Source organism: Salmo salar, unplaced genomic scaffold (assembly GCF_905237065.1).
Source record: "Salmo salar unplaced genomic scaffold, Ssal_v3.1, whole genome shotgun sequence".
In the NCBI taxonomy this organism is placed as follows: domain Eukaryota; kingdom Metazoa; phylum Chordata; class Actinopteri; order Salmoniformes; family Salmonidae; genus Salmo; species Salmo salar.
The window spans coordinates 116,309-184,705 of record NW_025547808.1 but is presented as its reverse complement, the minus strand read 5'-3'; the positions used below and the strand labels follow the sequence as shown (position 1 = coordinate 184,705).

The window sequence follows — 68,397 nt, the reverse complement described above, 5'->3', positions numbered from 1 at the left end:
TTTCTTCTTCTTCTTCACCCTGCCGTTTTTCATCTGCCTGCTTTCTCTCCATTTCGCCTTTCATCTCGCCAGTTTTCATCGCCGCCGTTTTCTTCTCTGTTTTCATTCGCCGCTTCTTTCTTCTTCTTCTCCATCTCGCCTTCTTTCTTCCTCTTTCTTCCGCACTCTCTTCTTCATCTTTTCGCCTTCGACGCCGCTTCTTCTCTTCTGTTCGCCGCCTTTCTTCACCCGCCATTTTCGTTCTTCGCCTTTCTTCTTCTCTATCCTTCGCTTTCTCTTCTGATTCTTCGCTTCTTCTCTTCTTCCATTTTCTTCTTCTCCATTCGCCGCTTCTTTCTTTTTTCTCATTCGCCGCTGCCAGTTTTCTTCTCTTCATCTGCGTTTTCTTCGCTTCTTCTCTATCTGCCGCTTTCTTCTTTCATTTTCTTTTCCGGCTGTTTTTTCTCGTTCGCTTTCTTCTTCTTCATCTTCGTTTTCTTCTTCTTCCTTATTTTCTTTCTTTCATCTCTTTCGCCGTTTTCTTCGTCCGTTTTCTTCATCCTTTCGCTTCTTCTTCTTTCTTCATCTTTCTTCTTCATCTCGCCGCTTCTTCTCTTCATCTCGCCGGTTTTCTTCTTCTTATTTTCCACGCTTTTCTTCTCTATCTTTTCGCCGCTTTCAAACTTCGCCGCTTTCTTCTTCTTCTTCTTCTTCACCTGTTGCCGCTTTCGCCTTCGCCGCTTTCTCTGTCTTTTCGCTTCCGATCCTTCGCTTCTCTTCTTCTTCTTCCATCTTTCGCCGCCTTCATTCACCATTCGTTATTGTCGCCTCTTCCGTCCTTTCAAGTCCGTCAGTTCTCTTCTCTTCGATCTGCCGTTTTCCTTTCCATTCGCCGCTTCTTCCATCTGCCGCTTTCTTCTTTCACTTCGCCGCTTTCGCCTTCATTTTCCTTCTTCTTCATCTGCCGCTTTCTTCTTTCTTCATCTTTGCCGTTTTCTTCTTCTTTCATCTTTCGTTTCTTCTTCTTCTTTGTTGCCGGCTTTTCTTTCATTCTTTTTTCGTTTTCTTCTCTTCTTCGATCTCGCCGTTTTCTTCTTCTTTCTTCTTCGATTCGCCGCCTTCTCTTCTTTCATCTTTCGCCGCTTCTTTCTCCATTCTTTCGCCGCCTTTCTTCATCTTTCGCCGCCTTCCATATTCGCCGCTTCGCCTTCATTCGCCGCTTCTTTCCATTCGCTTCTTCTTCTTCCGTCTTCGTCAGTTTTCTTCTCCTCATCTTCGCCGCTTTTCCAGTCTTCGCTTCATCTCTTTTTCATTACTTTTCTCTTCATCCGCTTTCTTCTTTCCATTCGCCAGCTTTTCTTTCTTCTTTCATCTCTTTCGTTTTCTTCCAGTTCTTTTCGCATTTTCTGTCTCTTCGCTTCCTCTTCTGTTCGCTTCTTCTTCTTCTTCTTCGTCAGTTTCTTCTTCTTCATTCGCCGCTCTTCTTCTTCTTCTCCACTTCGCCGCCGCTTCTTCTTCGCCGCCTTCTCTTCTCTCCATTCATCTTCGCCGCTTCTTTCTTTCATCTGCCGCCGCCTTCTTCCAGGTCTTTTCGCCGCTTCTTCTTCTTCTTCTCCATCTTCGCCGCTTTCTTCTTCCATCTTCGCCGCTTTCTTCATCTTCCTCGCCGCTCATCTTTCGCCGCTTTCATCGCCGCTTCTTCACGCCGCCGCTTCGCCTGCGCCCGCTGTGCCGCTTCATCTTTCGCCATCTTCTTCTTCTTCTTTCACCCGCCGCCGCCGCTTTCTTCGCCGCCTTCCACCGCCGCCGCTTCTTCATTCGCCGCTCTTCTTCTTTCCACCTTCGTCAGCTTCTTCGCCGCCGCTTCCGATTCGCCGTTCGCCGCCGCTTCTTCTTCTCCACGCTGCCGCTCTTCTTCTTCATTCTTCGCCTTCATTCTTTCGTTTTCTATTCTTTTTTCTTCATCTTTCGCCGCCTTCTTTCTAGTTCTTTTCGCCGCTTTCCATCTTTTCGCTTCTTCTTCTTTCGCTTTCCTTCTTCTTCTCTGATGCTGCCGCCTTTCTTCATTTTTTCGCCGCCTTCTTCTTCTTCTCCATTCTTTGCTTATTTAATTTTCTTCTCCATCTCGGTTTTCTTCTCCATCCTTCTCACTACATGAGAGAGAGAGAGAGAGAGCCGAAGGATGGAGAGAGAGAAGAGCGAGCGAAGGATGGAGAGAGAGAGAGAGAGAGCGAGCGAAGGATGGAGAGAGAGAGAGGAGAGGCGAGCGAAGGGATGGAGAGAGAGAGAGCGAGCGAAGGATGGAGAGAGAGAGAGAGAAGGGCGAAGGATGGAGAGAGAGAGAGGCGAGGATAGGAGAGAGAGCAGCGGTGGAGAGAGAGAGCGAAGGATGGAGAGAGAGAAGGCGAAGGATGGAGAGAGAGAGAGCAGGATGGAGAGAGAGAGAGAGCGAGCGAAGGATGGAGAGAGAGAGCGAGAGCGAAGGATGGAGAGAGAGAGAGAGCGAAGGATGGAGAGAGAGAGCGAAGGATGGAGAGAGAGAGAGCGAGCGAAGGATGGAGAGAGAGAGAGAAGCGAAGGATGGAGAGAGAGAGAGCGAGCGAAGGATGGAGAGAGAGGAGTGACGAAGGATGGAGAGAGAGAGCGAGCGAAGGATGGAGAGAGAGAGGAGAGCGAGCGAAGGATGGAGAGAGAGAGAGAGAGAGCGAGGATGGAGAGAGAGAGAGAGAGACGAGCGAAGGATGGAGAGAGAGAGAGAGCGAGCGAAGGATGGAGAGGAGAGAGAGAGCGAGCGAAGGATGGAGAGAGAGAAGAGCGAGCGAAGGATGGAGAGAGAGAGCGAGCGAAGGATGGAGAGGAGCGAAGCGAAGGATGGAGAGAGAGAGTGAGCGAAGGATGGAGAGAGAGAGCAAGCGAGCGAAGGATGAAGAGAAGAGAGAGCGAGCGAAGGATGGAGAGAGAGAGAGCGAGCGAAGGATGGAGAGAGAGAGAGCGAGCGAAGGATGGATAAGGAGAGAGCGAGAAGGATGGAGGGAGAGCGCGAAGGATGGAGAGGGAGAGAGCGAAGGATGGAGAGAGAGAGAGAGAGAGCGAGCGAAGGATGGAGAGAGAGAGAGAGAGAGAGCGAGCGAAGGATGGAGAGAGAGAAAGCGAGCCGAAGGATAAGAGAGAGAGAGAGAGAGCGAAGGATAGAGAGAGAGAGAGCGAAGGATAGAGAGAGAGGGCGAAGGATGGAGAGAGAGAGAAAGAGAGAGCGAAGGATGAAGAGAGAGAGAGAGAAAGAGCGAGCGAAGGATGGAGAGAGAGAGAGCGAAGGATGGAGAGAGAGAGAGAGAGCGAAGGATGGAGAGAGAGCGAGCGAAGGATGGAGAGGGCGGCGAGGTGGAAGAGAGAACGACGAAGGATGGAGAGAGACGAGCGAAGGATGGAGAGAGAGAGAGAGCGAAGGATGGAGAGAGAGAGAGCGAAGGATGGAGAGAGAGAGAGCGAAGGATGGAGAGAGAGAAAAGCGAGCGAAGGATGGAGAGAGAGAGAGCGAAGCGAAGGATGGAGGAGAGAGAGAGGAAGAGAGAGCGAAGGATGGAGAGAGAGAGAGAGAGAGCGAAGGATGGAGAGAGAGAGAGAGAAGCGAAGATGGAGAGAGAGAAGCAGCGAAGGATGGAGAGAGAGAGAGAGCGAAGGATGGAGAGAGAGAGAAAGCGAGCGAAGGATGGAGAGAGAGAGAGCGAGCGAAGGATGGAGAGAGAGAGAGAAACGAGCGAAGGATGGAGAGAGAGAAAGCGGCGAAGGATGGAGAGAGAGAGAGCGAGGCGAAGGATGGAGAGAGAGGGGCGAAGGATGGGGGAGTGCGAAGATGAGGAAAGCGAAGGATGGAGAGAGAAGCGGGGATGGAGGGGCGGGCGGATAGAGAGAGAGAGGGGAAGGATGGAGAGAGAGAAAGCGAAGGATGGAGAGAGAGAGAGAGCCGAAGGATGGAGAGAGAGAGAGAGAGCGAAGGATGGAGAGAGAGAAAGCGAACGAAGGATGGAGAGAGAGAGAGAGCAAGAAGCGAAGGATGGAGAGAGAGAGAGCGGCGAAGGATGGAGAGAGAGAGAGCGACGAAGGATGGAGAGAGAGAGAGAGGCGCGAAGGATGGAGAGAGAGAGAAAGCGAGCGAAGGATGGAGAGAGAGAGGAGCTTGAGCGAAGGATGGAGAGAGAGAGAAGCGAGCGAAGGATGGAGAGAGAGGCGCGAAGGATGGAGAGAGAGAGAGCGAAGGATGGAGAGAGAGGAGAGCGAAGGATAGAGAGAGAACGAGGATGGAGAGAGAGAGAGCAAGCGAAGGATGGAGAGAGAGAGAGAGCAAGCGAAGGATGGAGAGAGAGAGAGAGAGAGAAGAGCGAAGGATGGAGAGAGAGAGAGAGAGAGCGACGAAGGATGGAGGAGAGAGAGAGAGCGAGCGAAGGATGGAGAGAGAGAGAGAGCGAGCGAAGGATGGAGAGAGAGAGAGGAGCGAAGGATAGAAGAGAGAGCGACGAAGGATAGAAGAGAGAGAAGCGATAGAGAGAGAGAGCGAAGGATAGAGAGAGAGAGACGAAGGATGGAGAGAGAGAGGCAGCGAAGGATGGAGAGAGAGAGAGAAGCGAAGGATGGAGAGAGAGAGAGAGCCCAGCGAAGGATGGAGAGAGAGAGAGCGAGCGGGATGGAGAGAGAGAGAGAGCGAAGGATGAGAGAGAGAGAGAAGCGAAGGATAGAGAGAGAGAGAAGCGAGCGAAGGATAGAGAGAGAGAGCGAAGGATAGAGAGAGAGAGCGAGCGAAGGATAGAGAGAGAGAGAGCGAAGGATAGAGAGAGAGAGAGAGAGAGAGAGAGAGCGAAGATGAGGAGAGAGAGAGAGAGCGAAGGATAGAGAGAGAGAGTGCGAAGGATGGAGAGAGAGAGAGAGAAGAGGGCGAAGGATGGAGAGAGAGAGAGAGAACGAAGGATGGAGAGAGAGAGAGAGCGGCGAAGGATGGAGAGAGAGAGAGAGCGCGAAGGATGGAGAGAGAGAGAGAAAGCGAGCGAAGGATGGAGAGAGAGAGAGAGCGAGCGAAGGATGGAGAGAGAGAGAGAGCAGCGAAGGATGGAGAGAGAGAGAGCGAGCGAAGGATGGAGAGAGAGAGAGCGAGCGAAGGATGGAGAGAGAGAGAGGCGAGCGAAGGATGGAGAGAGAGAGAAGAGCGAAGGATAGAGAGAGAGAGAGCGAGGATGGGAGAGAGAGAGAGCTGACGAAGGATAGAGAGAGAGAGAGCGAAGGATAGAGAGGAGAGAGAGAGAGAGAGAGCGAAGGATAGAGAGAGAGAGAGAGCGAAGGATAGAGAGAGAGAGTGCGAAGGATGGAGAGAGAGAGAGAAGAGAGCGAAGGATGAAGAGAGAGAGAGAGAAAGAGCGAGCGAAGGATGGAGAGAGAGAGAGCGAAGGATGGAGAGAGAGAGAGCGAGCGAAGGATGGAGAGAGAGAGCAGCGAAGGATGGAGAGAGAGAGAGCGAGCGAAGGATGGAGAGAGAGAGCGAAGGATGGAGAGAGAGCGCGAAGAGATGGAGAGAGAAGAGCGAAGGATGGAGAGAGAGAGAGCGAAGGATGGAGAGAGAGAGCGAGCGAAGGATGGAGAGAGAGAGAAGAGCAGCGAAGGATGGAGAGAGAGAGAGAGAAGCGACGAAGGATGGAGAGAGAGAGAGCGAGCGAAGGATGGAGAGAGAGAGAGAGCGAAGGATGGAGAGAGAGAGAGCGAAGGATGGAGAGAGAGAGAGAGAGAGCGAAGGATGGAGAGAGAGAGAGCGAAGGATGGAGAGAGAGCGAGCGAAGGATGGAGAGAGAGAGCGAAGGATGGAGAGAGAGCGAAGCGAAGGATGGAGAGAGAGGAAGCGAAGGATGGAGAGAGAGAGAGCGGCGAAGGATGGAGAGAGAGAGAGACGAAGGATGGAGAGAGAGAGAGAGCGAAGGATGGAGAGAGAGAGAGCGAGCGAAGGATGGAGAGAGAGAGAGCGAGCGAAGGATGGAGAGAGAGAGAGAGAGAGCGAAGGATGGAGAGAGAGAGAGAGAGCGAAGGATGGAGAGAGAGAGAGCGAGCGAAGGATGGAGAGAGAGAGAGAGAGAGCGAGCGAAGGATGGAGAGAGAGAGAGAGCGAGCGAAGGATGGAGAGAGAGAGAGAGAGCGAGCGAAGGATGGAGAGAGAGAGCGAGCGAAGGATAGAGAGAGAGAGAGCGAGCGAAGGATAGAGAGAGAGAGAGCGAAGGATAGAGAGAGAGAGCGAAGGATAGAGAGAGAGAGAGGCGAAGGATGGAGGAGAGAGAGAGCGAGCGAAGGATGGAGAGAGAGAGAGAGCGAAGGATGGAGAGAGAGAGCGAAGGATGGAGAGAGAGCGAGAGCGAAGGATGGAGAGAGAGAGCGAGCGAAGGATGGAGAGAGAGAGCGAGCGAAGGATGGAGAGAGAGAGCGAGCGAAGGATGGAGAGAGAGAGAGAGCGAGCGAAGGATGGAGAGAGAGAGAGAGCGAGCGAAGGATGGAGAGAGAGAGAGCGAGCGAAGGATGGAGAGAGAGAGAGAGAGAGCGAGCGAAGGATGGAGAAGAGAGAGAGAGCGAGCGAAGGATGGAGAGAGAGAGAGAGAGCGAGCGAAGGATGGAGAGAGAGAGAGAGCGAGCGAAGGATGGAGAGAGAGCGAGCGAAGGATGGAGAGAGAGAGAGCGAGCGAAGGATGGAGAGAGAGAGAGAGAGAGCGAGCGAAGGATGGAGAGAGAGAGAGAGAGCGAAGGATGGAGAGAGAGAGAGAAGCGAGCGAAGGATGGAGAGAGAGAGAGAGAGCGGCGAAGGATGGAGAGAGAGAGAGAGAGCGAGCGAAGGATGGAGAGAGAGAGCGAAGGATGGAGAGAGAAGCGCGAAGGATGGAGGAGAGAGCGAGCGAAGGATGGAGGGAGAGAGAGCGAGCGAAGGATGGAGAGAGAGAGAGAGCGAAGGATGGAGAGAGAGAGAGAGAGCGAGCGAAGGATGGAGAGAGAGAGAGAGAGAGAGAGCGAAGGATGGAGAGAGAGAGAGAGCGAAGGATGGAGAGAGAGAGAGCGAGCGAAGGATAGAGAGAGAGAGCGAAGGATAGAGAGAGAGAGAGAGAGAGCGAAGGATGGAGAGAGAGAGAGAGAGACGAGCGAAGGATGGAGAGAGAGAGAGCGAGCGAAGGATGGAGAGAGAGAGAGAGAGCGAGCGAAGGATGGAGAGAGAGAGAGCGAGCGAAGGATGGAGAGAGAGCGAGCGAAGGATGGAGAGAGAGAGAGAGCGAAGGATGGAGAGAGAGAGCGAGCGAAGGATGGAGAGAGAGAGAGAGAGCGAGCGAAGGATGGAGAGAGAGAGAGCGAGCGAAGGATGGAGAGAGAGAGAGAGCGAGCGAAGGATGGAGAGAGAGAGAGAGATCGAGCGAAGGATGGAGAGAGAGCGAGAGAGCGAGCGAAGGATGGAGAGAGAGCGAGAGAGCGAAGCGAAGGATGGAGAGAGAGAGAGAGAGCGAGCGAAGGATGGAGAGAGAGAGCGAGCGAAGGATGGAGAGAGAGAGAGCGAGCGAAGGATGGAGAGAGAGAGAGAGAGCGAAGGATGGAGAGAGAGAGAGAGCGAGCGAAGGATGGAGAGAGAGAGAGAGCGAGCGAAGGATGGAGAGAGAGAGAGAGAGCGAGCGAAGGATGGAGAGAGAGAGAGCGAGCGAAGGATGGAGGGAGAGAGAGCGAGCGAAGGATGGAGAGAGAGAAGCGACGAAGGATGGAGGGGGAGAGAGCGAAGGATGGAGAGGGAGAGAGCGAAGGATGGAGAGAGAGAGAGAGCGAGCGAAGGATGGAGAGAGAGAGAGAGAGAGAGCGAGCGAAGGATGGAGAGAGAGAGAGAGCGAAGGATAGAGAGAGAGAGAGCGAAGGATGGAGAGAGAGAGCGAAGGATAGAGAGAGAGAGAGAGAGAGCGAAGGATGGAGAGAGAGAGAGAGAGCGAAGGATGGAGAGAGAGAGAGAGCGAGCGAAGGATGGAGAGAGAGAGAGCGAGCGAAGGATGGAGAGAGAGAGAGCGAGCGAAGGATGGAGAGAGAGCGAGAGAGCGAGCGAAGGATGGAGAGAGAGAGATTCGAGCGAAGGATGGAGAGAGAGAGCGAGCGAAGGATGGAGAGAGAGAGAGCGAGCGAAGGATGGAGAGAGAGAGAGAGAGCGAAGGATGGAGAGAGAGAGAGAGAGCGAAGGATGGAGAGAGAGAGAGAGCGAGCGAAGGATGGAGAGAGAGAGAGAGAGCGAGCGAAGGATGGAGAGAGAGAGAGAGAGCGAGCGAAGGATGGAGAGAGAGAGAGAGCGAGCGAAGGATGGAGAGAGAGAGAGAGAGCGAGCGAAGGATGGAGAGAGAGCGAGCGAAGGATGGAGGGGGAGAGAGCGAAGGATGGAGAGAGAGAGAGAGAGCGAAGGATGGAGAGGGAGAGAGAGAGCGAAGGATGGAGGGAGAGAGAAAGCGCAAAGGATAGAGTGAGAGAGAGACAGTGAGGAGGCAGTGTTTCCCCTAGGATTTTTATTTTCAGCAGCGGCGGCAAATGTACAGGATTTTTTATTTTATGAAATGACTGAGAGGGTCACTTCTGGTGACTTTTTAAAAAGACATTCTCCTCCAAAATGCAGAAATCTCATTATGTTGACACCATCTGAAATATAACTGATGAGCACCACTGGACTGCAGGGTGATGAGGTGGCTGTACTCTCCTGGTTCTCATTCACACCACTGGACTGTAGGGTGATGATGAGGTGGCTGTACTCTCCTGGTTCTCATTCACACCACTGGACTGTAGGGTGATGATGAGGTGGCTGTTGGCTCATGGCCTGGTCTGTTTGTTACAAATATAAGTTGTAACTTGTCACTCTGATCTTAAAGGGATAGTGTGAGATTTTGACAATTAAGCCCTTTTTCTAACTACCCAAAGTCAAATGAACTATTTTGGATGTCTTTGCATGCAGTTTGAATTGAAGTTGAAGTTAGTTTTGCGAGCCTTTATTATCTAGCGTTTGCTCAATGACAGGAAGTCTACGGGGAACAGCGTACTAGTTAGCAATTGCAGTAACGCTAGTCCGTAACTTCCATAATTTGCAAAATCTCGCACTGTCCATTTAAAAGCGCATCTCTGCAGAAATATGTGGGCCACCACTGCTAAATGAATATAGGGGAAATGCTGCAGGAAGAGAGAGAACCAACAAGTCCCATAGCAGACAGGGGTTCAGCCAATTGAAAGGTCATGCTTTTATTGGAGTCTCAGACCAGACAGGGGTTCAGCCAATGAAAAGTCATGCTTTTATACGAGTCTCAGACCAGACAGGGTTCAGCCAATGAAAGGTCATGCTTTTATAGGAGTCAATGAGAGTTCTATTGGCGTAGTAACGGGATACAGAATCAATTACTATGTGATATTATGAGAACAAGATTTGGTGTTTTCCTGCACTATTACTTAGACTTGATGATGGTAGAATGTTGTGATTAGAGGGAAGGAGGGTATAGCTTTAAATATGACAAGAGGAAAAACGTACCAGCTGTAGTCAGGAAATGACACAGAGACAGAGACAGCTGCCACCCCACAGACAGACTGACTGACTGATGTGGGTAGATTTTGGCATTAGCGGGTAAGAATGTCTATTTCACCAGGTCACGTTGGCATTTGGGAACAGGTTATTTTTTAAATTTTTTCAAAGCCCAAATGTAAGAAGTTCATCGAATGAACCTTGAAAGGTGTTTTTTGGCCAGTTACATCGTGTTTTTCAAGCGCTAGTTGGTTGTTCAATGTTAGTTGAAGCTGAAACGTTCTGCTGGTAGAGACATTATCATGTCTGACAGACATGTGTATATATTATTTATTATCAACGTCCGTTGTTTAAAAGATTCGGGTCACAAAAAAACTGAATTTGAGCAATATACCACGTAACTTCTTACTAGTCATACATTTATATATATTTTTTTAAACATTAGAAAGTGCTAGATGCGTCACTGCAGATAACTGGTTAGAATCCAGGCTTTTGTTGTGAGTTCAGGAGGTTTTTCCATCAATACCAGGTGCTTTGTCTTTCTTCTCTTCATATTTAAAAGAGCAGCTTTCATTTCAGATTAAGTGACAGGTTCCTCTAATACAGCTGTTTCTTCTTGATAGAGTTTGAGCAACGTAAGGTTCTCCAGGAACTGCCGACAAGCAGAAGTATCAAAGCCATGTGAGGAACTGTATTCAATCTGAATAATATGCTCTAACCGTTGTATTCATATCTGTAGGATCAGAGATCAGTGCCTTGGTAGGAGATCTGACCAAGATCAGCTGATCTTGTTTCAGCATGTTTAAGCTGCAGCACCAGGAAATGGCTAGGCCTACCCTTTCGAAAATGTTTATTTTTGTCTCACCCTCTAAATTGTTTTTTATTTTTGGCGCACCCTCTTGCATAATGAATTATGCTCTACGTCTCAACAGGTCATTAAGTTCCAGTCTATTTGTTTTTAGCTCAATTTCTTTCACTGTTAAATAGTTGTTTTTTAAGAGAGTCTTCCAGCATTTTACAATAATTTTCCAATTTACTGATCTGAAGTCTTAATTTCTGTAAATTAGAGGAACAATGTGTTGTTTCCTCTTAGGAAACCTTTTTCAGCTAACCATGCCCTAGTTGAGTCCTCCACTGAGTGCTGATTTATTTAAAAATATATATATATTTTAAATTGGATCTAAACTGAGAGATGAAGTCAGAGTTGTGTAGTAAAATATTATTAAACCTCCATCTCATTGCACTCTTTTCATTGGGGAAGAGTTACAAGAATGGGATTATGATCAGATAGAATGGCCAGTGATGTTTTTAAAAAGTTCCATGTTACCTGTAATATCAGTAGATGTTTAAACATAGTCAATTCTCGAGAAAGTCTTACATCTAGCAGTAAAGTGTGTATAGTCATCTCCGACGGTCATTCAAATTTAAGGTCTTTAAGAAATGAACTAAGTACATTGGAAGCATTCACTTGTGATGAGCTATGAGAAGGTCCAGATATATCTAGCATAGAGCTATGAGAAGGTCCAGATCTATCTAGCATAGATCTATGAGAAGGTCCAGATCTATCTAGCTTACAATCAATAATGGCATTCATGTCAGTTCCAATAATACGAGCATAATCTGATAAATGGATCAGGCTTCTGGTAATTTTTTTTTGGGGGGGTGCATAAATTGATACAAATGTTGTTTCCTTCCATACAGAGTGGAACCTACTGTGCCTTGGGAAAGTAATCAGACCCCTTGACGTTTTCCACATTTTGTTACGTTACAGCTTTATTCTAAAATGGATTAAATCATGTTTTACCCCCCTCAATCTATACACAATACCCCATAATGACAAAACAAAAACATGTTTTTAGATTTTTGGGGCAAATTTATAAAAATAAAAAAAATACTAAACTGAAATCACATTTATGTAAGTTTTCAGACCTTTTACTCAGTACTTTGTTGAAGCGCCTTTGGCAGCGATTACAGCCGCGAGTCTTCTTGGGTATGACTCTACAAGCTTGGCACACCTGTATTTGGGAAGTTTCTACCATTCTTCTCTGCAGATCCTCTAAAGCTCTGTCAGGTTGAATGGGAAGCGTTGCCGCACAGCTATTTTCAGGTCTCTCCAGAGATGTTAGATAGGGATCACATCTGGCCTCTGGCTGGGCCACTCAAGGACATTCAGAGACTTGTCCCAAAGCCACTCCTGCATTGTCTTGACTGTGTGCTTAGGGTTGTTGTCCTGTTTGAAGGTGAACCTTCACCGCAGTCTAAGGTCCTGAGCACTCTGAAACAGGTTTTCATTAAGGATCTGTATGTACTTTACTCCTTTCATCTTTCCCTCGATCCTGACTAGTCTCCAAGTCCCTGCCGCTGAAAAACATCCCCACAGCATAATGCTGCCACCACCATGCTTCACCGTAGGGATGGTGCCAGGTTTCCTCCCAACGTGACACTTGGCATTCAGGCCAAAGTGTTCGATCTTGGTTTCATCAGACCAGAGAATCTTGTTTATCATGGTCAGAGTCCTTTTGGAAAATTCCAAGTGGGCCGTCATGTGCCTTTTACTGATGAGTGGCTTCTGTCTGGCCACTCTACCTCAAAGGCCTGATTTGGTGGAGTGCTGCAGAGATGGTTGTTCTTCTGGAACGTTCTCCCATCTCCACAGAGCAACTCTGGAGCGCTGTCAGAGTGACCCTGAACGTGGCCCTTCTCCCCCAATTGCTCAGTTTGGCTGGGCGGCCAGCTCTAGGAAGAGTCTTGGTGGTTCCAAACTTCTTCCATTTTAAGAATGATGCAGGCCACTGTGTTCTTGGGGACCTTCAATGCTGCAGACATTTTTTGGTACCCTTCCCCAGATCTGTGCCTCGACACAATCCTATCTCGGAGCTCTACGGACAATTCCTTCAACCTCATGGCTTGGCTTTTGCTCTGACATGCACTGTCAACTGTGGGACCTTAAATAGACAGGTGTGTGCCTTTCCAAATCATGTCCAATCAATTGATTTTACCACAGGTGGACTCCAATCAAGTTGTAGAAACATCTCAAGGATGATCGATGGAAACAGGATGCACCTGAGCTCAATTTAGAGTCTCATAGCAAAGGATCTGAATACTTATGTAAATAAGGTGTTTGTTTTATATTTTTAATACATTTGCAAACATTTCCAAAAACCTGTTTTGACTTTGTCATCATGTGATATTTTGTGTAGATTGATGAGGATTTGTTTTCTCCATTTTAGAATAAGGCTGTAACGTAACAAAATGTGGAAAAAAAAGTCAAGGTGTCTGAATACTTTCCGAATGCACTGTATTTAACTAGATCTGCCCAGTTTTTCATTTCCAGATTGGGTTTATGTAGAATAAGCACCCCTTTAGATTTAGAAGCAGGAAGCAGCTGCCAGTTTGTAGTTGTTTTGAAGTCTGTTTTGAAGTCCCCCTCTAAAAGATGTCTCTTGCAATAGAGCAATGTCAACTTGATTTCTCCGTAATAAGTCAAGACATTTAATTAGCTTATTTTGCTCATTGGAGCCCCTCTGATAACAGGAAATGGTCAATAAATTAACCATGAGCCATCTGTATTGATGTGAATACCAGTTTGATAAAAAGGAGGGGAAAGTAACTAGCTGTAAAGTTACTATTCAGTTGCCAACTAAATAATTGTAAACCAGATATTACAGAAAAAACAAACAGTGAACATTTAAATGGTTTGATCAAGTTTTATATAAAATTACAGAAGCCTTTAGATTGCCTTTCCACCCCAATATCCCTGTAAAATATATAAAAAACAATTGAAACAAAGAAATCCTCCCTGACAGGTTAGGACAGAACAGTCCTCCCTCTCCAACTCAATGTTAGATCCGTGACTGAACGCTGAAGTGTCTATCACTAAAACCCTCCCAATAACCCTGAATGTCTCACTCCATTTCCTAAATATCTTGTATTAACTGACACAATGAGGATATGAGAACGGAAAGACATGATCTGTTGACTTTAGCCTAAATGTAGCACAAACATGGAGAACATTTTTATTATTATTATATTTTTTTTTAATCATGGTGATCCAAAAATTAGATTTTCTCATCCCTGGCTGTAGTGACACAGAGAGAATAAACAGAAGACTGTGGGAGAATTTTTCTGATCTGGTGTGAGAACCCCCCCCCAATTTGAGGACGATCCTGATGAGAAATTGTAAGAGTTGCCAGCTACAGTATTCTACTATCTCACATACATGCTTTTTTTTTAAAACTCTGTAATGCCTTGCATCCACCGGATCAATATGTGGTGATTTTGTATCTTTTTTCATTTTTTTTACCCGTATCTTTTTACCAAATAATCTGCTGAATTTGAATAATTGTTTATGTTCCTTAGGGCTCACTCGGCGCAAACATCACAATAGAAGATCACAGAAACCCTCTTAATTTTTGTAGTGTAAAGATGGGAGGGGACACCCTGAGGCAGTAGGTCTGTCACAAGAATAAAGAAACCCGTCTCTTTCATATCCTGTCTTTTCCAGAGCCAACAAAGCAACGGCGTGCGTGTTTAATGTATTTATACAATGTATATGTGCATGCCTAGTCTCTGTGTAGGAATAGATCTTACAGTATACCCTCTAAAAGCTGTTTTTATCGTGGAAAAAGAACCATAAAAAAAAACACCACCATTCATGTTGCTGTCGCGGGGTATAAAGGATGTTTCTGAATAGCTGCTTCTGTATTGTCATCCTCTTTCCTTTAAGATGAGAGGCTAGAAGCTGGTTGGTTGACTTCTCTTTAGCTTGTGGCAAACATTAACTCTTTTGATACTGTTCGTAGTTCCTTCAGCCAAGTGCTTTTCAGCTGTGTTAGAGGCTGATTTGGTCCGACAGGCTGTAGTTAGGGGTCATGTCTATTTGGTCCGAGAGGCTGAAGTTAGGGGTCATGTCTATTTGGTGTGAGAGGCTGAAGTTAGGGGTCATGTCTATTTGGTCCGACAGGCTGAAGTTTGGGGTCATGTCTATTTGGGCCACAGAGAGAAGTCTCTCAGCTTGCATGCATACGCAAACAAGATACAAACAGGATAAAAACACTCACACACTCAGCAGCATCAGAGCAGTGGAGTGTTGAGTGGTGTCTTCAAGGTCCAGTATAGTCTGTTTTGGTGGGATGGAGTTTTGGCCTGCCTGGTGACATCAAAGGCGGTAAATTAGTTAATAGACCAATAAGAAAGAGTTCCAAACCTAGGGTTGCACATTTTTGGGGAATATTCAGAGGTGGAAACTTTCCATGGGAATTAACGGGAATATATGGGAATTAACGGAATTATATGCAAATTAATATTAATACCATTTAAATGTAGATGTTTTTTGCGTTGGATATATTTACCATATCATATGGAGACAGAAACATTAACCTTTTACCTTATCATAAGTAGACATAATTGAAAATGATTAAATCCTTCCAATATAAAAAATATATATATATTTAGTTACAAATTGAACTTTAATTAAATGAGTCTACTCTTCACATGGGATGAGTTCACAGAACAAAAGAAAGGGAATATTGAATTGATCCCCAAACGTTTTCGACATCCATCTGTAAAATGATAGTCTAGAAACTAAAGCTTTGGTTGTCTTCCTCTCAGGCTTCCATGTCTTCTCCCTGGACCTCCTCAATGTCCACCTCTTGAACATCAGACTCTGAGGCCTCATCTTCACTGTCACTTTACAACCTTGTTGAGGATGGCACCTTGTCAGGCTCAAAAAGCCTCAGATTTGCCCGGATGGCCACCAATTTTTCAACCCTTGTATTGGTCAGCCTGTTGCGTGCTTTGGTGTGTGTGTGTTCCCAAACAAGGACCAGTTGCGCTCTGAGGTGGCTGATGTTGGTGGGATTTGTAGGATGATGGCGGCAACAGGGGTAAGAGCTTCAGATCTACAAAGTCCCTTCCACCAGGTGGCTGATGAGATATGTTGGCACGACTGCCATATTGCATCTCCATCCCAAAGCCCTTGCTTGGAAGTGTACTTTGCCAGAGCTGTTGCTATCGATAAGGTGTCTGATTCATCATTTTGAACTCGAATAGAAGTAGAGGGACTTTTGTCAGAGGTTGCTTGTTGTGAGCGCTGAGGGAACTTTATGCACTTGGCCAGATGAGTCTGCATCTTTGTTGCATTCTTCACATATGATTTGGCACAGTATTTTCAAATGTACACAGCTTTTCCTTCTACATTAGCTGCAATGAAATGTCTCCACGAATCAGATAGTGCCAGGGGCATTTTCCTGTAAAGATAAGAAAAAAAAAAATACAATTCCATGTACGGATAAATAGTTAAGCAGTTAGATTAAACAACTCCTTTGTAAGATAAATGTTTTAATATGAAACATGTATGGAAACAGGTGAATTAACACTCAGTTAGCATGCTCAGGCAAGCTAAAACCCACATGGTAGCAAAAACTAACTAGCAGAAATTGTTAACCTCCCTGGGCAAGGTGGGACGCTTGCGATTCCAGTGGAATCGCGTGGCGCGAAATACAAATACCTCATAAATGCTATAACTTCAATTTCTCAAACATATGACTATTTTACACCATTTTAAAGACAAGACTCTCGTTAATCTAACCACACTGTCCGATTTCAAAAAGGCTTTACAGCGAAAGCAAAACATTAGATTGTCAGAAGAGTACCCTGCCAAAAATAATCACACAGCCATTTTCAAAGCAAGCCTATATGTCACAAAAACCAAAACCACAGCTAAATGCAGCACTAACCTTTGATGATCTTCATCAGATGACACTCCTAGGACATTATGTTATACAATACATGCATGTTTTGTTCAATCAAGTTCATATTTAAATCAAAAACCAGCTTTTTACATTAGCATGTGATGTTCAGAACTAGCATACCTCCCGCAAACTTCCGGTGAATTTACTTAATTACTCACGATTAACGTTCACAAAATACATAATTATTTTAAGAATTATAGATACAGAACTCCTTTATGCAATCGCGGTGTCAGATTTTCAAATAGCTTTTTGGCAAAAGCACATTTTGCAATATTCTGAGTAGATAGCCCGGCCATCATGGCAAGCTAATTTGACACCCACCAAGTTTGGCCCTCGCCAAACTCAGATTTACTATAAGAAAAATTGGATTACCTTTGCTGTTCTATGTCAGAATGCACTCCCAGGACTTCTACTTCAACAACAAATGTTGTTTTGGTTCGAAATAATCCATACTTATATTGAATAGCTCCGTTTTGTTCATGCGTTCAGGTAACTATCCGAAGGGTGAGCGCATTTCGTGACAAAATATTTCAAAATATTCCATTACTGTACTTAGAAGCATGTCAAACGCTGTTTAAAATCAATTTTTATGCGATTTTTCTCGTAAAATAGCGATAATATTCCGACCGGGCGACGTTGTATTCGTTCAAAGAGAGAAAGAAAAACATGGAGAATTCACATGAACGCGCATCTCCAGTGTCACTGTTCTCAGCCTGACCACTCACAAAATCTCCTGCTGTTTTTCGCCCAGAGACTGGAGAGACGTCATTACACTTTCTGGCGCCTTCTGAGAGCCAATTGAAGCCTTAGAAAATGTCACGTTACAGCAGAGATGCTGTATTTTTGATAGAGATGCCCTAGAAGGAGAACAAATTGTCAGACAGGGCACTTCCTGTATAGAATCTTCTCAGGTTTTGGCCTGCCATATGAATTCTGTTATACTCACAGACACCATTCAAACAGTTTTAGAAACTTTAGAATGTTTTCTATCCAAATATACTAATTATATGCATATTCTCGTTTCTGGGCAAGAGTAGTAACCAGTTTAAATCGGGTACGTTTTTTTATCCGGCCGTGCAAATACTGCCCCCTAGCCCCAACAGGTTAACAAGTTAGAAATGATTTAAACACACTGCTGTAGGCTACTATTTACTAGTTAACAAAAAAATCATGTTATATAAAATATATTCACTATTGTAATCTAAATTTACTTTGGCTCAGACAGTGTAGTAGTGTGGGCTCAACAGCATCTCATTATTGTGCAAGATCTTGAGAATCAGCTGTACATGTGATGGAAGAATACACTGTGCACTGCAGAGGGTTGCAATTCCATTGAATTGGGGATAGTTTAACCAAAATATGCCACAAGACCTAGAATTCCCTCATGTGTATCCCACAAAAAAAGGTTCACTGTTATAAGCTAACGTTTTTTTTAAATTAATTTAAGCAAAATTACAGCAAATTCCCGGGCTTAACTTCCCACGGGAAAATTTCCCGCGGAAAGTTTCCGACCCTTTGCAACCCTATCCATTCCTCTCTGCCAATAAGAGCTAGTTTTTGTGTTCAGACCACTCCCAGACAGGCAAAATTACTGCTTAAGAAACGCATTTTACTTTTGAACATTTTAATTGAAAACAATCACAGTAAGGTACTTAATTGTAACCCAGAAATTATTTAATTGTATTGTTATTGAACTGTAGTAAGCTCACCGCGGGTTTACTACCCTACAGCCGTTCCAAATCGCTCCCTAACCCTGCCCGTTGGCCCTAGTCCTTCTCTTCTGCAGATCTGTAAGGTGTAAGCAATATGGTTTCGGCTTATTTATACCCCTCAGATCTGCAAATATTAAACATCTAGGGCCAAGGGGAGTGGTAGCGAGTGATTTGGGACCAGCTGCTAGAGAACTGTGTGAATGTGCCAGACAACACACAGGAAGAGTGTGTGTGTGTGTGTGTGTGTGTGTGTGTGTGTGTGTGTGTGTGTGTGTGTGTGTGTGTGTGTGTGTGTGTGTGTGTGTGTGTTCAGGGTTTCTGTTAGGAAAATGTGTCGCCGGACAACGTGACCGGGAAGATTTTAATTTACCGGTCCTTTGAGAAATTTACCAGACCCATATGCATTGGGTGTGTAACCCATTAGGGTGTCTACCCACTGCTCAGAATGACAGGAATCCCATTTAGAGGATGGTAATGCACCTCAACAGAACATCTAAAGGATGGTAATGCACCTCAACAGAACATCTAAAGGATGGTAATGCACCTCAACAGAACATTCAGAGGATGGTAATGCATCTCAACAGAACATTTAGAGGATGGTAGTGCATCTCAACAGAACATCTAGAGGATGGTAATGCATCTCAACAGAACATCTAGAGGATGGTAATGCACCTCAACATAACATTTAGATAATGATAATGCATCTTAACAGAACATGCAACTCATGTAATGAAGCAGCCAATAAAACTTAATTTTCAAACATTTGCCAAAATGCAATTTGCAGGAAAACACCATTCTAAACAGCACACCTGGATAAACACCATACTAAACAGCACACCTGGGAAAACACCATTCTAAACAGAAAGCCTGATAGTGGTTCCATATGTGAAAGAGATGGAAAGATCTGTTAGATTCTTAGAAAGAGGGGGAATCTGAAGATGCAACAACTAGGATGGGTTGATATGACTAGGATTGTTCCTTTGGCTTCTGGACAACCATAGAAAGTTATTATGAAAACCAATAGAACTGGATAGAAATGGCATAGTGGTGGGTCTAATAGAACAGGAGAGAAATGACATAGTGGTGGGTCCAGTAGAACAGGAGAGAAATGACATAGTGGTGGGTCTAATAGAACAGGAGAGACATGACATAGTGGTGGGTCCAATAGAACAGGAGAGACATGACATAGTGGTGGGTCCAATAGAACAGGAGAGACATGACATAGTGGTGGGTCCAATAGAACAGGAGAGACATGACATAGTGGTGGGTCCAATAGAACAGGAGAGACATGACATAGTGGTGGGTCCAATAGGGAAGTAAATGGTAACCAATAGAACAGGAGATAAATACATTGTGGTGGGTCCAATAGAACAGGAGAGAAATTACATAGTGGTGGGTCTAATAGAACAGGAGAGAAATGACATAGTGGTGGGTCTAATAGAACAGGAGAGATATGACATAGTGGTGGGTCTAATAGAACAGGAGAGATATGACATAGTGGTGGGTCTAATAGAACAGGAGAGAAATGACATAGTGGTGGGTCTAATAGAACAGGAGAGAAATTACATAGTGGTGGGTCTAATAGAACAGGAGAGAAATGGCATAGTGGTGGGTCTAATAGAACAGGAGAGACATGACATAGTGGTGGGTCTAATAGAACAGGAGAGAAATGGCATAGTGGTGGGTCTAATAGAACAGGAGAGAAATGGCATAGTGGTGGGTCCAATGGGGAAGTAAATGGTAACCAATAGAACAGGAGAGATATGACATAGTGGTGGGTCCAATAGAACAGGAGAGTTATGACATAGTGGTGGGTCTAATAGAACAGGAGAGAAATGACATAGTGGTGGGTCCATTAGAAAAGGAGAGAAATGTAATTGTGGTGGGGCCAATAGGGAAGTAAATGGTAACCAATAGAACAGGAGAGACATGACATAGTGGTGGGTCCAATAGGGAAGTAAATGGTAACCAATAGAACAGGAGAGAAATTACAATATGGTGGGTCCAATAGAACAGGAGAGTTATGACATAGTGGTGGGTCCAATAGAACAGGAGACAAATGACATAGTGGTGGGTCCAATAATGGCATAGTGGTGGGTCCAATAGGGAAGTAAATGGTAACCAATAGAACAGGAGAGACATGACATAGTGGTGGGTCTAATCGAACAGGAGAGAAATGACATAGTTGTGGGTCCTTTAGAACAGGAGAGATATTACATAGTGGTGGGTCCAGTAGAACAGGAGAGAAATGACATAGTGGTGGGTCCAATAATGGCATAGTGGTGGGTCCAATTGGGAAGTAAATGGTAACCATTAGAACAGGAGAGACATGACATAGTGGTCAGTCTAATAGAACAGGAGAGACATGACATAGTGGTGGGTCCAATAGAACAGGAGAGAAATGACATAGTGGTGGGTCCAATAGGGAAGTTAATGGTAACCAATAGAACAGGAGAGAAATGACATAGTGGTGGGTCCAATAGAACAGGAGAGAAATGACATAGTGGTGGGTCCAATAGAACAGGAGAGAAATGACATAGTGGTGGGTCCAATAGAACAGGAGAGAAATGACATAGTGGTGGGTCCAATAGAACAGGAGAGAAATTACAATATGGTGGGTCCAATAGAACAGGAGAGTTATGACATAGTGGTGGGTCCAATAGAACAGGAGACAAATGACATAGTGGTGGGTCCAATAATGGCATAGTGGTGGGTCCAATAGGGAAGTAAATGGTAACCAATAGAACAGGAGAGACATGACATAGTGGTGGGTCTAATCGAACAGGAGAGAAATGACATAGTTGTGGGTCCTTTAGAACAGGAGAGATATTACATAGTGGTGGGTCCAGTAGAACAGGAGAGAAATGACATAGTGGTGGGTCCAATAATGGCATAGTTGTGGGTCCAATTGGGAAGTAAATGGTAACCATTAGAACAGGAGAGACATGACATAGTGGTCAGTCTAATAGAACAGGAGAGACATGACATAGTGGTGGGTCCAATAGAACAGGAGAGAAATGACATAGTGGTGGGTCCAATAGGGAAGTTAATGGTAACCAATAGAACAGGAGAGAAATGACATAGTGGTGGGTCCAATAGAACAGGAGAGAAATGATATAGTGGTGGGTCCAATAGAACAGGAGAGAAATGACATAGTGGTGGGTCCAATAGAACAGGAGAGAAATTACATAGTGGTGGGTCTAATAGAACAGGAGAGAAATGACATAGTGGTGGGTCTAATAGAACAGGAGAGAAATGACATAGTGGTGGGTCCAATAGAACAGGAGAGAAAAGACATAGTGGTGGGTCCAATAGAACAGGAGAGAAATGACATAGTTGTGGGTCTAATAGAACAGGAGAGACATGACATAGTGGTGGGTCTAATAGAACAGGAGAGAAATGACATAGTGGTGGGTCTAATAGAACAGGAGAGAAATGACATAGTGGTGGGTCCAATAGGGAAGTAAATGGTAACCAATAGAACAGGAGAGAAAACATAGTGGTGGGTCCAATAGAACAGGAGAGATATGACATAGTGGTGGGTCCAATAGAACAGAAGAGAAATTACATAGTGGTGGGTCCAATAGAACAGGAGAGACATGACATAGTGGTGGGTCCAATAGAACAGGAGAGACATGACATAGTGGTGGGTCCAATAGAACAGGAGAGACATGACATAGTGGTGGGTCCAAAAGGGAAGTAAATAGAAATACATACACCAAGATTATATAATTACTCCTGTCTATACATAAATACATTAAACTATTTCTAAATTCTTCACGAGCATGACTTGGCCACAGAGGACTTGATGATCGTAAGCATCTTAAAGTAATATCTGTGGATTGTTTCAGATCACAAGCTCGTAGGCCTATCCTTATTTGTGAAGCCCGCTGATTATTGAGTTGCAGCTGTCAGTGAAAAGCATTTGAAAATATGTGTTTTAGATAGTGTCTTGAGTATTTGTTTTGAATGTTGAGACAAGAAGGCGAGGCGTGTGTGGCGAAGATATAGGCTAGTCTCTCTCCAGAATGGCTCAGCTGTCTCCCGCCAATTCTTGTGCATTCATTCTTTCATTGTGTGAATTGTTTGCCTTTTATTTTTTTATCAATTCACCTTTACATATGTCACCAGTAGTGGATGTACCGCTAATCCTCGTCATTTGGTTACGTTAATTCTGTTAATGTATAACATTCACATACCGTTTCTCATTCTCTGAATGGAAACGTTGTTTGTTGAATTCACAACCTGCTACACTTCTTGTGAGAAACAAGTTTTTTTTTTGTTTATTTCTGAATCATATTTTACGAGATTTGTCCATTATTTTCATAGTGTTTTGTTGTGAAGTTCTCCATGTGATCAATGAGCATGGTTCTGGTTTCCTGTCCTGTTAATGTTCATGGAGCGTCGTGCCTGAGCACTCATAGAAGTACCTGGCCTCCTGCGCGGAAATGGACGAAAAGTTTTTGTTTTTTTAACATCCCTTGCTAATGATAATATATATTAAAAATACAGTTCCTCACAGTAAGCGTTTTGAAAAATCCTTCTAACAATCTCCCCCTCGATAATCAACAATCCTTTGTGTGAAAGAGCAATGGATGTTATTGGTCTACTGCTACATTGGCCAATAGCAGGGCTCTCCAACCCTGTTCGATCCTGTAGGTTTTCACTCCAAACCTAATCTAGCACGTGATTCTAATAATTAACTGGATGTTAAGATGAACCAGGTTAGTTACAACTGGGGTTGGAGTTAAAACCTCCAGGAGGGTATCTCTCCAGGAACAGGGTTGGAATTAAAACCTACAGGAGGGTATCTCTCCAGGAACAGGGTTGGTGTTAAAACCTACAGGAGGGTATCTCTCCAGGAACAGGGTTGGAGACCCCTGGTCTATAGGCTATGAGTTCCTTGCGCTCATTTCTGTAGCCACCAATGATCACGGTGTGTCCAAATGGCATTAGTTGACTTTTAACTTGTAGATTTTTATCATTTTATTTCCGATTTTTAGGATTAAACACGTGGCTATTCCCTCCTCCACCCTCTTCCTTTAGTTGGCTATTCCACCCTCTTCCTTTAGTTGGCTATTCCCTCCTCCGCCCTCTTCCTTTAGTTGGCTATTCCCTCCTCCGCCCTCTTCCTTTAGTTGGCTATTCCCTCCTCCTTTAGTTGGCTTTTCCCTCCTCCGCCCCCTTCTTTTAGTTGGCTATTCCCTCCTCCGCCCCCTTCTTTTAGTTGGCTATTCCCTCCTCCGCCCCCTTCTTTTAGTTGGCTATTCCCTCCTCCGCCCCCTTCTTTTAGTTGGCTATTCCCTCCTCCACCCTCTTCCTTTAGTTGGCTATTCCCTCCTCCGCCCTCTTCCTTTAGTTGGCTATTCCCTCCTCCGCCCTCTTCCTTTAGTTGGCTATTCCCTCCTCCGCCCTCTTCCTTTAGTTGGCTATTCCCTCCTCCACCCCTTCTTTTAGTTGGCTATTCCCTCCTCCGCCCCCTTCTTTTAGTTGGCTATTCCCTCCTCCGCCCCCTTCTTTTAGTTGGCTATTCCCTCCTCCGCCCCCTTCTTTTAGTTGGCTATTCCCTCCTCCTCCCTCTTCCTTTAGTTGGCTATTCCCTCCTCCGCCCTCTTCCTTTAGTTGGCTATTCCCTCCTCTGCCCTCTTCCTTTAGTTGGCTATCCACATTGAAAACCCTTTCCTTATGGGGAGCATTAGGCTGTGTTCCAAATGGCACCCTATTAGTTTTATAGATCAGGGCCCTTTAAAACTCTGGTCAAAAGTAGTGCACTATATAGGGAATAGGGTGCCATAGGGCTCTGGTCTAAAGTAGTGCTCTATATAGGGAATAGGGTGCCATAGGGCTCTGGTCTAAAGTAGTGCTCTATATAGGGAATAGGGTGCCATATGGAACCCGGCATAAATGTGTGTACCGGAAACAACACCTGTTTTAAATTTCCCTGAAAACTTGAAAGGCATTCCCACCAAAAGAAACAGAAAAACAATCATTTGAGTTCTGACACAGAGAAAGAGGGAGTTTCTCTCTCTCTCTCTGTCTCTCTCTCTCTGTCTCTCTCTCTCTCTGTCTCTCTCTCTCTCTGTCTCTCTTTCTCTCTCTCTTTCTGTCTCTCTCTCTGTCTGTCTCTCTGTCTCTCTCTCTCTGTCTGTCTCTCTGTCTGTCTGTCTCTGTCTGTCTCTCTCTCTCTGTTTGTCTCTGTCTCTGTCTGTCTCTGTCTCTCTCTGTCTCTGTCTCTCTTTCTCTCTCCTTATACTCCCTTCTTTCTCCATCTTATAGTCTTCATATAGTGGTCTCTATGTTGACCTTTTTATTCCCTTGTTCTGTTGCTGCGGTCGCCACCAGCGTACTTCACATCTCCCTCCGTGGCTGGCTGTCTCACACACACACACACACACACACACACACACACACACACACACACACACACTTAGGTTGTTAATACTATTTCCATGTCTCTCCTGTGGGGCTTTGAGCCTTTCCCTCTCAGAATAATAGTATTCTCCGTTAAATATTTGTGTGCTTGCGTCCGTTTGGTTACTCTGTTATAACATCCATTTCCCTCTGAGACCGTTCGGGCTGTTTACAGTATGGAGGGCAAGGTACCGGGGCCAAAAAAAAAAACAGACAACTTTGAATTTACTTCAGGCACCCGGTTGCCTCGGTAACCGACCTGCACACAGGGTTTTGTTGTTAGTTACCTGATATTTAACGAGACCTAGGGATTTGTGTTTACTGAATCAACAAGTCTGTTTTCTATAGTCTTTATGGGCTTTTTCTTGGGCTGCTGCCAGAACTCTTCAGTAGTGCTGAGCGATTAAGCAAAATGTAGGTTATTTTTCATTTTTTAAGCAAAATGTAGGTAATTTTTTTCATTTTTTTAAGCAACTAATTGACCGATGTTGTTCAATTAATTGATTTCCATTTTGTTCTGTTTTTTTTCTTCTGTGAGCGAAATACACACATTGCACAGTTTCTCTAGAGATAAATCAGATTAAGCCTGAACTGTGCAATGTAGTAGGGAGTTGTAGTTTCCAACAGGCTATATATAGTTATATATAGTTCAGTTCATTAAACGTGGTAATTAATTACAATGACCATAATCCAATCCTCATCTACTTGTCCGGTCTGTGTTTCTTTCCCGCCTGCTACAGAAGAGACAAAAATGCTCGATTGTGAGAGGGATGTAGAGAGCAGCTGTTGCTTTGTGAGGTATATCTATCCTGAAAATACATGATCTAAGTGATTTAATAGTTGGTATTCAGCAGTCATTAAATGATGCCTTATTTACTTTGGAAGAACTACTAAAATAGTGATTTGTTGTCAGACAGCAGCTCTATAGAGATGAGATGATGACTTGGAATGAAATAATAAAGACATCAAAAAGGCCTGAAACAAATGTCTTAAACACAACAACTGGAATATTTTATTAAAGTAATGTGAATAAATGATGGTTAATAAGTGATCAGCAGTAATGGAGAGTCACTACCATCATGGGGACTTTTATTCATTGTTTTATTCTGTGTTGTTAAAGCATTCAACCCAAATAATCAAAACCGAAATCGAAAAAAACGTGTTTTTTCTTTTTTTCTTTTTCTTTCTGTAATCGAACTGAAACCGGACCAACCTCAAAAAGCACTAATCTCTCAGCACTACCTTTTCAGGCTGTTGTCTATAGTCTTTATGGACTTTCTCTTGAGCTGCTGCCAGACCTTTGTGTTTTTGCTTCCAGGAGGTTTTCTTTCCCTGGCTGACTGTCTTGGTTTGACATGGCTCTTTCCCTGGCTGACTGTCTTGGTTTTACATGGCTCTTTCCCTGGCTGACTGTCTTGGTTTGACATGGCTCTTTCCCTGGCTGACTGTCTTGGTTTTACATGGCTCTTTCCCTGGCTGACTGTCTTGGTTTTACATGACTCTTTCCCTGGCTGACTGTCTTGGTTTTATATGGCTCTTTCCCTGGTTGGCTGTCTTGGTTTGACATGGCTCTTTCCCTGGTTGGCTGTCTTGGTTTGACATGGCTCTTTCCCTGGCTGACTGTCTTGGTTTGACATGGCTCTTTCCCTGGTTGGCTGTCTTGGTTTGACATGGCTCTTTCCCTGGCTGACTGTCTTGGTTTGACATGGCTCTTTCCCTGGTTGGCTGTCTTGGTTTGACATGGCTCTTTCCCTGGTTGGCTGTCTTGGTTTGACATGGCTCTTTCCCTGGCTGACTGTCTTGGTTTGACATGGCTCTTTCCCTGGTTGGCTGTCTTGGTTTGACATGGCTCTTTCCCTGGCTGACTGTCTTGGTTTTACATGGCTCTTTTCCTGGCTGGCTGTCTTGGTTTTACATGGCTCTTTCCCTGGTTTGCTGTCTTGGTTTTACATGGCTCTTTCCCTGGTTTGCTGTCTTGGTTTTACATGGCTCTTTCCCTGGATGGCTGTCTTGTTTTGTTTTAATGTTTTTACATTGATGTCGTTCTGTCCTTTAGCTGTTCTTGTCTATTAATGTTCTGTATTATGTCATGTTTCATGTGGACCCCAGGAAGAGTAGCTACTGCTTTCGCAACGGGGACCCTAATAAAAACTGCTTTGCGCTCTGAAGCGGGGACACTTGTGATTGTCCAGCATAGCATGTGCATGCCATGAAGAAAGTGAGAGCCCGCTTGTGCATGTAGAGAGTGAATGAACGGAGTATAGCGCATCTCATTGGAGGAGGTTTCCACAAGTCAATTTTTTTGTCGTATTAATGGGGTGTCAGAGTACATTTACATGCGTTCTAATAATTTGATAATGAACTGATTATGGCAGTAGGCAGATTATGCAATAGTCGTATAAACACCTTACTCTGCTTATCTTAATGTCATAATTGAAGTGAGCTTACGCCGAATAAAACACCAGTTTTACATTTTTTCCTGACCATTCTTTCGTATTATTAGGACATGTAAATAGCTTAGTCGGTGTTCCAGCGTTTGGTATTTGATCGGTGTGTGTGTGTGTGTGCATCGGGTTGCCTCCATCTTTTTAATGTGAGTGAAGTGAGTTTGGGAGAAAAAAAACGGAACGTTTTCATCTTAGAAATTGTTTTCACGTACAAACTTTCTATGTCGCAACTCAGAATCAAAAAGTATTTTTGCAAAAAAATAACGGTGGTCGCTGTGGTAGAACGTTTGCATTTATCAAAAGTCCCATCAGGCAGCCTGATTTCAGATGTGTCCATGTAAACAGGATTATTGGGGAAGTCGTTTCTTTTTGCAAAGCATGTTTAAACGTTTAAATCAAGCTATATTGTATTCATCTGACTATCCACAATAATCACATTGTGTGCATGGAACCGCATTCACTGAAAGGAGAAAATCGCAGCCTCTTGCAATATGGATATTGCACATGCCAATATTGCAACTTAGATGTGAAATTGATTACTCGTGTAGCCCTGACTGGCATGCGTCTCTGTCCCCTGCGGCTGTAGGATGTGTTCTGACTGACTCTGACTGACTCATCTGTTCTCCTGCCAGTGTGGATGTGTTTATACACTTGAGTTTGCAAAACATTAAGAACACTTAAGAATGTTCTTTCCATGAGACTGACCAGGTGAATCCAGGTGAAAGCTATGATCCCTTATCGATGTCACCTGTTAAATCCACTTCAATCAGTGTGGGAGGCGACGGGTTAAAGAAGGATATTTAAGCCTTGAGACAATTGAGATGTGGATTGTCTATGTGTGCTATTCATAGGGTGAATGGCCAAGGCAAAGGATTTAAGTGCCATTGAGCGCGGTATGGTAGTAGGTGCCAGGCGCACCGGTTTGTGTGAAGAACTGCAAAGCTGCTGGGTTTTAGACGCTCAACTCTTTACCGTGTTTATCAAGAACGGTCCACCCAACCAAAGGACATCCAGCCAACAGGACACAACTGTGGGAAGCATTGGAGTCAACATGGGCCAACATTCCTGTGGAACGCGTTCGACACCTTGTAGAGTCCATACCCCAACGAATTGAGGCTGTTCTGATGGTAAAAGAGAGGAAGTAACTCAATATTCGGAAGGTGTTCTTAATGTTTTGTCCACTCAGTGAATGTTGAGATGTGTTGATCCTGATAAACAGAAACCCAATATGACCAACAGTGTATATAAAGAGTTCATAACCCATACATAACCCATACATAACCCATACATTGATAAGCATCTCCCCCCTGTCTTCCCATGTGTGTGTGTGTGTGTGTGTGTGTGTGTGTGTGTGTGTGTGTGTGTGTGTGTGTACGTAGGTTGTGGGGAACATCTAATACGAACCATGCTAGCACGGGAGTGTTCTTCTGCCATGCAGTGTGAAGATGCTCACCAGGCGCTGCTGGAGGCTATGCAGAACAAGTTCATCAGTAAGTAACACATGTGTACACACACATACTGTCAGTTTCAGCCAAGCATCTGTGCACGGAGAGACACGTTTCAGTTTAGCACGGAGGAGGTCATGACAAAAACTGAAGTGAAAAAGCATTAATTGGCTAACAACTGGAAACGGTGACGACAAGAGATCCAAGCTGACCGCTTCTTGGTGAATATATGACTTACATCTGTTCAGTCTTGCTAACGGCCCAGAGATTCATATTCGACAGACAGCTGTCGTTATTTTCATGGCCACGTCAATATTTTGTTGACAGTTAATTTTGAAGATGGTGTTGGGCTATTTCTGTATTTTCAGAAGTGGTCAGTGTTGAATAAGCCTTGTTAATTTTGTTGGGCTCTCTGTTTCTCTCTCTCTCTTTCTGGGTCTATGAGAGGAAGTGACCTTTAGAGTTGAACACAGAGGAGAGAACAGGGCGAGAAAATGTGGAATCATTTGGTGGTTTTGGTCTGGTCTTCTTCCTTTTTAGAAGTCTGTCTCAGTCCGATCGTTCCGAGACATCTCTGAAACACTACAATTGCGCCCCATATGGCACCCTATTGCCTATTTTAGGATACTACTTATGACCAAGACCCACGGGGCTCTAACCACCGGGGCCCACGGGGCTCTAACCACCGGGGCCCACGGGGCTCTAACCACCAGGGCCCACGGGGTTCTAACCACCAGGGCCCACGGGGCTCTAACCACCAGGGCCCACGGGGCTCTAACCACCAGGGCCCACGGGGCTCTAACCACCAGGGCCCACGGGGCTCTAACCACCAGGGCCCACGGGGCTCTAACCACCAGGGCCCTCGGGGCTCTAACCACCAGGGCCCGCGGGGCTCTAACCACCAGGGCCCGCGGGGCTCTAACCACCAGGGCCCACGGAGCTCTAACCAGGGCCCACGGGGCTCTAACCAGGGCCCACGGAACTCTAACCACCAGGGCCCATAGGGTAAAGAATAGTGCCCTAGACAGTTGGAAGAGCGATGATCTAGACTGTCCTGTTGTTGTCTCTGAAGTCTCTCATTAAACCTAACACAGCTCTATAAACCCTTAGGCACAGACAGACACGCACAGTCTTTCCTTCGTGATGAGAGATGATGAGTCTTTGATGTGGCCAGACAACCCTCACTCAGCTTACACAACCCATTTAATTGAAGCTCTCTAAATAGAATATCTGGACTGATTCGCATACTTTTTTTTCTTCTTTGTCTATCTCTTTATTGCGCCGTAACTCGGTATACTGGAGGGTTGGAGCGTAACTCAGTAGCCTGGAGGGTTGGAGCGTAACTCAGTAGCCTGGAGGGTTGGAGCGTAACTCAGTAGCCTGGAGGGTTGGAGCGTAACTCAGTAGCCTGGAGGGTTGGAGCGTAACTCGGTAGCCTGGAGGGTTGGAGCGTAACTCGGTAGCCTGGAGGGTAGGAGCGTAACTCGGTAGCCTGGAGGGTTGGAGCGTAACTCGGTAGCCAGGAGGGTAGGAGCGTAACTCGGTAGCCTGGAGGGTAGGAGGGTAACTCGGTAGCCTGGAGGGTAGGAGGGTAACTCGGTAGCCTGGAGGGTAGGAGGGTAACTCGGTAGCCTGGAGGGTAGTAGCGTAACTCAGTAGCCTGGAGGGTAGTAGCGTAACTCAGTAGCCTGGAGGGTTGGAGCGTAACAGTAGCCTGGAGGGTTGGAGCGTAACTCGGTAGCCTGGAGGGTTGGAGCGTAACTCGGTAGCCAGGAGGGTTGGAGCGTAACTCGGTAGCCAGGAGGGTAGGAGGGTAACTCGGTAGCCTGGAGGGTAACTCGGTAGCCTGGAGGGTAGGAGGGTAACTCAGTAGCCTGGAGGGTAGAAGGGTAACTCAGTAGCCTGGAGGGTTGGAGCGTAACTCAGTAGCCCGGAGGGTTGGAGCGTAACTCAGTAGCCCGGAGGGTTGGAGCGTAACTCAGTAGCTGGAGGGTAGGAGGGTAACGCGGTAGCCCGGAGGGTAGGAGGGTAGCCCGGAGGGTAGGAGGGTAACGCGGTAGCCCTGAGAGTAGGAGCGTTGGGCCAGTGACCTGAAAGGTTGCTGGATCAAATCCCTGAGCTGACAAGGTAAAAATGTGTCGTTCTGCCCCTGAGCAAGGCAGTTAACCCACTGTTCCCCGGGCCCTGAACAAGGCAGTTAACCCACTGTTCCCCGGGCCCTGAACAAGGCAGTTAACCCACTGTTCCCCGGGCACCGAGAACATGGATGTCGATTAAGGCAGCCCCCCCCCCCTCACCTCTCTGAATCAGAGGGGTTGGGTTAAATCCAGAAGACACATTTCAGTTGAATACATGTAGTTGGACAACTGACTAGCTATCCCCCTTTCCCTTTTTTAGCATATGTGGTGGATTTGATTCAAACAGAGGGTCTGTCTGCCTATATATGGACAAATACGTGTAAAGATTTCAACCAATCGCTTGGTCGAAGGAACAGGGCGACTCTCGGTCGACCAATTCCATTTTTTTAGTCGGGGACAGCCCTAACACACACACAGAATAATTGCTAGCAGTTGTTTAGTTTGTCCCAGACCGGGTAGAGGAATATTATGGGAAATTCCGACCATTTAATTCCTGATAGATATTAGACTCTCAGCTCAGTTGAATTCCTCCTATAAGGAAAGATGGGTAACCTTCATAACATGTTCATCACCCACTCATAAGCAGTGTGTAAGCATTTCATAATAGTATGAATGTATTATGAAGCCTTTATGTAGATAATAAAATGTTACCAAACAATGAAATGAGTCATTTTTATATTGGTTATGTAGACTTAAAACATTCCCCCTCTACCCTTTCTCCTCCAGGCTCCCCTGTTCCTTTCCATTGAGGACTGGGTTAGGGTATGTAAACGGAATGGTAACACCCCCCCCCCGAATCCTGTCTCCTCCAGGTTCCCCGTTCCTGGCCAGTGAGGACTGTGTCCTTGGAGGGGTCATTGTCCTGAGGTGCTGCAGGTATTCCGACGCCCAACCCTCTGCTGATATCCAGGCTATACTGGGTAAGAGTTTATAACCCAACCCTCTCCTGACTTCCAGGCTATACTGGGTAAGAGTTTATAACCCAACCCTCTGCTGATATCCAGGCTATACTGGGTAAGAGTTTATAATCCAACCCTCTCCTGACATCCAGGCTATACTGGGTAAGAGTTTATAACCCAAACCTCTGCTGACATCCAGGCTATACTGGGTAAGAGTTTATAACCCAACCCTCTCCTGACTTCCAGGCTATACTGGGTAAGAGTTTATAACCCAACCCTCTCCTGACATCCAGGCTATACTGGGTAAGAGTTTATAACCCAACCCTCTCCTGACTTCCAAGCTATACTGGGTAAGAGTTTATAACCCAACCCTCTCCTGACATCTAGGCTATACTGGGTAAGAGTTTATAACCCAAACCTCTGCTGACATCCAGGCTATACTGGGTAAGAGTTTATAACCCAACCCTCTCCTGACATCCAGGCTATACTGGGTAAGAGTTTATAACCCAAACCTCTGCTGACATCCAGGCTATACTGGGTAAGAGTTTATAACCCAACCCTCTCCTGACATCCAGGCTATACTGGGTAAGAGTTTATAACCCAACCCTCTCCTGACATCCAGGCTATACTGGGTAAGAGTTTATAACCCAAACCTCTGCTGACATCCAGGCTATACTGGGTAAGAGTTTATAACCCAACCCTCTCCTGACATCCAGGCTATACTGGGTAAGAGTTTATAACCCAAACCTCTCCTGACATCTAGGCTATACTGGGTAAGAGTTTATAACCCAACCCTCTCCTGACTTCCAGGCTATACTGGGTAAGAGTTTATAACCCAACCCTCTCCTGACATCTAGGCTATACTGGGTAAGAGTTTATAACCCAAACCTCTCCTGACTTCCAGGCTATACTGGGTAAGAGTTTATAACCCAAACCTCTCCTGACATCTAGGCTATACTGGGTAAGAGTTTATAACCCAAACCTCTCTTGACTTCCAGGCTATACTGGGTAGGAGTTTATAACCCAACCCTCTCCTGACATCCAGGCTATACTGGGTAAGAGTTTATAACCCAAACCTCTGCTGACATCCAGGCTATACTGGGTAAGAGTTTATAACCCAAACCTCTGCTGACATCCAGGCTATACTGGGTAATTATCCCACCCTCTCCTGACTTCCAGGCTATACTGGGTAAGAGTTTATAACCCAAACCTCTGCTGACATCCAGGCTATACTGGGTAAGAGTTTATAACCCAACCCTCTCCTGACTTCCAGGCTATACTGGGTAAGAGTTTATAACCCAACCCTCTGCTGATATCCAGGCTATACTGGGTAAGAGTTTATAACCCAACCCTCTCCTGACTTCCAGGCTATACTGGGTAAGAGTTTATAACCCAACCCTCTGCTGATATCCAGGCTATACTGGGTAAGAGTTTATAGCCTGGATGTCAGGAGAGGGTTGGGTTATCCGAAGATGAATGCACTAGCTGTAAGTTGCTCTGGATAAATGAGTAAAATGTCATTTGGGACACAGACTTTCTCCCTGCCAGCTGTCAAAGTGCAATGTTTTTCCTCTGTCTGACGGATATAAAGTTTATGAAGTGTGTAACTCCTCAGCTTCTGAGAAAATGGACCAAACTTCCTGGTCCCAATGACCAACAGACTTCTTTTTGTCTACCCTGCGCTCATCTCTCTCTCTCTCTCTCTCTCTCTCTCTCTCTCTCTCTCTCTCTCTCTCTCTCTCTCTCTCTCTCTCTCTCTCTCTCTCTCTCTCTCTCTCTCTCTCTCTTCTCTCTCTCTCTCTCTCTCTCTCTCTCTCTTTCTCTCTCTCTTTCTCTCTCTCTTTCTCTCCCTCTCCAGTTGAGTTCCTGTGGAGTCACACTACAGAAAGTATGTGTGTAGGCTACATGTCTGCCCAGGATGGGAAAGCCAAGGTGAGCCTCCATAACAATAAACAAACAAGCCATATGTCACTGTTTTCTCTGCTGAACTTTATTTTGATTACAAAGATAATTACAAACTGTTCATAAGCATAATAAATTTGACATGTTAACTAATTCAAATAAATATAATTGGATTACATTGAGAAGTGCCAATGGCAAAGATATTTAAGACATTCATAATTTACAAGACCCCGTTTTATTTTTTTGTTCCTGTTTTCATGACTTGTGGTTTGTTGAAAGTTGTTTTACATTTTCCAGAATTGATAGCTTTTTATTAGAAAAATGTGACAAAACAAATGAGTGTTTCTGGAAAAATCTGTCTGGTTTTGTGGTGGAATAAATTAGGTTTTGGAAAAGTGCAGTGCTGCACAATAGTTGTGATTTGCAATAAATATACTGAACCGGATCCAACCTCCTTCCTCCAACTCTCCTCAACAAACTGCTCAGGAAGTTCGGAGAGATAGAGGTGAGAGAGAGCAGAGCAGGTTTGTGTAACGTGCAGAATTGCACAATAGATGGGAAATGTGATTGTTAGAAGAAGGAATTGAACTGGGGCCAACCTGCTGCCTGTGTCGCAATACTCCTACAGCTCTATGAACTGCTGTAAACCTCCTACAGCTCTATGAACTGCTGTAAACCTCCTACTGCTCTATGAACTGCTGTAAACCTCCTACTGCTCTATGAACTGCTGTAAACCTCCTACTGCTCAATCAACTGCTGTAAATCTCCTACTGCTCTATCAACTGCTGTAAACCTCCTACAGCTCTATCAACTGCTGTAAACCTCCTACTGCTCTATCAACTGCTGTAAACCTCCTACTGCTCTACCAACTGCTGTAAACCTCCTACTGCTCTATCAACTGCTGTAAACGTCCATCAATTATAGGGTCAGGGGTTTAAAGGCCTGACTGACTCCATTTTGTTTACCTCTATCAAACCAACATGTTGCCCTTCAAGAAATTAGCATTTCCTGTAACTAGGGCATAAAATTCACGTTTTGGTCCACAAGGCACTATGGCAGGTAAATGTAAAAAAAAAAAAATGTTACTAACCAAAATATTTTTTCCCCCGCTAAAATTACACCAACAAAACGGATGAACATGCTTTGTAATGTTTCTAAAATGTATTACTAGTAAGAAGTAATGTGATATATTGCTCAATTTTGTTTTTGATTTTTTTTACCAAAATATCACAGATGAGACAAAAATGGTAACGTGACTGGGGCTGTGAGACTGTCTGACTAGGAGAAGCCTTGTCTTATCGTCCCTAGATGTTCAAACTCAAACCTAGAAAAACAACCTCTAACATGTGAACAAAACAATGTAAATTAGACCAAGAAACACAAGGACAAAGTCTCACTTCAGTAGACTTTCCTTTCAAGTAAATTAGACCAACTTTTATACATGTTCAGAGGGTTTTCAAAAAATGAATCTTTCACTTGGCTCTTCACGTTTGCACTGCCCCCAGACAGGCAGTGTTGCAGCACGAAGTGGAATAGGCTATACAGGATTCGTAGTTCTTTGACTTTGTGCAATTCATTTACCAGCTATGAAACAAAATGCCAGAAATACTTTGAAAACAGTGACTGCAACATTGTGTTACTATGAATGTGATCGTACGTGACTATTTTTTTTATTCATAAATGCGATTGAAATGCTTGCGCTGTGGATCCCTGACCACCCACCAACGTGGCTGATGAAATGGACATCTTACCCACCAATGGCAAAATCTACCCGCGGGTGTTAATTTAAACCCTAATTTAAGGCATCTACTGTAACATCCAACCTAGAGAAGGCGTTCTACAGTAAGATCCTACCCAGAGAAGGTGTTCTACAATAACATCCTACCTAGAGAAGGGATCTACAGTAACATCCTACCTAGAGAAGGCGTTCTACAGTGACATCCTACCTAGAGAAGGCGTTCTACAGTGACATCCTACCTAGAGAAGGCGTTCTACAGTAACATCCTACCCAGAGAAGGCGTTCTACAGTGACATCCTACCCAGAGAAGGCGTTCTACAGTGACATCCTACCCAGAGAAGGTGTTCTACAGTAACATCCTGCCTAGAGGCATCTACAGTAACATCCTACCTAGAGAAGGCGTTCTACAGTGACATCCTACCCAGAGAAGGTGTTCTACAGTAACATCCTGCCTAGAGGCATCTACAGTAACATCCTACCTAGAGAAGGCGTTCTACAGTACATCCTACCCAGAGAAGGCGTTCTACAGTGACATCCTACCCAGAGAAGGCGTTCTACAGTAACATCCTGCCTAGAGGCATCTACAGTAACATCCTACCTAGAGAAGGTGTTCTACAGTGACATCCTCCCTAGAGAAGGCATTCTACAGTGACATCCTCCCTAGAGAAGGCGTTCTACAGTGTCATCCTACCTAGGGAAGGTGTTCTACAGTGACATCCTCCCTAGAGGTGTTCTACAGTGTCATCCTACCTAGACAAGGTGTTCTACAGTGACATCCTCCCTAGAGAAGGTGTTCTACAGTGACATCCTCCCTAGAGAAGGTGTTCTACAGTGACATCCTACCTAGAGAAGGTGTTCTACAGTGTCATCCTACCTAGAGAAGGTGTTCTCCAGTAACATCTTACCTAAAGGTGTTCTACAGTGACATCCTACCTAGAGAAGGCATTCTACAGTGACATCCTACCTAGAGAATGTGTTCTACAGTAACATCCTACCTAGGGAAGGCGTTCTACAGTGACATCCTTCCCAAGAGAAGGCGTTCTACATTGACATCCTACCTAGAGAAGGCGTTCTACAGTGACATCCTTCACTAGAGAAGGCGTTCTACAGTGACATCCTACCTAGAGAAGGCGTTCTACAGTGACATCCTACCTAGAGAAGGTGTTCTACAGTAACATCCTTCCTATGATATCTGGCCCTTGCACCCATCTCTCTCTCTCCAGTCCCTCTCTCTCTTTTCTGTTCCTCTCTCTTTCTCCGGTCCCGCTCTTTCTCCGGTCCCACTCTCGCTCGCTCTCTCTCTCTTCTAGCTCGCTCTCTCTCTGGTCCCTCTCTCGCTCACTTTCTCTCCAGTCCTCCAGTGGCCCGCTCCCCCTCTCTCTCTCTCCGGTCCCTCTCTCTCCGGTCCCTCTCTCTCCGGTCCCTCTCCCGCCCGGTCCCTCTCCGGTCGCTCTCTCTCTCCAGTCCTCCAGTGGCCCGCTCCCTCTCTCTCTCGCTCCAGTCCCCCAGTGGTGCCCCACTCCCCCTCTCTCTCCAATCCCCCAGTCTCCCTCTCTCCAGTAGCCCAGTTTCTCTCTCTCTCTCCTCTCCTCTATCAATGTGTAATTTGCTCGCTGTGCTCTGGGTATTGGTCCCGGTCGGGGGATGTGAGCTCTCCTTTCAAATCTGGGCCACCTTCACTAGTTCAATATGGTGAATACTCTGCTTTTCTTGGGACAGCAAAGCCTATAAATATCCCAACACAGAAACACACGCAACATATGTTTTAAGAACAAGAGAATCGGTTAAATCTCAGATCAGCCAAGGTGGTTTACCCTTTGACCTTGTGTGAACTGTGGAGCCTACCCATATGTAGTAGTGAAAGGCTATGTGACGGACTAGAGTAGACCGTTGTCCAGCTGGTGGTGTTGCTATGTTATGTGGAGACTGATAGAGAGGGGACTACATAGTAATGTGGAGACTGATAGAGAGGGGACTACACAGTAATGTGGAGACTGATAGAGAGGAGACTACACAGTAATGTGGAGACTGATAGAGAGGGGACTACACAGTAACAGTAATGTGCAGACTGATGGAGAGGGGACTGATGGAGAGGGGACTGATGGAGAGGGGACTACACAGTAACAGTAATGTGGAGACTGATAGAGAGGAGACTACACAGTAATGTAATGTTGAGACTGATAGAGAGGGGACTGATAGAGAGGGGACTGATAGCGAGGGGACTGATAGAGAGGGGACTACACAGTAACAGTAATATGGAGACTGATAGAGAGAGGGGACTGATAGAGAGAGGGGACTGATAGAGGGGACTACACAGTAGCAGTAATATGGAGACTGATAGAGAGAGGGGACTGATAGAGAGAGAGGGGACTGATAGAGGGGACTACACAGTAATGTAACAGCAGCTCCTCCTGTGTTCCACTCCTAAGGAAATTCCTCCTGGCCTGCTGCCCTTTCTGCCGTGCTGGGCTGGGCTGGGCTGGGCCGGGCCCTGCTCCCCTGTGACGGTTGCATACAGGGGAGCAGGGCCTCACAGTCCTCAGGGATGGGACATGAAAGGCCTGATACAGGCCAGCTGTATTTATAACAGACCACATCCCTGTACATAATTCATATAATGTTCTTCATCAGATACTTTGTCTGTGATTTGACTGTAAGATGTGATTGAACCTGTACTGTGTTATCAGGACCATATAGGCCTTTCCATTTTATTTAGTTTTACAGCTCATTTCCCCCCTAGACACATTTGGACCACTTTAAAGCATGTTGGACTTAAAATGGTGTCTTTACTGTTGTTTGATTTGTCTGTTATGACAAAAACTAAAAGAATACTATGACACGTGTTTTATTAAAGCACACTGGTTGTTCTTTTCCATTTCATAGAGACAATAATAAATAATAATAAACATCATTCTATCAGAACACTCATGGTATTCTATCAGAACACTCATGGTACTCTGTCGGAACACTCATGGTACTCTGTCGGAACACTCATGGTACTCTATCGGAACACTCATGGTACTCTATCGGAACACTCATGGGATTCTATCGGAACAGTCGATAGACATGTATTGTGAAATGGAAAAACAAAAATCATAGGATATAATCCTGTTCTGGGATAGAATCCAATGATTGTTCTGATAGAAAGTAAAACCACCACAACATCAAAGCAGTAATAACACACTGGCATTATGCTATATTTATACCCTCTCCTCTTCCACACTCCTCTCTTCTCTCCTCCTCCCCTCTGCTCATCTCTCCTCCTCATCTTCTCTTCTCCTCTCCGCCCCCTCCACTTCTCCTCTTCTCTCCTCCCCCTCCACTTCTCCTCTTCTCTCCTCCTCTTCTCCTCCTCCTCCCTCTCCTCCTCTTCTCTCCTCCTCCTATTCTCCTCTTCTCTTCTCCTCTTCTCTCCCCCTCTCCTCCCCCTCCTCTCCTCTTTTCCTCCTGTTCTCTCCTCTCCTCCTCTGCTCATCTCTTTTCCTCCCCTTCCTCTCCTCCTCTTCTCTCCTCCTCTTCTCCTTCTCTCCTCTCCTCCTTCCCCTCTCCCCCTCCACTCGGGTGTTAACGTGTCAGCTAGCTGCTTCTAAACACATCTGATCAACAAAGGGTTGTGTTTTTTTCACAGACAAACACAGAAAAACATTGTTATATTTAAAGTGAATCAGAGTTCCCCAGTGTGGTCAGTCACTTCAATCACTGGAACAACAAGCTGTCAACAGAAAATTGACTGGAAACATCTGCCTCTTTTTTACTCTTTCATTTATTTCTCTCTTTCCTTTGTCACTCCATCCATCAGCCCCTCTGGTTCGTAGGAATACAATCATGGGTTGATCAGAGGCTGTGGATATGCAGTTAAAAGTTCATCAAAGTTTGTTACTATTGTGAGTTGTTGGACAACTCCTGTTGTGGTGTAGTCAGGTGTGATACAACAGACCAGATCACATTTAGTGGTGTAGTCAGGTGTGATACAACAGACCAGATCACATTTAGTGGTGTAGTCAGGTGTGATGCAACAGACCAGATCACATTTAGTGGTGTAGTCAGGTGTGATGCAACAGACCAGATCACATTTAGTGGTGTAGTCAGGTGTGATGCAACAGACCAGATCACATTTAGTGGTGTAGTCAGGTGTGATGCAACAGACCAGATCACATTTAGTGGTGTAGTCAGGTGTGATGCAACAGACCAGATCACATTTAGTGGTGTAGTCAGGTGTGATGCAACAGACCAGATCACATTTAGTGGTGTAGTCAGGTGTGATGCAACAGACCAGATCACATTTAGTGGTGTAGTCAGGTGTGATGCAACAGACCAGATCACATTTAGTGGTGTAGTCAGGTGTGATGCAACAGACCAGATCACATTTAGTGGTGTAGTCAGGTGTGATGCAACAGACCAGATCACATTTAGTGGTGTAGTCAGGTGTGATGCAACAGACCAGATCACATTTAGTGGTGTAGTCAGGTGTGATGCAACAGACCAGATCACATTTAGTGGTGTAGTCAGGTGTGATGCAACAGACCAGATCACATTTAGTGGTGTAGTCAGGTGTGATACAACAGACCAGATCACATTTAGTGGTGTAGTCAGGTGTGATATAAGTCGTAATTCGTCCTCATCCAATAGGACCCTGGTCAAAAGTAGTGCACTACATTCGTCCTCGTCCAATAGGACCCTGGTCAAAAGTAGTGCACTATTTAGTGAATGGAGTACCATTTGGGACTCAGTATGTCCTCAGATGACGTATGTGAGCGGGGTCCTGCACCAAACGAAAGAAAACAAATTGAAACCGGGAGGGACTACCATGACTTGTCCAATAAGAAAAATTTGTTTGAGTTTTCTGTTGCAAAATATTTTTTTTAACGTTTTCTCTTGCGTGCCCTAATGAACAGGACCTAGTGTTCGATCTACTCCGGGTTTAGTGGATCTTCTTACCAGCAAGGCTGGGGACACATGTGGCAGGCCCACCCTAAACGACATCACACACACACACACACACACACACACACACACACACACACACACACACACACACACACACAGAGAGAGAGAGCACTGTGGTTGGATAGTCACCCTCTGTGTTTGGTTTACTAAGCCCTTTGGTCCTCTTCCTCTCTCATAGCTCTTTCTGTAAATGTTAATCTGGGTTTTGAATGAAACAGGAATGAACGTCTCAGCTGTGTCCCATCTGATAGTGCTGTTGAGTACATGGTCATGTTCAGGCTTTTTCAACTCATTTACTGTTTCAATTAGGAGGAAATATTTTAAGTTATTCCATGTTGACCACATTAAAAGTATGATTCAGTCATGTGGTCTTCTCCATCTTTCACCATTTAAATCCTCTTTAACCCTGTCTAAAGATGAAGGGAAGCTATAGAACACAGAGGGTATAGCATAGGTAACAGGATAGTGTTTCCATATGTGTCCTGTCATGGGCTGTGTTCGTTAGGGCACCACACAGACTGAAAGACGCAGGGACTACCTAGACTTAATAAGAAAAGCTCTTATCTGTTTTTCCATTGCAAAAAAAAACATTTTCAAACATTTTCTGTGCCCTAATGACAGGACCCTGGCCTGTACTGACCCTGACAGGGTTGTCCACACAGTAGTGACAGATTACCTTAGGGTGTTACTGACTGGGAGGGAGGGAACACTGCCTGCCTGGCCTGCTATAGTTATTTGCACAAGGAGAGACGTTCTCCTTTGACCCCACAAAGGAAGCCCCAACTCTGTTACTCTGCCACCGCCCCTAACCCCCTCCGCTCTCTTTCTGTTCTACATTTCTCTCTTGTTATTTTCTGTCTCTCTTTTGCTATGCATTTTGTAAGAACTGTACTCACTTTAGTTAGAAATTAAAGGTGTTAAAACTCTCTTCTCTCTCTCTCCAGACTCACATATCCCGCCTGCCTCCCGGGGCTGTAGCAGGACAGTCGTTGGCCATAGAGGGGGGAGTGTGTCGACTGGTCAGTACCGTTACAACAGTCGACTGAGTCACACCCACTTCCCTGCAAGACCACACCCATTACCCAATGGGCCACACCCCCTCCTCAAAGCCGCCTTCAGCAATACTCAAATGTAACCTCTACGCCCCACCTCCCCCTCCTCTACCCCCACCTCCCCCTCCTCTACCCCCACACAGCAGTAATACGTTTGAGCTGTTTTAACAGGTGTCAGAAAGAGAGAGCGAGAGGGAAGTAGGGAGAGGGAGGGAGGGGGAAAGATAGAGAGAGGGGGGGAGAGCGAGAGGATGGGGGGGAGGTGTTAGCTTTTGCTTCCAGCACTACAGAACTATCCCTATAGCCACTGTCTGCTTCCAGCATGTACTGTATGCCATGCCAACTTTACCTTAACGCTCCCAGCCTACAATATCAGAATCCGCATACCAACACCTCGCCTCCAGTCTCTCCCCTGAACTAGACTTCATGGCACGTCATTGCTTTGTTTAATTCAGTTTTTTCTTACTTTTTTTTTAAAACTAAAGGCACCGTCCTCCTAATGTATATAATCTAGGAAAACAGGGTGAACAATATTCATTTCTATTGTACATTTTTCTTAGTTTTTAATACTTGAGATTTATTATGGTTATTATTGCAAACGTTCAAGTGCTGCTGCACCTTGAATGCAAAAAAACCAAAACAACAACATTGGTTTGTGTAATTTGGAAACATGTTGAGTTGTGAAGGTTCTTAGGAACGCACGTTACTTGACAGCTTCTGTAGTGTCGCAGGAGTATGTTACAGATAGGCTCCTAAACGTGTGTAATATTGTGTCTGGGAGCAGTTGCATATAGCTGGGAGAATTTTGTACGTAAGAGTTGAGAAATATTATATTTAACGATAAAAGCAAACCATTGGGATCACTTTTCAAGAAGCTAAGTTTACTCATGTACAGGTGAACTGCTTAGTTAAAACCTAGAATCATCAAACCTGATTGGACTGTAAAACTAAGCACCATCAAATCTGATTGGACTGTAAAACTAAGCATCATCAAATCTGATTGGACCGTATCTGTAGCGTAGAGAATCCTTCTATGGTCCATAGCCTTAGTATGCTGCCACTCCACCAAAATGTATGAAAATCGCAAAAAGAGAAATTAAAGCTAGAATCCTTAGTTGCTACATCCATTTTTGGACTTACAAATGAATGGTACATTGCCTTCAAAAAGTAGTGTTTTTACACCCCTTGACTTTTTACATGTTTTGTTGCAGCCTGAATTTTAAATGGTTTAAATTGAGATGCTGTGTCACTGGCCTACACACAATACCCCATTATATCAAAGTGAAATTATGTTTTTAAAAATGTTTATAAGTTCATTAAAAATGAAAAGCTGAAATGTCTTGAGTCAATAAATGTTCAACCCCTTTGTTATGGCAAACCTAAATAATTTCAAAAATGTGCTTAACAATTTACATAATAAGTTGCATGGCCTAATTGTAAAGAAATAAAATGAAAAGCTTTGAGCTGGTGAAGTTATTAATTACACATTGGATGGTGTATCAATACACCTAGTCACTACAAAGATACAGACACAAGAAGGAAACCACTCAGGGATTTCACCATGAGGCCAATGGTGACTTTAAAACAGTTACAGAGTTTAATTGCTGTGATAGGAGAATACTGAGGATGGATCAACAACATTGTAGTTACTCCACAATACTAACCTAATTGACAGAGTGAAAAGTAGGAAGCCTGTACAGTATAAAAATATTCCAAAACATGCATCCTGTTTGCAATAAGGCATTAAATTAAAACTGCAAAAAAATGTGGCAAAGAAATTAACTTTGTCCTGAATACAAAGTGTTATGTTTGGGGCAAATCTTCATATTGTCAAGCATGGTGGTGGCTGCATCATGTTATGGGTATGCTTGTCATCGGCAAGGACTAGAGAGGTTTTGGATAAGAAGAAACGGAATAGAGCTAAGCACAGGCATAACCCTAGAGGAAAACCTGGTTCGTTCTTCTTTCCAACATACACTGGGAAATGAATTCACCTTTCAGCAGGACAATAACATAAAACATAAGGCCAAATCTACACTGGAGTTGCATACCAAGAAGACAGTGAATGTTCCTGAGTGGCTGAGTTACATTTTTGTTTTGACTTAAATCTACTTGAAAATCTATGGCAAGACCTGAAGATGGTTGTCTAGCAATGATTAACAACCAATTTGACAGAGAATTTTGAAAATAATAAATGGGTAACTTTTGCACAATCCAGGTGTGCAAAGCTCTTAGAGACTCAGCCAGAAAGACTCACAGCTCGTAGAGACTTACCCAGAAAGACTCACAGCTCGTAGAGACTTACCCAGAAAGACTCACAGCTCTTAGAGACTTACCCAGAAAGACTCACAGCTGTAATCGCTGCCAAAAGTGATTCTAATATGTATTGACTCAGGGGTGTGTATACTTATGTAAATTAGATTTTTCTGTATTTCATTTTCAATAAATGTGCAAACATTTAAAAAAAAAAATCTTTATGGGGTATTGTGTTTAGATGGGTGAGAAATTATATATTTAATCAATTTGAATTCAGGCTGCAACATAACAAAATGTGGAATAAGTCAAGGGGTATAAATACCTTCTGAAGGTACTGATTTTTGAAGAATAGAAATGCTTCATCAACTTAGATTGTAGCTTTAAAAAGCTGTAATAAAAAAAATGTGAAAAAAACTGCATGTACAAGAACCTCTAACTACGTGTGTACGTAGGGTCTTCTTGATGACCTGTCGATATACAGGTGTTTCAATATGTCATGTTTTCAGTACTGAAGCTGCATAGGGTTCAGGGCATGTATATAACTTGACCCCATCACCACCACCACCAAACCAGACTGTTAAGTAAGTCACCATCTAAGAAAACAACACTTTATATTTGTAAAGTCACATGACAAGACATCTGTATTTTGTAGTTTGAGAGATAATTAAGACGTGATTTGATGTGCATTTGTAATGCCAATGAAAAATGGTGCTATTAAGGTCGGAGTAAACTACTGTATTTGACAATATGAAAAGGAGAAACAAAGGGTTCTATTATTACTGAGGGCTTTTCATAGGATAATCCAAATGGAAAAGGTGGATATTCTTTACTATCTTAGTTAGTTTTTTGACTCTCTTGCTTTATTTCGTTATAATTACAGTACACGTTTGATTCAATGGTCCCAACAAATACAGCTTAAATGTATTATTACTTGAAACTGTAATGAAATGTTATAAGCTATTATTAATATTACTCTGCTTTCTGCAATGCTCTGTAAGAAATAAATATCCCGTTGCTGATTTAGTGGTGTTACTCAAGTGTTTTACGAACAGTTAGAAGTTGTTGCATGTGTATAAAAGTATCATCTGCATACAGATTTTACTGAGTTACAGTTCATATAAGGAAATCGGTCAATTGAAATCAATTCATTAGGCCCTAATCTATGGATTTCACATGACCGGGAATACAGATATGGATCTGTTGGTCAAAGATAACTTTTTTTTTAAATGGTAGTGTCATGCCCTGATCTGTTTTACCTGTCCTTGTGATTGTCTCCACCCCCCTCTCCAGGTGTCACCCATCTTCCCCATTATCCCCTGTGTATTTATACCTGTGTTCTCTGTCTGTTGCCTGTTCGTCTTGTTTGTCAAGTCAACCAGCTGTTTTGTTCTCAGCTCCTGCTTTTCCCCAGTCGCTCTTTTTCTTCGCCCTCCTGGTTTTGACCCTTGCTTGTCCTTACTCAGAGCTCGCTCGCCTGCCTGACAACTCTGCCTTACCCTGAGCCTGCCTTACCCTAACTTCTCTCTGCACAGTCTGCACTTGGGTCTTACCTGAAACGTAATAGGTAGGGGCGTGGATCAGAAAACCAGTCCGTATCTGGTGTGACCACCATTTGCCTCATGCAGCGAGACACATCTCATTCACATAGAATAGCTCTGGTGGACATTCCAGCAGTCAGCATGCCAATTGAAAGCTCACTCAAAACATGAGACATCTGTGGCATTGTGTTGTCTGACAAAACTGCACATATTAGAGTGGCCTTTTATTGTCCCCAGCACAAGGTGCACCTGTGTAATGATCATGCTGTTTAATCAGCTTCTTGAAATGCCACACCATTCAGGTGGTTTGATTATCTTGGCAAAGGAGAAATGCTCACTAACAGGGATGTAAACATGTTATTTTTTTTTTCAGAAAATGTAAGAGAAATATAATTTGTGTTTGGAAAATGTCTGGGATCTTTAATTTCAGCTCATGAATCATGGGACCAAAACTTTACATGTTGCGTTTATATTTTTGTTGTTGTTCAGTATTAGTTATAGTGATGTTCCTAAGACTGATCCCTGAGGAACCCCCATTGTAAACAATTGTATTTTCTAAATTATTCTAACAGATAGTGGAGATTTGTTACTTTCATTCAAACATGTAAGCCTATTATGCATTCCTGCTGTGTGTCTTGTATAGCATGAGATGTAGGCTACTGTAATTCTCAACTTCTATAGCCTTGTTGTCCCTCTGTCATTTTGAAACCTAAACACATCATGCTATTTGTAGACCAGTGTTTTTTTTTTTTTTTAATGCCTATGCCAGACAGACAGCTTATAGGTCCGTCCCTATTCACTCCACATATCATAGCTATAACTGTGGGCTGCCAAAGATTTGTAGTCTAGGGATAAATTACACCCTGGACAATAACCCTTAAGCAGAAATAGAAGTCTACAGAAGAAGCTTGTACAAGTGAACATATAAATGTTTTTTTAGTCTGAAGTTAAATTAGAGATAATGATTGTGTCTGCTAGTCCAGGTTCCCTTCTCTTTCTCTGGAGAACCTTGCTGGCTACTATAAAATGTTCAGCCTTATGTTCATTTTTAGGAACATTTTTCACTTGAGGTATTTATTTTAAACAAGCTTCACTCAATTCTCTTGCCTTCAGTCATCCAGAGAATATTTCAGTTTTTCTCTTAGTGCAGCGTTTCCCAAACTCGGTCCTGGGGACTCCAAGGGGTACACCGCTGATTCAAATAATCAATTCATTATCAAGCTTTGATTATTTGAATCAGCTGTGTAGTGCTGGGGGGGGGTGACCCAGAATTGTGCACCCCTTTGGAGTCCCTAGGACAGAATTTGGGAAACGCTGTTTTAGTGTACAGGTAGCATATGGTATTAGCTTAGCACAGTGTAAAACGTAGCGTGGCACCTCTTCTTCTGGAAGTCTGTGTATCACTGAGAATCCCCATTGTCCCCCCCCCCCCTGCTGGCCTGAATCAGGTCTAATGGTATCTGGTCTTGATGCTTCTCGGTCATCCAGCCCCAAGGCAAACCACATGTCCTTCAGGATACTTTGTGTTGCTGTATCTAACACACATGCCCAGCACTAATTGGTTCCAGGTTAATGAAATGGTCCAATAGCCAGAGAGTAGTATTTTTAACAGTCCTATCAGTCAGTCTCCCTCCCTAAGACCAGAGTTTGTCCAGCTGGTGATTCTGGAAGGGAACCACTGCAGTGTCTAAGAGGGAATGTTATGTGTGATAAATATATTCTCTGTCCTAGACAGATCAGAGAGCGAAAGGGGGGAGATGAGATGCTTCCCTGGCAGTCACTGTACCATAGTGTGCATGTTCCCTTTGTGTTTGGCTTCTGGAGGGGATGAGAGGGAACCAGATGATAGAGGAGGAGTGGTAGGGGAAGGTTTGGGGTGAGAGGAGGGTTCTATGTGTTGCTAGGATCTGGAGGTTCTGTGTGTTGCTAGGATCTGGAGGTTCTGTGTGTTGCTAGGATCTGGAGGTTCTGTGTGTTGCTAGGATCTGGAGGTTCTATGCACGAGACCCAGGCAGATGCACCATTTGGTTGATTCTGTGTCATTTCAGAGAGTAGAGAACCCCGTTCATCAGAGTTACTCTGGGTTACTAGAAGACCCTGAAGAACCCCATTCATCAGAGTTACTCTGGGTTACTGGAAGACCCTGAAGAACCCCATTCATCAGAGTTACTCTGGGTTACTGGAAGACCCTGAAGACCCCCTTTCATCAGAGTTACTCTGGGTTACTGGAAGACCCTGAAGAACCCCATTCATCAGAGTTACTCTGGGTTACTGGAAGACCCCAAAGAACCCCGTTCATCAGAGTTACTCTGGGTTACTGGAAGACCCCGAAGAACCCCATTCATCAGAGTTAATCTGGGTTACTGGAAGACCCTGAAGAACCCCCCCCCGCCGCCAGTCACACACACCCACATACGCACACAGGCAGAGCACATTATCCTTCCCTCCCTCTCTCTCCGTTAGCTTTGAAACAGAACCTCTGGTCTTTAAAAGAGGTCAGTGGTCCCAGGCTCAGCCAGTCTTTAAAAGAGGTCCTGGGTGCCAGGCTGAACCAGGCTTTAAAAGAGGTCCTGGAGCCAGTCAAGGTGTGTCAAAAGCCTTTCTCTCAGCACGGCCTCCTAAACTCAAACCAGACAACAGAGAACATGAAGATCAAGGCCTCCACCAGCCCAGCCTGCTGTCCTCACATGACAAGCACTGGTGTCACTGTGAATCACAACTATGGGGCTCGACATGCACACACTTGCACACACACACACACACACACACACACTTGCGCACACACACACACACACACACACACACACACACACACACACACACACACACACACACACACACACACACACACACACACACACACACACACAAAAAAAAGCCCAGCCCATGGGCCAGTCATACCTGTCTCACAAGGGCAGGCTAGAAATATCCCTATGTGACCCTGACACATGAGCTCAACCAGCTAACAGCACGCTCTCTCCTCTCCTCCCCTCTCTCATCTCATCTCCTCCTCTTCTCTCTCCTCTCCTCCCCTCTCTCATCTCATCTCCTCCTCTTCTCTCTCCTCTCCTTCCCTCTCATCTCCTCTCTTCCTTTCCTCTCCTCCGTTCTTCCTCTTCTCCCTGTACTTCCTCTCCTCTGTTCTTTTCTTCTTTCTCTCTGCTCTTCTTTGTTCTTCCTCTCCTCCCAGTTCTTCCTCTCCTCTCCTCTCCTCACTGCTCTTCCCCTCCTCTCCTCCCAACTTTGCCCTACATTGCTCACTATCAATCTCTCCCTCCCTCTCTTTGTCCGTCCGTCAGACAGACAGAGGGATTAAATAAGGCCGTTTCAGATGCTCTACATCTAGTTGACCAGCCGGCCGGGCACGTCTGACACGCACGCATGCGCGCAACCCTCACTCACTCACTCACTCACCCACCCCCCTTGATCCTGTGCCAAAGAGGTAAGCATGGGTCAGATTCGGCGCTGGGGCAAGTGTCTCCTCCTCTACTCAGAGGGATCGCTTAAGATCCACTGTGAAGTTAAGCAGGACGTCAGGAGATGATGCCAAACCGACAACTAGGGGCGATAGTGAGCTCTATTACAATGAAGTAGGCATGGGTTTTGCTAGGACGTTGTGCAAGGGAATAGAGGATGGGCGTAAGCCGTGACCTCCAGCTTTGAGGGTCGCACTTTCAATCCCAGTGGTGGACACTTATTTGGTGAGGACGAGGGTGAGGACAGTGGAGAGGGTGAGGGAGGACAGTGGAGAGGGTGAGGACAGGGAAGACGGTGAGGACATTGGAGAAGGTGAGGACATTGGAGACGTTGAAGACATTGGAGAGTATGAGGACAGTGGAGAGGGTGAGGAAAGTGGTGAGGGAGAGAGGTAGAGGAGGTGCAACCTCAGTGTCAGTGACATTGTGCTCCAGGTCAGCTATGTAGTGGAGGAGAGGGGGAGAGGAGAGGAAGCACCAAGTCAACCTTTTAATTAGGTCTGCCATGCAGCTCAGCGAGGCCCTGCGGTACTGCGGCCCAGACACTTCCTGCTGCAGTACACCACCCATAAAGTGGAAGAGCAAATGAGGGAGCGAGAGAAAAAAAGAGGGGAGACTAAATATGGCCTTCGTGCCACATCTGCAGCACCACGTCAGAAGAAGACAAAGATCTGCGACACGGTCTGTCTGAGGCCTGGTCTGTGTGAGTTCTCCCTGGGCACGGTCGGTCTGAGTTCTCCCTTGGCACGGTCGGTCTGAGTTCTCCCTGGGCACGGTCGGTCTGAGTTCTCCCTGGGCACGGTCGGTCTGAGTTCTCCCTGGGTATGGTCTGTCTGTCTACAACCCTGTGTGGACCCAGTCTCAGTGGTCTCCGGCATTGAGTTTAACCTTTCTGGGAAGGGGGTTCTGCTAGCGTAACACCTGGCCTACAGCCAGTGAAATTGCAGGGCGCCAAATTGAAACAACAGAAATCTCATAATTAACATTCCTCAAACATACAAGTATTATGCACCATTTTAAAGATAAACTTCTTGTTAATCCAGCTGCTGTGTCCGAACTCAAAAAGGCTTTACGGCGAAAGCACACCATGCGATTATGTTAGGTCAGCGCCTAGCCACAGAAAACCATACAGCCATTTTGGTGGTGTCACAAAAGTCAGAAATAGCATTCAAATTAATCACTTACCTTTGATGATCTTCATCTGATGGCACTCCCAGGTCTCCATGTTAGACAAATGTTTGTTTTGTTCGATAAAGTTGATCTTTCTGTCCAAATACCTCCTTTTTGTTCGCACGTTAAGTCCAGTAATCCAAATACACAAAGCACGGGCACAAAGTCTAGACAAAAAGTCAAAAAAGTTCCATTATAGTTTGTAGAAACATGTCAGACGATGTATATAATCAATCCTAGGGTGTTTCTATCATAAATATTCAATAATGTTTCAACCGGACAATACTGTTTTCATTAGAAAGGGAACGGAGCTCACGGCCACGCGCGATAAACAACTCATGGCTTTCAGTTGAGCCACTTACGCTGAGTGCTCTTATTCTCTCCCCTTTCACAATCGAAGCCTGAAACAACTTCTAAAGACTGTTGACATCTACTGGAAGCCTTAGGAAGTGCAATCTGACACCACGGATATTCGATAGGCATTCACTTGAAAACTTCAACCTCAGAATTCCCACTTCCTGGTTGGATTTTTCTCAGGTTTTCACCTGCCATATGAGTTCTGTTATGCTCACAGACATTATTTTAACAGTTTTGGAAACTTTAGGGTGTTTTCTATCCAAACATACTAATTATATGCATATTCTAGCTTCTGGGCCTGAGTAACAGGCAGTTTACTCTGGGCACGCTTTTCATCCAAACTTCCCAATGCTGCCCCTTACCCCAAACATGTTTTAAATACATTGTGTACAACCACAAGTAGTCCCAAAGCAAAGCACCTGCATTTCTCAAAATCAGCATCAGATATTTTTTTTGTGCAGTCATGATAGCGAAGAGGGCTAGGGATAGGGTTAGAAGTTACCATGGTTACAATAACACTGCTCTGTCTCCCCGTATTACAAGGTTAAAATAACAGTCCCACTGCTCTCTGTTTGTCTCTGTCCCGCAGTCATCTCCTTGTCAACCAGAGGAATCAGACTTCCCAGAACCCTTAGCCTTTTCAGACTGCATAGGAGACCAGTGTAACCTACGGTGTGTGTATTGGACACAGTTTCACTCTCATAATAGAACTAGAGCTAAAATAGCAGCAATCCCATTATCTTGGTAACGTTAATGAGCCCCTTTTCAGATTTTTTACAATAAACCGACTAATATGCTGGTTCACATCCTCTGCTCTGATACTCAGCAGACAGGATAAACATTAACATGAATCTTGAGCCTCAGGTCACACCGCTGAGCTCCTGCTGCTGTGTAGTGAGCAGGGGAGTGTGTAGTGTGTGCAGGGTAGTGTGTAGTGTAATCTGTGTAGTGTGCAGGGGAGTGTGTAGTGTGTAGGGTAGTGTAATGTGTAGTGTAAAATGTGTAGTGTTCAAGGTATTGTGCAGTGTAATCTGTGTAGTGAGCATGTTATTGTGCAGTGTAATCTGTGTAGTGAGCAGGGTAGTAAGTAGTGGAATCAAATCAAATGTTATTTGCCACATGCGCCGAATACAACAAGTGTAGACTTTACCGTGAAATGCTTATTTACAAGCCCTTAACCAACAGTGCGGTTCAAGAAGAAGAAAATATTTACCAAGTAGACTAAAATAAAAAGTAATAATAAAAAGTAACACAATAAGAATAACAATAATGAGGCTATATACAGGGTAATGTGTTATGTGCAGGGTAGTGTGTAAAGTGCAGGTTAGCATGTAGTGTGCACGGTAGTGTGTAATGTGTAGGGTAGTGTGCAGGGTAGTGTGCAGGGTAGTGTGTAGTGTGCAGGGTAGAATGTAGTGTGCAGGGTAGTGTGTAGTGTGCAGGGTAGTGTGTAGTGTGGGGGTAGTGTGTAGTGTGCAGGGTAGTGTGTAATGTAGTATGTAGTGTGCAGGGAAGTGTGTAGTGTGCAGGGAAGTGTAGTATGTAGTGTGCAGGGTAGTGTGTAGTGTACAGGGTACTGTGTAGGGTAGTATGTAGTGTTCAGGGTTGTGTGTAGTGTGCAGGGTAGTATGTAGTGTGCAGTGTAGTGTGTATTGTGTAGTGTGCAGGGTAGGGTGGTGTGGAGTGTGCAGGGTAGCATGTAGTGTGCAGGGTAGTGTGTAGTGTGAAGTGTAGCATGTAGTGTGTAGTATGTAATGTACAGCGTAGTGTGTAGGGTAGGGTATAGTTTAATCTGTGTAGTGTGCAGGGGAGTGTGTAGTGTGCAGGGGAGTGTGTAGTGTGCAGGGGAGTGTGTAGTATGCTGGGGAGTGTGTAGTGTGTAGGGTAGTGTGTAGTGTGCAGGGTAGTGTGTAGGCTAGGTGTGTGTAATAATGAGGTCCATGTGCGTGTAATGATGAGGTCCATGTGCGTGTAATGATGAGGACCAGGTGTGTGTAATGATGAGGTCCAGGTGTGTGTAATGATGAGGTCCAGGTGTGTGTAATGATGAGGTCCAGGTGTGTGTAATGATGAGGACCAGGTGTGGGTAATGATGGGGATCAGGAGCATATAATGATGGTTGCCAGGACCGGTTGTTAGTAGACTGGCGACATTGAGCGCTGGAGAGGGGGGAGAGGGAGTTAGCATGACAGTACCCCCTCCCGAAGCGGCTCCATTCGCAGGATGACGCCGGCCAGGAGTACGGCCCCGAGGGCGAGGAGCGGGCCGGTCCGGACGGCGGAGATGGAAACCCCTAACGATGTTGGGGTCCAGGACGTCGGCCACCGTGACCCAACAGCACTCCTTCGGACCTTACCCCTCCCAATCCACCAAATACTGAAGCCGTCCCCCACAATGCCGAGAGTCCAGTAGGGACCTGACGGCATAGGCGGTGGTCCCATCGATGTCCAGGGAAGCGGAGGGGTGTCGTGGGTGTACGGCATCAGCCAGAAGACCAAGAACCGCCGGCCTGTGGAGGAAAACATTAAAAGAGGATGAGATCCGGTAGTTGGTGGGGAGTTGTAAGTGATATGTTACCTCTTTGACCCTCCGGAAGACCTTGAAGGGCCCCACAAACTGGGGGCTCAGCTTCCAGCAGGGCAAGCGGAGCGGGAGGTTCCTGGTGGAGAGCCAGACGCGATCACCAGGATGGAACACAGGAGCCTCACTGTGGCAGTGGTCTGCCTGCTCCTTCTGGAGGTGGAACCCCTCATCCACCGCAGGGGCTTCGGTCTGGCTCAGGGTCCACAGGGCCGGGGCCGGCTGATATCCCATTTCGCACAGGGATATCAGCCCGGTGGAGGAGTGACGAAGTGAGTTCTGGCCGTACTTCGCCCAGGGAAGGAACCGGGCCCACTCCCCCTGCCGGTCCTGGCAGTGGCTTTCTTGGCGCATGGGTCCCACGGTGAGGGTGAGTGGTGCTGTGATGTGCGTGATTGCGCCGGATCCCAACGGTCGATTATCCAGGGCTTGGACCGGAAAGGGAAAGGAGAGCGGGTACGAGGTGATGTTCAGGGAGAAGGCGAGGGCCTGGTCAATGAAATTCCCGCAGCACCGGAGTCCACTAGAGCAGTAGAGACAACACCTGAGGGACAGCCAGCCAGTGAAAATGATGATGATGGAATACTCACGCCTAACCTGGGAGACGGAAGATCACGGGGCCGCCCCTCTGCTCTAGTGGACCTGGGGTTGGGACGCACCGGACACCGCTTAAGCTGGTCCCCCTCCTGGCCGCAATAGGGACACAATAGGAACCCAGCTCTTCCTCTCCTCTCTCCCAGACGGCTGTAGCCACTCAAACGCCCTCCCCAGTCAGCAGGGAAAATACTGTGGCAACCTTGGACCTCTCGGTGGTGGGGGCTCCCATCTGATGGACGAAATATGGGGAGCACTGGAGTAGGAAGCCACGGCATTTGGATGGATTCCCATCATACTTGTCCGGGAGGGACAGTCGGGCATTGCCTCCCTGGGCGGACAGCTAGGTAGGTTGGGGGTCTGGCTCGCTGAGACGACTCATGGTAGGAAGCCCTCCTAGGGCCGACTGCTGGCTAGGCTGGGGGGCTGGCTCGCTGAGACGACTCATGGTGGGAAGCCCTCCCTCCCTGGGCAGACTGCTGGGTAGGCTGAGGGGCAGGATCCCTGGGTGGACTGCTGGGTAGGCTGGGGGGCTGGCTCGCTGAGTCGACTCGTGGTAAGAGGCCCTCCGCTCGTTTTGGGCGGTGGAGGACCTCATCAAATGTATTTATATAGCCCTTCTTACATCAGCTGATATCACAAAGTGCTGTACAGAAACCCAGCCTAAAACCCCAAACAGCAAGCAATGCAGGTGTAGAAGCACTGTGGCTAGGAAAAACTCCCTACAAAGGCCAAAACCTAGGAAGAAACCTAGAGAGGAACCAGGCTATGAGGGGTGGCCAGTCCTCTTCTGGCTGTGCCGGGTGGAGATTATAACAGCACATGGGCTAGATGTTAAAATGTTCATAAATGACCAGCATTGTCAAATAATAATAATCATAGTAGTTGTCGAGGGTGCAACAAGTCAGTAACACAAGAGTAAGTGTCAGTTGGCTTTTTCATAGCCGATCTTTGAGAGTATCTCTACCGCTCCTGCTGTCTCTAGAGAGTTGAAAACAGCAGGTCTGGGAAAGGTAGCACGTCCGGTGAACAGGTCAGGGTTCCATAGCTGCAGGCAGACCAGTTGGAACTGGAGCAGCAGCACGGCCAGGTGAACTGGGGACAGCAAGGAGTCATCAAGCCAGGTAGTCCTGAGGCATGGTCCTAGGGCTCAGGTCCTCTGAGAGAGAGAAAGAAAGAGAAAGAGAGAATTAGAGAGAGCATATTTCAATTCACACAGGACACCGGAAAAGACAAGAGAAATACTCCAGATGTGACAGACTGACCCTAGCCCCCCGACACATAAACTACTGCAGCATAAATACTGGGGCTGAGACAGGAGGGGTCAGGAGACACTGTGGCCCCATCCGATGAAACCCCGGACAGGGCCAAACAGGTAGGATATAACCCCACCCACTTTGCCAAAGCACAGCCTCCACACCACTGGAGGGATATCTCCAACCAACAACATACCATCCCGGGACAAGGCCGAGTATAGCCCACAAAGATCTCCGCCACGGCACAGCCCAAGGGGGGGCGCCAACCCAGACAGGAAGACCACGTCAGTGACTCAACCCACTCAAGTGACGCACCCCTCCCAGGGACGGCATGGAAGAACACCAGTAAGCCAGTGACTCAGCCCCCGTAATAGGGGTAGAGGCAGAGAATCCCAGTGGAAAGAGGGGAAACCGGCCAGGCAGAGACAGCAAGGGCGGTTCGTTGCTCCAGCCTTTCCGTTCACCTTCACACCCCTGGGCCAGACTACACTTAATCATAGGACCTACTGAAGAGATATGTCTTCAGTAAAGACTTAAAGGTTGAGACTGAGTCTGCGTCTCTCACATGGGTAGGCAGACTATTACATAAAAATGGAGCTCTATAGGAGAAAGCCCTGCCTCCAGCTGTTTGCTTAGAAATTCTAGGAACAATTAGGAGGCCCGCGTCTTGTGACCATAGCGTACGTGTAGGTATGTACGGCAGGACCAAATCGGAAAGATAGGTAGGAGCAAGCCCATGTAATGCTTTGTAGGTTAGCAGTAAAACCTTGAAATCAGTCCTTGCCTTAACAGGAAGCCAGTGTAGGGAGGCTAGCACTGGAGTAATATGATCAAATTTTTTGGTTCTAGTTAGGATTCTAGCAGCCGTATTTAGCACCAACTGAAGTTTATTTAGTGCTTTATCCGGGTAGCCGGAAAGTAGAGCATTGCAGTAGTCCAACCTAGAAGTAACAAAGGCATGGATAAATTTTTCTGCGTAATTTTTGGACAGAAAGTTTCTGATTTTTGCAATGTTACGTAGATGGAAAAAAGCTGTCCTTGAAACAGTCTTGATATGTTCTTCAAAAGAGAGATCAGGGTCTAGAGTAACGCCGAGGTCCATCACAGTTTTATTTGAGACGACTGTACAACCATCCAGATTAATTGTCAGATTCAACAGAAGATCTCTTAGTTTCTTTAGGACCTAGAACAAGCATCTCTGTTTTGTCCGAGTTTAAGAGTAGAAAGTTTGCAGCCATCCACTTCCTTATGTCTGAGACACAGGCTTCTAGCGAGGGCAATTTTGGGGCTTCACCATGTTTCATTGAAATGTACAGCTGTGTGTCATCCGCATAGCAGTGAAATTTAACATTATGTTTTCGAATGACATCCCCAAGAGGTAAAATATATAGTGAAAACAATAGTGGTCCTAAAACGGAACCTTGAGGAACACCGAAATGTACAGTTGATTTGTCAGAGGACAAACCATTCACAGAGACAAACTGATATCTTTCCGACAGATAAGACCTAAACCAGGCCAGAACTTGTCCATGTAGACCAATTTGGGTTTCCAATCTCTCCAAAATAATGTGGTGATTGATGGTATCAAAAGCAGCACTAAGATCTAGGAGCACGAGGACAGACGCAGAACCTCGGTCTAACGTCATTAAAAGGTCATTTACCACCTTCACAAGTGCAGTCTCAGTGCTATGATGGGGTCTAAAACCAGACTGAAGCGTTTCGTGTACATTGTTTGTCTTCAGGAAGGCAGTGAGTTGCTGCGCAACAGCTTTTTCAAAAAATTTTGAGAGGAATGGAAGATTCGATATAGGCCGATAGTTTTTTATAATTTCTGGGTCAAGATTTGGCTTTTTTCAAGAGAGGCTTTATTACTGCCACTTTTAGTGAGTTTGGTACACATCCGGTGGATAGAGAGCCGTTTATTATGTTCAACATAGGAGGGCCAAGCACAGAAAGCAGCTCTTTCAGTAGTTTAGTTGGAATAGGGTCCAGTATGCAGCTTGAAGGTTTAGAGGCCATGATTATTTTCATCATTGTGTCAAGAGATATAGTACTAAAACACTTTAGTGTCTCCCTTGATCCTAGGTCCTGGCAGGGTTGTGCAGACTCAGGACAACGGAGCTTTGGAGGAATACGCAGATTTAAAGAGGAGTCCGTAATTTGCTTTCTAATGATCATGATCTTTTCCTCAAAGAAGTTCATGAATTCATCACTGCTGAAGTGAGAGCCAACCTCTCCTGGGGAATGCTGCTTTTTAGTTAACTTTGCGACAGTATCAAAAAGAAATTTCGGATTGTTCTTATTTTCCTCAATTAAGTTAGAAAAATAGGATGATCGAGCAGCAGTGAGAGCTCTTCGATACTGCACGGTACTGTCTTTCCAAGCTAGTCGGAGGACTTCCAGTTTGGTGTGGCGCCATTTCCGTTCCAATTTTCTGGAAGCTTGCTTCAGAGCTCGTGTATTTTCTGTATACCAGGGAGCTAGTTTCTTATGACAAATGTTTTTCGTTTTTAGGGGTGCAACTGCATCTAGGGTATTGCGCAAGGTTAAATTGAGTTCCTCGGTTAGGTGGTTAACTGATTTTTGTCCTCTGACATCCTTGGGTAGGCAGAGGGAGTCTGGAAGGGCATCAAGGAATCTTTGGGTTGTCTGAGAATTTATAGCACGACTTTTATTGCTTCTTGGTTGGGGTCTGAGCAGATTATTTGTTCCGATTGCGAACGTAATAAAATGGTGGTCCGATAGTCCAGGATTATGAGGAAAAACATTAAGATCCACAACATTTATTCCATGGGACAAAACTAGGTCCAGAGTATGACTGTGGCAGTGAGTAGGTCCAGAGACATGTTGGACAAAACCCACTGAGTCGATGATGGCTCCGAAAGCCTTTTGGAGTGGGTCTGTGGACATTTCCATGTGAATATTAAAGTCACCAAAAATTAGAATATTATCTGCGATGACTACAAGGTCCGATAGGAATTCAGGGAACTCAGTGAGCAATGCTGCATATGGCCCAGGAGGCCTGTAAACAGTAGCTATAAAAAGTGATTGAGTAGGCTGCATAGATTTCATGACTAGAAGCTCAAAAGACGAAAACGTCGTTGTTGTTTTTTTGGGGGTAAATTTAAATTTGCTATCATAAATGTTAGCAACACCGCCTTTGCGGGATGCGCGGGGGATATGGTCAATAGTGTAACCAGGGGGTGGGGCCTCATTTAACACAGTAAATTCATCAGGCTTAAGCCATGTTTCAGTCAGGCCAATCACATCAAGATTATGATCAATGATTAGTTTATTGACTATAACTGCCTTTGAAGTGAGGGATCTAACATTAAGTAGTCCTATTTTGAGATGTGAGGTATCACAATCTCTTTCAATAATGGCAGGAATGGAGGAGGTCTTTATACTAGTGAGATTGCTAAAGCGAACACCGCCATGTTTAGTTTTGCCCAACCTAGGTCGAGGCACAGACACGGTCTCAATGGGGATAGCTGAGCTGACTACACTGACTGTGTTAGTGGCAGACTCCACTAAGCTGGCAGGCTGGCTAACAGCCTGCTGCCTGGCCTGCACCCTATTTCATTGTGGAGCTAGAGGAGTTAGAGCCCTGTCTATGTTCATAGATAAGATGAGAGCACCCCTCCAGCTAGTATGGAATCCGTCACTCCTCAACAGGCCAGGCTTGGTCCCGTTTGTGGGTGAGTCCCAGAAAGACGGCCAATTATCTACAAATTCTATCTTTTGGGAGGGGCAGAAAACAGTTTTCAACCAGCGATTGAGTTGTGAGACCCTGCTGTAGAGCTCATCACTCCCCCTAACCGGCGGGGGCCAGAGACAATTAATCGATGCCGACACATCTTTCTAGCTGATTTATATGCTGAAGCTATGTTGCGCTGGGTGACCTCTGACTGTTTCATCCTAACATCGTTGGTGCCGACGTGGATAACAATATCCCTATACTCTCTACACTCGCCAGTTTTAGCTTTAGCCAGCACCGTCTTTAGATTAGCCTTAACCTCTCTAGGGTAGGTGGCACCAAATCGTCCCACCTACGCAACAGCGAGTCTAATCCCGTAGCGCAATATTCAAATACCTTAAAAATGCTATTACTTCAATTTCTCAAACATATAACTATTTTACACCATTTTAAAGACAAGACTCTCCTTTATCTAACCACACTGTCCGATTTCAAAAAGGCTTTACAACGAAAGAAAAACATTAGATTATGTCAGCAGAGTACCCAGCCAGAAATAATCAGACACCCATTTTTCAAGCTAGCATATAATGTCACAAAAACCCAGAAGACAGCTAAATGCAGCACTAACCTTTGATGATCTTCATCAGATGACAACCCTAGGACATTATGTTATACAATACATGCATGTTTTGTTCAATCAAGTTCATATTTATATCAAAAAACAGCTTTTTACATTAGCATGTGACGTTCAGAACTAGCATACCCCCCGCAAACTTCCGGGGAATTTACTAACAATTTACTAAATTACTCACGATAAACGTTCACAAAAAGCATAACAATTATTTAAAGAATTATAGATACAGAACTCCTCTATGCACTCTATGTCCGATTTTAAAATAGCTTTTTGGTGAAAGCACATTTTGCAATATTCTAAGTACATAGCCCAGCCATCACGGGCTAGCTATTTAGACACCCAGCAAGTTTAGCCTTCACCAAAATCAGAATTACTATAACAAAAATGTTATTACCTTTGCTGTTCTTCGTCACAATGCACTCCCAGGACTTCTACTTCAATAACAAATGTTGGTTTGGTCCCAAATAATCCATCGTTATATCCAAACAGCGGCGTTTTGTTCGTGCGTTCTAGACACTATCCGAAATGGTAAATCAGGGTTACGAGCATGGCGCATTTCGTGACAAAAAATTTATAAATATTCCATTACCGTACTTCGAAGCATGTCAACCGCTGTTTAAAATCAATTTTTATGCAATTTATCTCGTAAAAAAGCGATAATATTCCGACCGGGATTCTGCGTTTCGGTAAATAGAGGGAAAAAAGAAAGACGGGGCGACCAGTGCACGCGCCTAAGCCCACTGTCCCCTGATCGGCCACTTGACAAAGGCGATAATGTGTTTCAGCCTGGGGCTGGAATGACGACATTCAGGTTTTTCCCGGGCTCTGAGAGCCTATGGGAGCCGTGGGAAGTGTCACGTTACCGCAGAGATCCTTTGTTTTGGAAAGAGATGTCAAAGAAAGCCAATAAATGGTCAGACAGGCCACTTCCTGTAAAGGAATCTCTCAGGTTTTTGCCTGCCATATGAGTTCTGTTATACTCACAGACACCATTCAAACAGTTTTAGAAACTTTAGGGTGTTTTCTATCCATATCTAATAAGTATATGCATATTCTAGTTACTGGATAGGAGTAGTAACCAGATTAAATCGGTACATTTTTTATCCGGCGGTGTAAATACTGCCCCCTAGCCCTAAGAGGTTAACGTCGGTAGCCCTGCCCCTTGGTAAACAGTGTATGATCGCTGGATGATTTGTTTTAAGTCTAATACTGCGGGTAATGGAGTCGCCAATGACTAGGGTTTTCAATTTGTCAGAGCTAATGGTGAGAGGCTTCGGCGTCTCAGACCCCATAACGGGAGGAGCAGAGACCAGAGAAGTTTCGGCCTCCGACTCCGACTCGCTTAATGGGGAGAACCGGTTGAAAGTTTCTGTCGGCTGAATAAGCGACACCCGTTGAGCATTCCTACAGCGTTTCCCTCCAGAAGCCATGAGAAAGTTGTCCGGCTGCGTGGACCATGCGAGGGGGTTTATACTAATGTTACTATCTGTACTTACTGGTGGCACAGACGCTGTTTTATCCTTTAATACACTGAAATTACTCTTGCCTAACGATTGCGTCTGAAGCTGGGCTTGCAGCACAGCTATCATTGCCGTAAGGCGATCGTTCTCCTGTATATTATGAGTACAGCGACTGCAATTAGAAGGCATCATGTTAATGTTACTTAGCTTCGGCTGTTTGAAGTCCTGACGAACCATGTCCAGATAAAACCTCCGGGGTGAAAAAGTTGAATGAAAAAAGTTGAGTGAGGGAAAAACTAAAAATATACGGTAATGAAAAAGTAAAAACCGTGAAGTAGTCAGGTAGCAAAGTAAGATCGGTAACAAAACGCACAGCAGCACATCATCCATAGCCACATCCAGTTGTGCCAGCTCATCGTGGTGTTAGTGGAGTAGGTGTCCCTGTTCACCGACTGTCTGGGAGATGTCTTTCTCTTCTGCTGCCGACTGTCTGGGAGATGTCTTTCCTTTCTGCTACTTCCATATAGTGAGGCAATATTCTGTAACGTATACGCTGGTAGTCAAGTGAGTTTAACCTCTATGGGCTAGGCGGGACGTAATCGTCCCACCTACGTAACAGCCAGTGTAATCCAGTGGCGCGATTTTCAAATACCTTAAAAATCCTATTACTTCAATTTCTCAAACATATGACTAATTTACAGCTATTTAAAGACAAGACTCTCGTTAATCTAACCACACTGTCCGATTTCAAAAAGGCTTTACAACGAAAACAAAACATTAGATTATGTCAGCAGAGTACCCAGCCAGAAATAATCAGACACCCATTTTTCAAGCTAGCATATAATGTCACAAAAACCCAGAAGACAGCTAAATGCAGCACTAACCTTTGATGATCTTCATCAGATGACAACCCTAGGACATTATGTTATACAATACATGCATGTTTTGTTCAATCAAGTTCATATTTATATCAAAAAACAGCTTTTTACATTAGCATGTGACGTTCAGAACTAGCATACCCCCCGCAAACTTCCGGGGAATTTACTAACAATTTACTAAATTACTCACGATAAACGTTCACAAAAAGCATAACAATTATTTTAAGAATTATAGATACAGACCTCCTCTATGCACTCGATATGTCTGATTTTAAAATAGCTTTTTGGTGAAAGCACATTTTGCAATATTCTAAGTACATAGCCCAGCCATCACGGGCTAGCTATTTAGACACCCGGCAAGTTTAGCCTTCACCAAAATCAGATCTACTATTACAAAAGTTTGATTACCTTTTGTTGTCTTCGTCAGAATGCACTCCCTGGACTGCTACTTCAATAACAAATGTTGGTTTGGTCCAAAATAATCCATTGTTATATCCGAATAGCGGCGTTTTGTTTGTGCGTCCCAGACACTATCCGAAATGGTAAATCAGGGTCGTGCGCATGGCGCAATTCGTGACAAAAAAATTCTAAATATTCCATTACCGTACTTCGAAGCATGTCAACCGCTGTTTAAAATCAATTTTTATGCAATTTATCTCGTAAAAAAGCGATAATATTCCGACCGGGAATCTCCTTTTCGCAAACAGAGGAAAAAACACAAAGACGGGGCGGCCAGTGCACGCGCCTAAGCCCACAGTCCCTTGATCGGCCACTTGAGAAAGGCGATAATGTGTTTCAGCCTGGGGCTGGAATGACGACATTCAGGTTTTTCCCGGGCTCTGAGAGCCTATTGGAGCCGTGGGAAGTGTCACGTTACCACAGAGATCCTTTGTAATGGAATGAGATGTCAAAGAAAGACAATAAATGGTCAGACAGGCCACTTCCTGTAAAGGAATCTCTCAGGTTTTGACCTGCCATTTGAGTTCTGTTATACTCACAGACACCATTCAAACAGTTTTAGAAACTTTGGAGTGTTTTCTATCCAAAGCCAATAATTATATGCATATTCTAGTTACTGGGCAGGAGTAGTAACCAGATTAAATCGGGTACGTTTTTTATCCAGCCGTGTCAATACTGCCCCCTAGCCCTAACAGGTTAATGACGACAGAAGGTAGGTAAACAAAACAGGAGAAGCGTACTGAACGTGACCAAAATAAATTCTGCCTGACGACTGAGGATACTGAGGGCTAAATAAAGGGAGATTAATCAAGGTGATGATGAGGTCCAGGTGTGTGTAATGATGGTGCCAGGACCGGTGGTTAGTAGACCGGTGACGTAAAGCGCTGGAGATTGGGAGCGGGAGTAGATGTGACACTTCTAAAGAAAAGTAATCTAGATTCTACAGCTCTTAGCAATTTTCGGTCAATCTCCAACCTTCCATTTTTAAGAAAAATTCTGGAAAAATTGGTTTTCAAACAGCCAAATTATTTATCAAGTGGCAATTGTATGTTCGAAATCTGTTTTTTGAGCCCACCACAGCACAGAGACAGCCTTAGTTAAAATGCCAGTGCCAAACTATCTCAAAGTCTAGGACCAAGAGGCATGGAGAGGCAGCCTTTAGTTACTATGCCCCCTGCTTCTGGAATAGCCTGCCAGAGAGCCTGAGGGGGGCCAAGAGGCATGGAGAGGCAGCCTTTAGTTACTATGCCCCCAGCCTCTGGAATAGCCAGCCAGAGAACCTGATGGGGGGCTGAAACTGTGGACATATTTAAAATAGATCTTAAATCACACATTTTTAGCTTTGCTTTTTAATTATTATTTTTAATTGTTATTCTTTAGTTTTTTAAAGTTTGTTGTGAAGTAATATTTCCATTTTTATTTTCATAGTTTTTTCTTCGTTTTTTTTCTTCGTGTTGCATTCATGTGTTCTGAAATTAGCTAAATAAATAAGGCTTGATTTGATTATTCACTTAGGGGGCTGATTCAGACTTAGGAAATGTACACCTTTCCCATGCACGCCTCAGTATTTGGTATTCAGACTTACCTTATTCAGTCGCGTAACGTGTTCTACAGGTGTGGCTACCGATTTGAATACATTTCAGTCAACTGCTGAAAACTCTCCCACTTGCTGACCAACGTATTTTCTCATGGAGTTTTCATTCAGTAGGGATTTCAGTAGTTTTATCTTAAGCCATCCCTTTAAGTGCGGTGTACCTTTAATTAGAAGTTTGCCGACAGACAATATTAGGGATCAATAAAAGAAAGCCATCTAAGTATACGCATATTCATCTCTGTTTCAGCACCGATTGGTAGATTTAAAAATACTCTGATTTTGTAGATTATTTAGTCAAGTATTTATCAACCAATAACAAACAGGTTTAGAAATCAAATAAAATGTATTTATATAGCCCTTCTTACATCAGCTGATATCTCAAAGTGCTGTACAGAAACCCAGCCTAAAACCCCAAACAGCAAGCAATGCAGGTGGAGAAGCATGGTGGCTAGGAAAAACTCCCTAGAAAGGCCAAAACCTAGGAAGAAACCTAGAGAGGAACCAGGCTACGAGGGGTGGCCAGTCCTCTTCTGGCTGTGCCGGGTGGAGATTATAACAGAACATGGCCAAGATGTTCAAATGTTCATAAATGACCAGCATGGTCAAATAATCACAGTAGTTGTCGAGGGTGCAACAGGTCAGCACCTCAGGAGTAAATGTCAGTTGGCTTTTCATAGCCGATCATTGAGAGTATCTCTACCGCTCCTGCTGTCTCTAGAGAGTTGAAAACAGCAGGTCTGGGACAGGTAGCATGTCCGGTGAACAGGTCAGGGTTCCATAGCCGCAGGCAGAACAGTTGAAACTGGAGCAGCAGCACGGCCAGGTGGACTGGGGACAGCAAGGAGTCATCATGCCCGGTAGTCCTGAGATATGGTCCTAGGGCTCAGGTCCTCCGAGAGATAGATGGATAGATAGAAAGAAAGAAAGAGCATACTTAAATTCACACAGAACACCGGATAAGACAGGAGAAATACTCCAGATATAACAGACTGACCCTAGCCCCCCGACACATAAACTACTGCAGCATAAATATTGGAGGCGGAGACAGGAGGGGTCGGGAGACAATACCCTCGGACAGGGCCAAACATACAGGATATAACCCCACCCGCTTTGCCAAAGCACAGCCCCCACACCACAAGAGGGATATCTTCAACCACCAACTTACCATCCTGAGACAAGGCCGAGTATAGCCCACAAAGATCTCCGCAACGGCACAACCCAAGGGGGGCGCCAACCCAGACAGGAAGAGCACGTCAATGACTCAACCCACTCAAGTGACGCACTCCTCCTAGGGACGGCATAAACGCACATAAACGCTCACTCATTCGGGAATAATTGCAATCAATATATATATTTACGCTCAGTGTGTCATCGTGATCTCTGTTGGAAAGTTTGTCCGCCCTCTCTCTCTTCCGTGGTTAGAATGGATACTTCAGAGTCCCATTCAGAAATATTCTTATAGGTAGATGTTTCACGTTCAATGATTCATTCATGTCGTTATAGAATAGATGTTTCGGCGGTTGTCGGTCTTCGCGTTCAATGATACCGAATTCCTAGCTGCAGACTAGTAATTACTATCAAAGATTTGTTCTTATTCTGTCGGTATCGATAGTCTCAGAGTTTCAACAACCATTACAACCTTACCTTATACTCAGGTTTATGGTAACTACTCAAACCTTAGCCATCTCGGTAAATGAGGTAAGCTGGTCTAAAGGTAAATCCTTCAGGTGGGGGTTATATTCGTAACAGCAGAAAAGGGTTGTCCCATGACACCAGGTCAATGTCTGTGCTCATGGGGCGGGCCTATGACTTAGTTAAACTCCAAAGGGAATTGGAGTTTCCTTCATTAAGCAGTTTATAATCACATTACATAATTGCACAAATAGTTTCATCTTTACTCATTCATTTTATACAACAATTAGATGCAAGCCTCACAACTGAGACTCTTGTATAAACAGAGTTATGGTAATGTGGCTGTATTGTGTCTCACGAGTTTCACAAACATTAAACGAAATGGACAGTTCGTAGCTGGATTCACCCCCGACCGTGTACACATTCTCCAAAACATGGACATTGTTCAGTTCTCAAGTTCTGTGATGTGGAAGAGGTTCCTTTGTCCTCCTGTGAAACGTTCTCTCTCTATACAGTCTGGCCATGAGGAGAGAGACTCCTCTAGGAATTTATAACCTTCCTAACAGAGCCTGGGTGTAGGGGGAAGAGAGAGAGGTGGTGAGAGAGAGAGAGGGGTATGGTGCAGAGAGAGGGGGATGGTGCTCGCTGTACCCAAAGAGGTCCACGTCATGACAGTAGGCAGACCATTCCATAAAAATGGAGCTCTATAGGAGAAAGCCCTGCCTCCAGCTGTTTGCTTAGAAATACTAGGGACAGTTAGGAGGCCCGCGTCTTGTGACCGTAGCGTACATGTAGGTATGTACGGCAGGACCAAATCGGAAAGATAGGTAGGAGCAAGCCCATGTAATGCTTTGTAGGTTAGCAGTAAAACCTTGAAATCAGCCCTTGCCTTAACAGGAAACCAGTGTAGGGAGGCTAGCACTGGAGTAATATGATCACATTTTTTGGTTCTTGTCAAGATTCTAGCAGCCGTGTTTAGCACTAACTGAAGTTTATTTAGTGCCTTATCTGGGTAGCCGGAAAGTAGAGCATTGCAGTAGTCTAAGTTTGGGAAAGGCGTGCCGCTAGCGGGACACCTCGACAACATCCGGTGAAATTGCAGAGCGCCAAACTCAAATTAAATTACGATAAATATTTTACTTTCATAAAATCACAAGTGTAATCCATCAAAATAAAGCTTAACTTGTTGTTTATCCAGCCGCCATTTCAGATTTCAAAAAGGCTTTACGGCGAAAGCAAACCATGCGATTATCTGAGGACAGCGCCCCGCATACCAACACATGAAAAACATATTTCAACCAGGCAGGTGCAACACGAAACTCAGAAATAGCGATATAAAAAATGCCTTACCTTTGATGATCTTCTGCTGTTGGCACTCCAAAAGGTCCCAGTTACATCACAAATGGTCCTTTTGTTTGATAATGTCCTTCTTTATATCCATAAAAACTCAGTTTAGCTGGCGCGCTTCAGTCAATAATCCATCCAGTTTCCCTCCATCAAAATGCATACAAAATGAATCCCAAATTTTACTAATAAACTTTTCCAAACAAGTCAAACATTTATAATCAAACCTTAGGTATACTGATACGCAAATAAACAATACAATTTAAGAATGAGAATAGTATGTTCATTACCGGAGATAAATAAGAAAGAACGTGCTTTCTTTCACGCGCTTGAAAACACTACAGCCAAAATGGGAGCCACCTAAAAAAACTACAATTTCTAGGTCATTTTTCCAAAAACCAGTCTGAACCTCTTTCTAAAGACGGTTGACATCTAGTGGAAGCCCTAGGAACTGCAATCTGGGAGGACTTGGGCTTATAATTATAGTACTAGCCATTGAAAATAGTGGTAAGCTGAAAATATTTTTGGGGGGGATGGTTTGTCCTTGGGGTTTTGCCTGCCATATCAGTTCTGTTATACTCATTATTCAAACAGTTTTAGAAACTTCAGAGTGTTTCTATCCACATCTACTAATAATATGCATATCCTAGCTTCTGGGCCTGAGTAACAGGCAGTTTACTTTGGGAACGCTTTTCATCCGGACGTGAAAATACTGCCCCCTATCCCAATGAAGCTAACCTAGAAGTGACAAAAGCATGGATTAATTTTTCTACATCATTTTTGGGCAGAAAGTTTGCAATGTTAAGTAGATGGAAAAAGCTGTCCTTGAAACAGTCTTGATATGTTCGTCAATGGAGAGATCAGGGTCTAGAGTAACGTCGAGGTCCTTCACAGTTTTGAGACGACTGTACAACCATCAAGGTTAATTGTCAGATTCAACAGAAGATACCTTTGTTTCATGGGACCTAGAACAAACATCTCTGTTTTGTCCGAGTTTAAAAGTAGAACATTTGCTTATGTCTGAAACACAGGCCTCCAGCGAGGGCAATTTTGGGACTTCACCATGTTTCATCAAATATTTATTTATGTATCGATACTTTACTACATGTAATTGTTTTAAAACCAGTCGGGATACTTTTCCTATTGGAGTTTCGTTGTTTAGGTGGGATATATAGCATTTTGCCACAAAACATGATTATTTGTCTATCTAAAATTAAAACATGATTATTTGTCTCTCTAAAATGAAAATATGATTATTTGTCTCTCTAAAATTAAAACATGATTATTTGTCGCACTAAAATTAAAACATGATTATTTGTCTCTCTAAAATTAAACATATAACCTCAGCAAAAAAAAAAAAGCCCCTTTTTCATGACCCTGTCTTTCAAAGATAATTAGTAAAAATCCAAATAACTTCACAGATCTTCATTGTAAAGGGTTTAAACACTGTTTCCTATGCTTGAACCATAAACCAATTAAGGTCACAGTTATGAAAACGTAGGACACTAAAGAGGCCTTTCTACTGACTCTGAAAAACACCAAAGAAAGATGTCCAGGGTCCCTGCTCATATGTGTGAACGTGCCTTTGGCATGCTGCAAGGAGGCATGAGGACTGCAGACTTAGCCAGGGAAATTAATTGCGATGTCCGTACTGTGAGACGCCTAAGACAGCACTACAGGGAGACAGGATGGACAGCTGATCATCCTCGCAGTGGCAGACCACGTGTAACAACACCTGCACAGGATCGGTACATCTGAACATCACACCTGCGGGACAGGCACAGGATGGCAACAACAACTGCCCGAGTTATACCAGGATCGCACAATCCCTCCATCAGTCCTCAGACTGTCTGCAATAGGCTGAGAGAGGCTGGACTGAGGGCTTGTAGGCCTGTTGTAAGGCAGGTCCTTACCAGACATCACCGGCAACAACGTTGCCTATGGGCACAAACCCACCGTCGCTGAACCAGACAGGACTGGCAAAAAGTGCTCTTCACTGACGAGTCACGTTTTTGTCTCACCAGGGGTGATGGTCAGATTCGCGTATATCGTCGAAGGAATGAGCATTTCACCGAGGCCTGTACTCTGGAGGGGATCGATTTGGAGGTGGAGGGTCCGTCATGGTCTGGGGCAGTGTGTCACAGCATCATCGGACTGAGCTTGTTGTCATTGCAGGCAATCTCAATGCTGTGCGTTACAGGGAAGACATCCTCCTCCCTCATGTGGTACCCTTCCTGCAGGCTCATCCTGACATGACCCTCCAGCATGACAATGCCACCAGCCATACTGCTCGTTCTGTGCGTGATTTTCTGCAAGACAGGAATGTCAGTGTTCTGCCATGGCCAGTGAAGAGCCCAGATCTCAATCCCATTGAGCACGTCTGGGACCTGTTGGATCGGAGGGTGAGGGCTAGGGCCATTCCCCCCAGAAATGTCCGGGAACTTGCAGGTACCTTGGTGGAAGAGTGGGGTAACATCTCACAGCAAGAACTGGCAAATCTGGTGCAGTCCACGAG

At 45.0% G+C, this 68,397-nt stretch overlaps 1 protein-coding gene across 2 annotated transcripts; it reads left to right on the top strand.

Annotated features, from left to right (window-relative positions):
• Positions 1 to 8,429: 8,429 nt before the first annotated feature.
• On the top strand, positions 8,430 to 44,232 carry LOC106578749 (threonine aspartase 1). 2 transcript variants are annotated; one of them, XM_014157885.2, is made up of 5 exons: positions 8,430 to 9,616; positions 28,216 to 28,326; positions 31,232 to 31,339; positions 33,177 to 33,250; positions 40,850 to 44,232. In XM_014157885.2, exons 2-5 carry the CDS (start codon positions 28,242 to 28,244, stop codon positions 40,949 to 40,951), a joined length of 369 nt encoding a protein of 122 aa, XP_014013360.1. In that variant the 5' UTR covers positions 8,430 to 9,616; positions 28,216 to 28,241; the 3' UTR covers positions 40,952 to 44,232. The 2 variants fall into 2 exon arrangements, with proteins under 2 accessions (XP_014013360.1, XP_045567544.1); XM_045711588.1 differs by lacking the exon at positions 8,430 to 9,616 and having other exon boundaries at positions 28,170 to 28,326.
• Positions 44,233 to 68,397: the final 24,165 nt, after the last annotated feature.

Excerpts from the sequence above, each read along its gene's own strand:
- LOC106578749 (XM_014157885.2), top strand. The coding sequence starts at position 28,242 with ATGCTAGCACGGGAGTGTTCTTCTGCCATGCAGTGTGAAGATGCTCAC. Across the intron at positions 31,340-33,176 it reads TGATATCCAGGCTATACTGG|TTGAGTTCCTGTGGAGTCAC; the intron begins GTAAGAGTTTAT and ends CTCCCTCTCCAG. Across the intron at positions 33,251-40,849 it reads CCCAGGATGGGAAAGCCAAG|ACTCACATATCCCGCCTGCC; the intron begins GTGAGCCTCCAT and ends CTCTCTCTCCAG.